This window comes from Spinacia oleracea, chromosome 4, assembly GCF_020520425.1.
Source record: "Spinacia oleracea cultivar Varoflay chromosome 4, BTI_SOV_V1, whole genome shotgun sequence".
Taxonomy (NCBI): Eukaryota; Viridiplantae; Streptophyta; class Magnoliopsida; order Caryophyllales; family Amaranthaceae; genus Spinacia; species Spinacia oleracea.
Genome location: NC_079490.1, coordinates 98442713 through 98514801, shown reverse-complemented (window position 1 = coordinate 98514801; position 72089 = coordinate 98442713). Strand labels below are relative to the sequence as shown.

Genomic DNA, 72089 nt, shown 5'->3' with positions numbered 1-72089 from the left:
CTACAACCTTAGATGCAAACCTCGACAAAGCTATAAACTTGCTATAGTATTCAGCAATGGTCATATTCCCATCCTAAGGTTGATGAATTCCTGCGCTTTCTGCTTTATCATAAAAGGAGGATAAAACTTCCCCCTCAAGGCAACAATAAATGAGTCCCAATTGAACCCTTCAGCAGCACTTAGTCTACTTCCATTTTCCCTCCACCAAAGGTCGGCCTCATCTTTCAGGTATAGGACAGCTTGGCCTACTTTCATATTCTCAGGACAATTTACTGCCCCAAATAGTTTTTCAAACTCCCTGATCCAGTTTTCAAGGAAGGTTGGGTCTGCTTGCCCCTTAAAGTATGGTGGCTTAACTTTCGCAAGCCTTTCAAACATGTCCCTTGCAGAATCGGGGCGTTCAGTTCTTTCCTGGGTTAACCTTTCCGCCAAAAGGCGAATAGCAACAGCTAGGTCGTTATTGTTGGCCATCCTAGAGCGCGAACTGAAAGTAATATATTCTACTTTAGGTTTGAAACTTCACTTAATATTAACCTAGCAATGTAATATCACACCAACAGCAAGAATTAACATAAATTAAACAATCATTTACGAATGATATTCGCATACAGGACATTCAATCTGAGAAACAAGGAATAAATTCAATCATCACGAATAATAAGGTAGAATAAAAGAAGAAAACATTCCCCTTGCGTTCCCATAATAAACTCTTGATCCTTTGGATAATCAATAATCTAACTTTTATTCCTCAAAAGAATGTCAATAACAATCCTAAATATTAACACACACCTGTCCTCAAAATAAAATAAAAGGTTCTACGATATAAACATAAACTATGGTTGGGCGAATTGTCCAACATTATTCTCAAACAGAACTAAATATGTAAACAAAGCTAGAGGGAGACATCATCAGACTTGTCCTTTGATTCGCTATAACCTTCTAGGGTAAATAACTCGTATTTAAGTTCATCATCATCCATATCAAATTAATAAGCTTTCTTTCTTGGGCCTTGAGGATCTTCGTGGACCTTGAGTTTGATGATTATCTTCCTTTGGCTCAGGCTCAGGCTCAGGCTCAGGCTCGGGCTCGGGCTCGGGCTCAGGCTCAGGCTCGGGCTCAGGCTCAGGCTCGGGCTCAGTTTCAGGCTCAAACTCAAGCTCAGGCTCAGAATGACTATCAGGTCTCAAAACAGCTTGATAAATATCGACCCTAGTTTTCCCCCTAGCACGATCAAACTCACGAAGGGGTTCATCATCACTATCAGGTTCTCCTGTTCTTAAAACCCGACGAAGAATAATTAGTTCGTCACTGGTGTAACTATTAATGTCAGACTCGTAATGTAACACCCCATATTTTTGACCCTTTATAATATTATTATTATATCTTTAAAAGTATATTTAAGATAAAATTAAGTTATATTTACTAGCTTTGAGTATTTTTGAACCAACCTTTTTTTTTTTCAATTAATTAATTTAACAAAAATTACAATGTCATTTATCTAACCTTCCGTGTTCCATTCTTTTTAACCGTGAGTTTTGAATGGACTTCCTAATTGAATCAAGCTTTAACTTCCAATTTCCTTTTCATTAACTTACATGCTATAAAATTAAGAGTCACCTTTTCACTTTCCACAACTCCCTCGTCATTGTAGCTGGGTATTAAACCCAAATTCATTTCATCTCCATTTTCCTTCTTCTTGTTAGCAACTAAGTTGCCTTCCCTAAATTTCATTGTAATCTTTTGTATGTTGGCTGGTGTTTGCACTACAGTACATTTCGACCTTTCTATTTCTAATTTGGGTGTCTTGCGGGGTCATCGATTGAAGTAAGAAGCAAGATCGAAATCGTGCATGCTAACGGGAACGCTTAGTCAATCGTATCGTACGTAATCTGCACTCCTCTAGTTGGCCAAGTTAACTAACGGTTGTCCTCGTTTGGGTTTAATCCGTTAAATAGAGATAATGGGGAGATTAGATTTTTGGTTGTGTTTCTTAAGTAGTATCATGTATAGGATGTTTGGATTATCCCTTTTGTGAGTTTTGTGTAATATATATGATCTTACGATCTTTCTTTTTTTTTTTTAATAAGAAAAGGTACACGTTTTCTAAGGTCTTTCTATCACAGGGAAAAGACCAAACACTACAAGAATTTGTATCTCTAACGACAACCTAATTACGACGGGTCAAAAATCCCGTCGCAAAAGGCTTTTGCGACGGGGCTAACAACCAAACAATGACGGGAATAACCGTCGCAAATGTCTTTTACGACGGGTTTGCGACGAATTTACGACGGGATTTCTATTAAAGACGGCCCCCTTTTATGACGGGTTCGCGACAGGAAATCCCGTCGTAAATCAACGATTATTGGCCTTTCGCGACGAGATTTCCCGTCGTTAATAGTACAATTTCTTATAGTGAAAGAACCTAAAAGCCACCCTATCTCAGGGCAAAGCTAATAGGTAAGAACTAAATACATTAAAATATACTTAACCAAACTAAACTAAAAAAAATAACAGAACTAAAAAGAAAAATAAAGTAACTAAACAAAGCTTCTCAAGGAAGCTAAACAAAGAAGGAGCAGGGTGCAATCTGACAACGGCCTTCGAAGAAAAACGACCACAACAGCCAAACGGATCAACGGGACAACTTGTCGGAGACGGGGCAACAGTGGCGGTTATGAACCACCAACTGGGTCAAAGATCTATTTCACGGCAGAACACCAATGAAGAGAGATCGGTCGGGGATGAGGCATCCGCCAGTGACGGCGACTGAAGGGTCACGACGAAGGACGGGTGACGGCGACGGTTGGTGCATGCAACGGTATCGGCGGCGGCCACGAAACAACACCGCTTCGATTGAGCAAAATCAAGAATTTTCGGATTTTGAGGACGAAGAAGGCGAATATCACAGGAGATTCATGATAAAATTCATGTAGAAGAAGTTGAATAACCATGAATTTGACAAAGAACTTTGCTTAATTGAGATCTAATTTTGGGGGCTAGGGTTTTACTGTTTTAGAGAGAAGGGAGAACCCCTCTCTCTAAAAGATCCAACTTTGCTTACGATCTTTCTTATGCTTATACTTGGGTGTTTACGTACTAGCTTTCATTAATATGGGTATTGTTGTTGGGACGGTTAGTTCCTGAGGGTTGGAGTATTATGTCATTGTTTGATTATTACAGTAAGTTAGGTTGATGTATTATTTTCTTAATTTAAGGAACTTCTAAAATGTTTAGGTGTTAGTTCGATTAGAAAGTTTATTTTTTCAGGGTTTTGGTTCTTTTATTGTTGATAGGAAATTATTTCTTTACTTTCTTGGTTTGACTGACTCAATAGTATTGCTTCGGAATTTTACCTTTTAGAGAGTCGAACTTTCTTTCGTGACTATGAGGTGATTTTTGTAAACTTGTTTTACTGGCTACCAATTCGTTAAGAATTTTATTTTTTTATTTTATTTTGACGGGGTTAAGAATTTTTATTTATAAGTGACGAATTCACTTATTATGGGAAATGGGATCCCGGAGTTTAAGTCGTTAACTATGAGGTTGCGGTGACTCCAAATTTTCGATATAATTATTTTGATTATTTTACGACCTATTATTTTATGTGACATGGGTCACCCTTCGAAATGGGTTTTGAGATAAAGATATCCGGAGGGACGGATTCCCAATGGAGAGGAGCATGCAACTCTAACGGACGGATTCCGTTGAGTATACCATTTTAGTTCATTGTCGTCGTTCGACTTTAGTAGCTTCCGGGTGCTATCTACTAGGTTGAGAGTGTGGCCATACTTAGATTAGAGACGTATTCTCGAAGGACGTATTCCTGACTTTGACTATATAAGAACAGTGTCTTGCAATTCACTTGCGCTTCGTTCTTACCTCTACAATATAAATTAGTTTGACTATATTACAATCTCTTATTCGGTTGGTTCATCATATTATTTTTCTTATTATGTCTCTTTAGTTATTATCTTCTCAAGGATTCTTTAACGTTTTGTTTACCTTATGATTTACTTTATAATCATATGTTTTCCTATTTTAGTTTGTGTGATCCATTTTCTATGATTCTTATTATTCCTATTAATTGGTTATACTTGAGCTGGGAGAGCTGTTGGTTACTCCCCACTGATTGTGGAATTTTGTTGTTATTTTACAGGTTATTTTATTAGCTTATTTGGGCATGGACTTGGGCTTCGAGTGAGAATAAAATAAATAGAGTTTGTTTTACCTTAAACTTTCTATTTTGGTTTGAGGTTATGTTTTGCCTCATTTGAGACATTTATTTTGATTACTTTATATTTTATTTTATTGGTTTGACAATTTAGTGTTTAAAACCCTTCTTTATTATTGTAGTGGCAATCCCAGAAGACGGTGTTTCCGCCACCGTCAGTTTAAATAGCACTATAATTCCTTATTTTCAATATTATAATTTCTGGGTTGTTACACGTAATTCATTTCATTTTCATCATCGCTCAGAACAATAGGGTTAGAGTTTCTCCCTACTCTATTTTCTTCTATGTCAATTCTCCTTTTTCTAAAGTAACCCTTTTTATAAATATAACTATAGAGAATTATCAAAGTATTATCGCCCGTGTGAAAACGTAACGGCTTATTCAGAATTTTGCAGCGGAAAACATAAAACTAACTTTTAGGTTTATAAATAATCGATTACAGATTTAATCCCAAAAACCAATCAACGAAAATAAGGAAATGTAAATAGTACGACAAGTTTTAAGTCCAAATTAACAAACCCAAGTCACTTAGAAAAACAAAATAAATACAAGCTCTCTAATCCCGATTCCAATGATGCATCATCTTCACACCTGTAGATGGCAACGCTTATTGATCCTTAGAGACTGCTCACAAAAGTGGGTCATCACAGGATCAATAAGGCATAGCCATGATCAACACACACAAACAAAGCACGTAATCAGCAAAGATGAGTACTACATACTAAATCAATAATAATCCTAACATGATTCTATTAAACAAACAATCCTAACATGATATTACTAGAACATAAGTAAGGGCAGACAAAACATATTAATTTGAAGACCACACTTGACTAGACTAGGCTAGACTAGACTAGACTTTACAACAATAATATTATTTTAAATTGAAATAGTCAATGGACCGACTTGTCTAGCTAGAAGCTTCACTAAGGAAGACGAGGTACGGGCGCGACTCCGTAAACTCAGTGACCTGCGATATCGAGGAACTTTTGAATAAAAATAGGATAAGGTGATGAATCCGGTCCCAGAAAAGGCCATGGGCTACCACCATGAACCCCAACTCATGTTTGTCCGTCACTTCAGACGTGCATAGTCTAAAGATATTGCTACTCAGTTTCACTTTACATGATTTACAAATTAAAACCCTGTTATGACTCAACAATTACATAAGTCATACAATCAACAATTATTCACAACTATTTTTATCTTGGAATTAAGCAAGTGATCAAAAAGGTATCAATCAAGACTCATTCCAATTAACTCAACTCCTTTAACAATGATCAACCCCTGTATATGGGTATAAGGTTTCAACTTACTAAACATGGTCATCGGCCCTCACAAAGTAGTGAAAAGCTAAAATGGAACAACGATCAATCGATCTAAACCAATATATATAAAATAATCCAGTGTTAACCAACATGTTTGCATCAATCATCCATCCTAACATGTTATAATTCTTATAACGAAATATATGTTCAACATATTCATCCAACAATATCAAACATGTAAATTTCAACATAACCAAGTTCATCGACAAATTCCAACATGGTTTCAACAAATATCACACATCTCCAAGCACACATGTATGTACGTACCTTGTGTAAACAAACTGATAGGCCACTTTCCACTTTCAAAAGTCGCCTAAAGAGAATTCTCCGCCTAAAACAACCAACAAATATTCCCAACCAATTTCTAATCATTCGCAACCATAATAAAGCATTCTAAATGCATCCTAAACATATTTAGAACCTTCCCCAATATCATAACTTGAATATTTGATTTCCTAGCATCATAATTATTTAATTAGTGATTGAAATTCGTTGAAAAATCTTTGCAAACATCGTACTTTAATTTTCAGCAATATAAACTCATTTTAAAAACTTCACCAATGCCAATCTACGTTCTTAGAACATCGAAACAATAAGTTTAATAATCCACAATCGTCCTACCATGATTTACAACTATTAAAACCTTGAAATTCATACTTTAGATAATCAAAAATTAATATTTCCATGTATTTATATAATATGAAAATTAAATATATTATTTAAACATAATATATAAATATGAAATTCTAATTAAATCATAAAAATCATAAATTCAATTTAATTAAAATATAACTTAAATTAATAACATTTAAATTAGAAAATTTAATTCAATTGCTTAGAGTTCAAGAAATAACCAAGAAAAGAGGTGGGTTTTGGGCGGCCGGCGGACAGAGTCACGGCTGCAGATGGTCGCAAGGGCGGCGACGGCTGAGCAATGTGGTTGCGCGGCTCGGGTTGTGGAGCAAAGACATCATTCAACAAGGGTCAAAAAATCAAGAACGAAGGGCAAGAAAATTAGAAACGAAAAAGGACGAGAGAGGACTACCGTGCTCGGTGGTGGACGAGGGTTGTGCGGCGGGTGCGCTGCCGGTTGGGCTGACGGCGAGGGAGGCTCACGAAGTTCTGTTGCTGCGCGAAAATCAACAAGGGGAGGGGGATTACTGGTAAGGAAAGTCGAAACAAAAGGGGAGCGTGAGAGAAAGAGAGGACGACGGAAAAGGAAAGGAGGAAGCTTACCTGCGGCGACGAATGATGGTGGTTCGGCGGCTGGCAGAAGCAACGAACGTGAAGGAAGAAGGAGAAGGACAGTGAGAGAGAAGTGAGGGAGGAGGGTTTTGGCTTCTTCACGTGAAATAGGAGTAGAGAGGAGTTTTGGTGTTTTGTTGTTTTACGTGAATTACAGGTAGAGAAGGGAGTATGGGGTTTATTGTTTGGGCTTTGCAAAATGGGCTAGAACTAGGATTTAGTTTTAGGATTCGAATCCAAAACCTAATATCCTTTTATAAATTCAATCAGTTTTCGTAATTCGATTCCTTTTCAACGTAAAATTCTAAAATAACTTTTGATTTCATAAATCATTAAAAATATTCAAATTGTAATCAAATAAATATACGTTAATTATATATTTATTTCTAAAATCCGTAAATTCTTATTTAAATATAATTAACTATACGTTAAAATATATAAATAAAATGTATAAAATTACGGGGATTACATAACAGATATTCAGGTATGCCGATCATGGAACAAAATAGCCATTAAGTTCCATCTTTGAAAGGACTTAAAACAAACTAGACGACCCTACAACTAATGTAGAAAAGCCATTCTTCATTTCTCACTTGTAGGTCATTACTATAGCCTAGCTTCAATTGTTTAGGTTTATTACTGAATTAAGAACCTCATGCGGTATATGATACCAAGGAAGTTTGATTGCTAGGTTACTTCTCTTTAAACATTAACTTTTATTTAGAAACGGAATTGTAAATTCCTTTCACTTGTTCCTTGTTTTCCTATTTCATGTACCCTTTCTTATAGTCTTAAAAATTGAGTTCTTTAGTGTTGACTTTTATACTTTGTTAGACATGTCCAATGTCACTCCAACAAAGTTCTTACCATTTTATTTACGTTGAATACTTTTCTTCAACTAGATGATCTTACCAGAAGCCTCTAAAGTTCTCTAAACATCGATCTATTCAAATATCTAGGAACTAGACTCATTCGAGAATTAAACGGAAAAAGATATTAAGTTGTTAACCATTGTTAAATTGAGTGTTAAACTCAATGCTTTATAATCTCAAAACTACATTGTATTTTGAATTCACAAGCAACAATCAGTTTTCCATTCGACTTTGATACTCGAAAACATCCATAAAAGTCTCTATAGGAAACGTACATTTTAAATTGATCATCTTCTCTCATTTCCATGAATCGTTCTTGGATTCACTACCAATCGAGGAAATGTACTGTTACCTTTCTAGAAGACTTACTGCAGTGTAAGATATTTAATTATAAAACAATATTTAAAACATACATTGAAGCATGCAAAGTCTTAACATTTATCATGGGCAATAACTTAAAAAAAAAACATGCAATTTAAACAAGTCATTGGCATTTTATTCAAAAAATTAGGTCCGGCAGGTGTGAATAAAATGAATCCAAGACCTCAAAATCATTGAAAAATTAAGCACGATTTGACTTAATTCTAAAATATTTTAGGTAAGCAAATCCGTTGCTAATAGTCTACAAACTATTCTTGGTTGATAGGCACATCTAAGAACTTATTAGGAAAACCTATCCCATTTGCCACGGCATAAAAGGACTCCTTATATCGTTGAGTTCAACCAAAATCAACTTGTACTCACAACTAATTGTGTACTACGATCAGTAGTGACACCTCGCTTTTGGCGTAAAACTATCACTAATTGATCGAACTCACAACCAATTTGTACCTTACCCCTTTAAAATCAATAAGTAACACATTGCTATGGCGTTCAACTATTACTAGATTGATGTAAAGGTGAGCAGTAAGTGTTATCTTTGAATGATACCTTTTAACTCAATTTTAAAGTTTGGAACTTAAGGCTCTTACTATGTTGGTTAGATTTTAAGTGAACTAAAATCCTTAATCATGCAACATAATCAAGCCATAAGCTCATGCATAATATCAAGACATATTTAAAGCAATAAATATTTTAAAACATGCATAAGATTTAAATGTGATTTAGTATGGCCCGACTTCATCTTGAAGCTTCAACTTCAATCTCCGTCTTTGAAAATGGATTGGAAACTCCGTCTTGAATTTCACCATGGGAGGCGCCATTTTCTTCAAATAGGATATGCTATAATTGAAACTAATTACAACTATTTGATGGTACGCTGACCATATTTAAAATAAAAACTTTGGTGCATTAAACGAATTTTACATTCAAGTTAATGGTACTCAGACCATATTTTTTATCCTATTTGGGTCATACTAGTCACTTTCCATAACCTGCAAAACAGTACATTTACAATATACCATTCATCCATTAATTTCTCAATGAATGACCCAGTTAGCAATTTAGCAGAAAAATATGCATCACATAAACATTTGCTACAACTAATCAAGACTTCAATAATCTACAAATTATTCAACATAATTAGTTCTAATCGAGTTGTTAGCCTTAAAGGAATAAGGACCTAATCAAGAGTTTAATGACTAAAATATCCCACTAAAACCAAGAATTATATGCTTTACTAATTTTAAACATAAAATTGTATTTCCAAGTCCAACCGGAAACTTACAAATTTAATTAAAATTTAAGGCTCATATAAAATAATTTAAATCCCTTAATTATTTTTTAGCTGATTAAAATTAATTATTCATAATTTTATCAAGGTTTTAATTTTATTAAATAATTAGTAAAAAATTAATTATAATAATTAACTTAACAACATCAAATTCCGACAAAAATTATAAGTACGAAATTAAAATTAATTAAAATCGTTACTCAAAGAAAAATTTAAATTAATACAAGTCATTAAGCCGAGGCAAGGCTCATGGGTGCAAGGCCCATGCCTCACCAAGGCTGCACCGTTGCAAGGAAGAGACCGCAAGCATGGTCGAAGCCATCGCACACCCATCCCCTTGCCAACGCTCGCTGGCTGGACACCATCGCTCGCTAGGGCGCTGCTGCTTGCTGGGCGTGCACGCACGACACGAGGGCATCGCTCGATGCCTCGTCATCATCGCTCGCTGGGCGCGACACAGGTCTGGCAGATGTGCATGGCACGAGGGCCATCGCTCGCTACCTCGACGCCAGCGCTTGCTGGTCTTGTGCGCGTGCTACCCCTTTCGCCTGGCTCGTTCACTTGCACCTCGCACAAACTGCACAGGCTCATGCATGCGCGTGTGCTCGTGCTTGCTCGCTGCCACAATATCGCATGGGCGACGAGCTCCCTTACTCGTCGTCGCATGCCCGCGCCATTGCAACACCCTTAAGGGTAACATTAAGTTATCCATTGCTTCGTGCGTGCAAGATTATGAACGATTTGTATAAAAATCGAAACTTTCATAATTAAATTTAACGACAAATTAATAATCCATATTAATTTCATAAATTTAGGCGAAAAATCGAAAATGTATTAATAAAATCAATTTCCGATTACATGATTTTTAGGGATGAAAATCAAGGTTATAAACTTTTAAAATTTCCAAACTTTAACAAATTTTATGGTGGTTTTTAATTATAGGATCCCAATTAAATTATCAATTAATTATGTACATCAAAACAAATTATTTGAAATTCAACAAATTAGTTATAATTACAAATTAGGTTGCATAATTAAAAAGTTAGACCTTAAAATTTTTAAACATATATAGTAGGTCAATTATAAATTCAAGATTTACATACAAGATTCGCAAATATTTAATTTAACATCATAAAATTACAAAATTTCCATTCGAAAAACTAAAACCTCCGAAAAGTCATAGTTAGGCCACAAATCATTGATTTTTGTCAAAATCTTAAAACGTCATTTACATGCGAAATTCACTATAGAAACACAAGATTTAGACCATTATTGACAAAACTGCCGAAAATCATGCGAACATATAATTAAATAATCACACGAATATGCAATTAATTACATTCACAAAATTAATCACCCCTTTTAATTCTTTGCAAATTAAAAAAATTTAATCCATGTTAACTATAATTGATTATGGAATTAATTAGAGGCTCGTGTTACCACTGTAAGGTTATGAACAATATAATTCACGAGAAAAAACCACAAAACTCAGGAATCCAAATTAAAGGCCACATAGTGAATTAGCATAATTTAATATATATACTAAGTAATGCGTGCCTTCCCTAGCTGTTCCCGAACCAAACATGAACAAGTAAAGGACTCCAAGTGTCTCTCCTCCAGTAAGTCCACAACACGTCCATATCCGCCTTAGATTCAACCAACTAAAATATTCTCTTAGGTTTTATGCACTCGGGAAACTCACAAATGTGATAGGCAAATATTAAATTCTCCGTTGAATTTTATGTCTTACGTGTTGTATAAATCATGATCAAGAACCACATATTTATAGGGTGGAAATAGGGAAGTATAATCCTACTAGGAATAAATTAACTAAATTTATTAGGACTCTAGTTAATTAATAATATTAGAACTCTAGGGATAATCGAATACGAAGTATTTCAGATCTACCCTTGATATCTAACTATTGTAGGATTAGGAAAATAATAACTTGAGGCCCAAACTACTTGCCGCACAAGTAGCTTGGTGCCAAAGGCTTGCTTAGCGTACAAGCAACCGGCCTAGTCCTTGCAGCGTGTGGCTTGAGATCCACGTCGCTGCTCGAGGCTTAGCACCCAAGCACACAGCACGCGACCCATTTCTGGGCGCTGCTGCACTTGCTTGGCCCAAGCGAGCTGCACCATACGGGATTGCTAAGCGTTAGGCCTGGCGCTTGCGCTGGGCCTTGCGTCTCGCAAGCTCGCTAGTCGAGTAGTCGCTCGTCGTGCATCCGATTCATTTACCGATTCCGGAATTTATTTCCGATTCAAACAATATTTACGTTTCCGAAAATATTTCCGATTCCGACAATATTTTCCGATTTTGACAATATTTCCGATTTCGACAATATTTCTATGTCCTATAATATTTTTCGATACGAACCATATTTCCGTTTCCGGCAATATCTTCATTTCCGGCAAATATTCCCTTTTGCCTTTTTGATGGTTTTAGCTCCCACTGGAACCGAGATCCATCAATTCCGAAAGACCATAAATAGAGTGCTTAATTAATATTATATTCACTTAAATACTTGATCCGTTTACGTACTATTTGTGTGACCCTACGGGTTCAGTCAAGAGTAAGCAGTGGATTAATATTATCAATTACACTTGAACTGAAGAGACTTCTAATCAGGCATTCATATTACTTGATCTCACTGAATTATTAACTTGTTAATAAATACTGAACTGCATTTATTAGACTTAGCATTAAATGCAAATTTGGACCAAGGGCATTATTTCCTTCAAATGTTTCGTTCAAGTTTGGGGGGATGGGCTCACCTTTTCACGTGGGGGAGGGTGATTCTTGTTAGTCGAATGTTTCATTGCAAAATCTAGGTATTCTTCTGTCTCAATGTGCATTTGCAAAGTCTTAAAGTTTTGAAAAATCCAAAAAATTGAAGAATAAAGAAAGTACAAAAGATTTTGTGTCCAAGGGAACACTCTTGATGATAATTTGTGTGGATTCCTTGGCTTTGGTCATTTTGGTAGACGAGTAAAGGTATTTTCGTTGGATTTGTGCATGTGTTAGTTAGGGAGATTAGGGATTGAATAATCTTTGTTCCTTTATTTTCTACTTGAAAAATCATTTCATAATACTACATGTTGTCAAGATATGCGTTGAAAAGAGTTGGATTATTTCTCATTTAGAACTTTTTGCGACCCTTTTTGAACCTTAAACCCCCTTTAGTGCATGATTTTTTCCCTTTATTTGAGTTATGCTAAAAGTTAAATGGTTGTAAAACAAAAAAATTGTGATTCATGTTTCAAGTCCAATAAGTGGTGCCTTTACGCCCACAAGGAGAAAGCCTAAGTGTCAAGTTCGAGTCAATAACTGGTGCCAATGAGACCACAAGGCATAATAAGCCAATTAAAGTCAATTAAAAGAAAAAAAATATCTAAAAAGAGTCAACAAGGAGCTCAAAGATTTATTAAGTAGAGTTATCTCCAGTGACGATGAATTTCATTGCGGCTCAAAAGTCAAACTATAGACCCATTACTCAAATGTTCTAAATTTACAATATAATTTTCTCTTAGCAAAACTCAAGTTTGGGGGAATTCAAGTGCACTATAGGTGGTCGGGATCAATTTTTTTGGGTCTGTTTCCATCCATTTAAGAATAAATATGACTTTTTAATGCCTTAGTAAACTTAATTGATGATTCGATGCTTTGATTGTGATTCTCCTGCACCTTAGATTAGTCTATCCCATATATTCATAATTCATGGGTGCATCTTGGTGATGGTTATGCTTTGAAAGTTTGTTTGAATTGACCATTTTTGGTGAACCATTCTTGATGAGATGAGTTTGGGTTAATTGTCGTAATTGTGCTTAGTAAGAGTTACGGTTTAATCTTGTGGGAAACCCTTGCGATTTCTCACTCTCCCTCTTGAGCGATCTTGGGGTTTAAAGAGCTTATTGCATTTGCTTAAATGCAATCGTAATTCCTACGACAGTGAGTTGGTGTATATTCATCCTCGATTTCTATTACGAGAATAAATTACCTTGATGTTACCGTCCGTCTAGCTCTCGTGACCTTTACATTACTAGTTGTTAATTATGTAATTACTTTGCCATAATTCCTCATGTAACATCTGTCACTTGATATTCTTGACAATTGTATAAATAGTTGCTTGTACATCAATGAAAGATAACAAAAATACTTTCTCATCTAAATCTGTCTTGGTACCAGAGCCAACCTAATTAAACTATTTTTTTCTAAACCCCACAGCGTCGCCAAATTTATTAGCCCCTGTGTGTCGTTTGCAATCACTTTTCTCATATATATAGTTTAAAAAAAGAAAAAAAAAGAAAAGAAAGAAACATTCATTCCATCGCTGCCTCGCTGGTTGTTCTTCCATACATCCAGAAAATTGATTCCATCAATTGATAAAGTTGGAAATTTCTCACACTTGCAATTGTTCATCAAAGCCCATCGATCCACCATCTTGAGCCCGATCGATTGTCGCTATCAACCATGGGAGATGATAAGCCTCCTCCTTATCTGGTGAGTGAACCTTATTCTCCATATTATCTTCATCCTGCTGCAAACCCAACTATCCCTCTTACTAAAATTGAGTTAAAGGGGGAGAATTATCAATATTGGGAACAAGCTGCACGTTTGGCCCTTAAATCACATAATAAACTTGGTTTTATTGATGGTAGTATATCAGAACCTGACAAGTCTAGCCCAGAATATGTTGCTTGGGATGTTGTTAATTCCATGTTATGCTCTTGGATGGTCAATTCTTTGGATTTAACGATTCGTGCTACTGTTTCTCGTTTGTCTAATGTTCACACCATGTGGAAAATTTTGAAGGAGAAATATTCTATTAAAAATGGTCTAAGAATTTACAAGTTATGGTCTGATGTTAATATAACTAAACAGAATAAAACATCAGTCATGTCTTATTATACCAAATTTCTTGCTATGTGGGAAGAATTACTTGTGCTATCACCATTAGAGATTTGTGCTTGTGAGGAAGGAACCAAACTTCTTAATTGGTTTGACAATCTGAAAACTTTTCAATTTCTCATGGGCCTTGATGATAAATATGGGGTTTTGAGGTCACAAATAATTAATATGGAACCTCTTCCCACCTTGGATCGTGCTTATGCTATGATCATGCAAGATGAGAGTCACTCTACTGTAACTCAAGGCCAAGAGGATGTTAGTGTTGTCGGCTTTGCAGCTCAATCTTTGGGTCATGGTGTTACTTCTGCAAGTGCTAAAGGGCGTCCAACTTGCACTTACTGTAGCAAACAGGGCCATACTTATGAAACTTTCTATGCTCGTCTCGGATGGCCACAAGGGCGTGGTCGGGGACGAGGCCGTGGTCGAGGCCGTAACAATGCCCCCTCTGGAAGTTCTAATCAAGTGGACCATTCTCCTTCCGTTGGTCAGTCGCTTCCTACTGCTTATGCTGCAAGTGCAACCACCACTACCCCTGCTCCTCCTCCTCCTGGTAGTTTATCTCCTTTTCCAGTGACACTGCCCATAATCCCAAGATTTACAACGGAGCAAGTGCAACATCTCATGAGTCTTATTGAGACTTCCCCTACCTCAGACAAGCTCTCTGGTAAGAAATCTTTTAATATGATTGCACACTGGCTTATTGATAGCGGTGCTTCCCATCACATGACTGGTGATTTGTCTCTCCTCACTAATGTGAGTGATATTGAGCCCTCTGCTATTGGGATGCCTGACGGCGTTCAAATGTCTGCAGTTAAAATTGGCACTGTCGTTCTACATCCAGGACTTGTTCTCAAACATGTCCTATATGTACCACATTTATCAGTCAATTTAGCATATGTGAGATGCCTTATCAATGAGTCTGATTGTGTTGTCACTTTTTCTGCTGGACTATATGTATTGCAGGACCGCACCTCGATGTCCCCGATTGGAGTGGGTGAGCTCAGGAACGGGGTTTATGTTTACACACCAGTGACAGATATAAGTGCTGCTGCAACTCAACATACAGATTGTTATGAGATATGGCATCAGCGTTTGGGTCATCTTTCTAATCAAACTCTTTCTTCTATGTCTTTCATTAGAAATAAGGGAACATCTAAGGATAATAATAAGCTATGTGACGTGTGTTGTCGGGCTAAACAAAAACGCAATGTCTTTCCTCTTAGTCCTTCTGCTGTTCAGAATGCTTTTGACTTAATACATTGTGACATTTGGGGCCCTTATCGCACTTCTACTTTTACTGGTGCTCAATATTTTCTTACTGTTGTGGATGATTTTAGTCGAGCAACTTGGGTTTTCCTTATGTCTGGTAAATCAGACACTGGCCCTTTACTAAGAAAATTTTGTAATATGGCCCACACTCAGTTTGGTAAACTTGTTAAAATTGTTCGAAGTGATAACACAGTTTTACGCAGATAAGGGTATATTACACCAGACCACTTGTGTAGACACTCCACAACAAAACGGGAGGGTAGAGCGTAAACATGGACACATTTTGAATGTTGCTCGTGCCCTTCGTTTCCAAGCACATCTTCCAATTGAGTTTTGGGGCGAATGTGTATTAGCAGCAACACATATTATTAATCGAACACCTTCACAAGTACTTAATGGTGCAACCCCCCATGAAAAGTTATTCTCTGTTCCTCCATCTTACTCACACCTCCGAGTGTTTGGATGTTTATGTTATGCCCATAGTAAGACCCGCTCGAAGGATAAGTTTGCACCAAGGGGAAGGCGTTGTATTTTTTTAGGATACCCTCATGGTAAAAAGGGATGGAAAGTTTATGATCTTGAAACTTGTGAAGTCTTTGTCTCTCGGGATGTCTTGTTTGATGAGTCAACTTTCCCTTTTGCATCCTTGCCTGTAGCTTCAACCCATGTGTCTCAGGATACTTCTTCTACTTGTGATATTGATGATTGGTTGTGGGTTCCCATGTCCAGCAGTAGTAAAAATATTTTGTCTGAAGCACTTCCTGATGCTGCTCCACCTACTGCTACAACAGTTTCTCCAGACCCTACATCTCATGATCGGTTTACTAATACAGATGTTGGTGAAGCTGTTAGTGATTCAGGGGGAGTTGTACCTGAACTCTAGATATCTCATAAGTCTTCTGATCCTGCGATACCTAGTGAAGATGTTCAACATACTGGTGATGCAGTTCGCCGCGGTCACCGGCCTCGCCGTCCCCCGTCAAAATTTAGTGATTATATTTGTCACTCAGCTCGTGTCCTTCACCCCGCTTTCTCTAGCTCATCTGCTTCAATTCGACCATCAGGTGCACGGTCAAGTACACGATACCCTTTAGCAAATTATGTCAATTGTGCAAAAATTTCTCCTGCATATACTCGTTTTCTAGCAGCAATTACAGCAGGTGTAGAACCTCAAACTTACACTGAAGCTGTCTCTGATCCAAATTGGCGTGAAGCCATGAGAAAAGAAATTGAAGCTCTTGAGAAAAATCATACATGGAAGATTGTAGATTTCCCTCCGGGAAAACATGCGATTGGATGTAAATGGATATACAAAATCAAGTATGATTCAGATGGTTCAATTGACAGATATAAGGCTCGCCTTGTTATACGTGGAGATAAACAGATTGAAGGTGACGATTTCCATGAGACTTTCGCACCTGTTGCTAAGATCGTGAGTCTTCGAACCTTTCTTGCAGTTGCAGTTATCAAAGGTTGGGAATTACATCAAATGGATGTCAACAACGCCTTTTTACATGGTGATTTAGATGAAGAGGTGTACATGCGCCTTCCTCCAGGTTTCTCTGCCACTTATTCAAACAAAGTTTATCATCTCCAAAAATCCTTGTATGGTCTTCGACAATCACCTCGCAACTGGTTTGCCAAGTTGAGCTCTGTACTTCGAAATTATGGCTTTGTACAATCCCATGCCGATAATACTCTCTTCACATATAAGCGTGATGGTGTGTTTCTTTCCCTTCTTATTTATGTGGATGACTTGGTGCTCGCCGGTAATAATTCAGAAGCTTGTGTTGCTTTTAAGAACTACCTCAATGATTGTTTTCAGATCAAGGATTTGGGTCCCCTTCGATATTTTCTGGGGATCGAAGTGGCACGAAATTCAGAAGGTCTATTTCTTTCTCAACGTAAGTACACACTAGATATTTTATCTGAAAGTGGTCTTACAGTAGCAAAACCTGTAACCTTCCCCATGGAGCAGAACCATAATCTTAGTCTTGCAAATGGTCCTTCCCTCACTAATCCTGCTCGATATCGACGCTTGGTTGGTCGTTTGGTTTATCTTACCATTACTCGGCCTGATATATGTTACGCTGTGCATGTATTATCACAGTTTCTACAAAACCCCAAGCAAGAACACATGGATGCTGCTCTTCGGGTTCTCCGTTATCTCAAGGGTACACCTGGACAGGGGCTAGTTTTGCGAGCCAATAGTGCTTTACAACTCTTTGGCTACTGTGATTCTGATTGGGCAAGCTGCCCCCTTACTAGACGATCTCTAACTGCTTATTTTGTTAAGCTTGGTGATTCGCCCATTTCCTGGAAAACTAAGAAACAACCAACAGTTGCACGTTCTACCGCCGAGGCTGAATACCGGGCATTGGCAGTTACTACTAGTGAATTGACTTGGTTAAAGTCATTCTTGGCTTCTCTTGGTGTTTTCCATCTGCAACCGATGCGTCTTTATTGTGACAATCAAGATGCTTTACATATTGCGTCCAATCCTGTTTTCCATGAACGCACTAAACATATTGAGATTGATTGTCATTATGTGCGTGAACAGTTACAAGCAGGCAACATTTCTACTTCTCACATTCGTTCTTCGGAGCAGCTTGCTGACATTCTCACGAAGGCATTGGGGCGTGAACAGTTTCATCATCTTTTGGGCAAGTTGGGCATCCGTAATCCTCATGCTCCAACTTGAGGGGGAGTATTACGAGAATAAATTACCTTGATGTTACCGTCCGTCTAGCTCCCGTGACCTTTACATTACTAGTTGTTAATTATGTAATTACTTTGCCATAATTCCTCATGTAACATCTGTCACTTGATATTCTTTACAATTGTATAAATAGTTGCTTGTACATCAATGAAAGATAACAAAAATACTTTCTCATCTAAATCTGTCTATTTCTATTTTCTATATTTCCTTAGATTAGTTTTGTAATAACTCGTTTTGTTAAAATTCTCTATCCTATTTCCCTTTGTGTTTAATTGTTTTAGGTCAAGTTTGGGGGCTTTTGATGAGTGACATTTATGTTGCTCATAGGGTAGTGATTTAAGCATTATTTGGGCCGTTTTATTATGTTTTTAGCGTATTTAATCTTTATTTTTCTCAATTTCTTATTTTGAGTATTTTTAGGCTTAGTTTAGTGTTTTTAGCTATCTTGGTTAGTTTTTAGATCTTAATTTCCTTATTTATTTTATAATTTTATAGGTTAATTATAATTTTATAGGTTAGTTTTTAGATCTTTATTGTTCTTTGTACTCCTTTTCTAATTAGCTATTATTATTATTATTATTATTATTATTATTATGATTATTATGATTATTATGATTATAATTATTATTATTTATGATTATTATTATTATTATGATTATTATTATTATATGCTAACAAAGTAAAATATTTTACAAATAATTAGTAGGAAGCCGAGATACAATCTGGGCCCCCACTCCACTGGCTATAGCAAAGCCTATCCTTGTGAAAATATGAGCAGCAACACGAGCCCCAATGTCCCGAGTTCTAGAGAACTTGTGAACCCTCTTAAGCAATGCAACAACATCCTAATCCAGCTCCCCCAAAGAAGAGAAAGAGAACGAAATAAAGTCATAAACAATTGCCCGACAACGTGTTTCGTACTTGTCCCGCTTCCGAATAGCCGCATCAGTCACAACCCGTCCCGGGCCAAAGCCAGAAACTTAGATTGTGTCAAAGGAGAAGATGTTAGGTTATGACAAATATAAAACATATATTTCATGCGGAAAAACCATAAAGCCAAGAATCCAAATTAATTGCCACATAACAATTAGCATAATTTAGGATGCATACATTCGAAGCGTGCCTTCCCTTGATGCTCCCAAACCGAACAAGAACAAGTTTAGGACTCCAAGTGTAGTCCCTCCGTAGATAGTCCACAGGACGTTCGGATCCGCCTTAGATTCAATTAACTAGAATTTAGCCTAAGGTATTATGTTATTCGTTTATAATTTTGTGGCAAATTATTAACTTTAGTTTTTAACTTAATACTATATGAATACTTGAATTGATGTATATAAATTGTAATTTCCATCACCTATTTATAGGGTAGGATTATCGGAACTAGAAACCTACTAGGATTCAACTTATCTAATTCTATTAGAATTATATTCTAATTAAATCTATTAATTTAGTGTTTGACTCAACAACTAATTCTAGTAGTTTCAGGAAAAAAGTATAATCGGATAAATCCTAGAAGCTTAAGGATTCGTATCATGCACGAACACACCAACACGCACGAACAACCCACGAGGGGCATACCCGCGTGCGCGGTGGGCTGGCTCGGCCCAGCAGCTGTAACGCAGCCCACGAGGGGCGCGCCAGCTTGATGGGCCTGGCCTTGCGTGCTTGCTTAGCTGGTCCTTGCGTGCCTTGGCGGGCTGCTGGCTCGCCTACTGTGCGCGGGCATTGCTAGGCGCAGGCCTGGCTTCGTGCTGGGCCTTGCGTCTTGCAAGCTCGTCCGATCTTTATTTCGTACGTCGCGCTTCCGATTAATTTTTCGATTCCGGAATTCATTTCCGATTCGAACAATATTTAATATTTCCGATTCCGGAATTAATTTCCGTTTCGAACAAATATTTAATATTTCCGTTTCCGGAATTTATTTCCGATTCCGATAATATTTCCGTTTCCGGCAATATTTCCGATTCCGACAATATTTCCATTTCCGATAATATTTTCCGATACGTACCATGTTTCCATTTCCGGCAACATCTACGAATTGGATAATATTTATATTTTCGATACGATCCATATTTCCGTTTCCGGCAATATCATCGTTTCCGGAGTATTCATAATTTTTCCTTTTGACGATTTCAACTCCCACTGGAACCGAGATCCGTCTATTCCGAATATCCATAAATGGAGTATTTAATTCACTTAAATACTTGATCCGTTCACGTACTATTTGTGTGACCCTACGGGTTCAGTCAAGAGTAAGTTGTGGATTAATACTATTAATTCCATCACTTGAACTGAAGCGGCCTCTAGCTAGGCATACAGTTCACTTGATCTCCCAGAATTATTAACTTGTATAATTAATTAATACTGAACCGCATTTATTAGACTTAACATTGAATGCATACTTGGACCAAGGGCATTATTTCCTTCAGTCTGCCACTTGTCCTTAGGGACAAGTGTGCATTTCCTAATTCCTTTGTCGCTTGATGCTTGCTCATGAACATAAGGTAAGAGTTGTCATCCTTATTATGTCCAGAGGTATTTCTCGGTTTCAGAGTTCAACTGATCAAATAAACAGATAATCATAGCATATGATTCATCTGAGCACAACCATGCATTTTACAGTTTCTAGCTCTCCGAGTGGCCTTGTACAAATTTCAGCATCTCATCCCGATTTATGGGAGGACAATCCCAATCTCGCGGTCTTGAGATTAGACAATCCCGAGCGTTGTCGTTATAGCCTCCTTTTACGATGCGACGGTTGACAACGTCAAAGTAACCAGTTCTCAAACAAGTAATCTCAAATCACTCAGGTATTGAGGATTAGTGTCTAATAATTTTAATGAAATTTACTTATGACAAATTTTCATCTCTTACAGTAAAGTTTCATAGGTCTGTCCGATACTAGTCTTCCCAAAGTAAGTATCTATGCAAATGATTGCGACATTGCCATGTCCACATAGTTCAAGAAACAGGACTACTAGTCATCTTGCATTCTAGTTGTCTAACGTTTTCTATGCGTCCATCTTTATAGAAAACTCCGACCCTATCTTGAATATATCGTCAAATTGAAGGGACTCATCATTTAATACTAAACCAAGATTAAATGGAATATGAAAATCCATTTCATATATGATAAATGTTCAACCCCAATGTTTTACAACCATGGGCCTCTAACCCATCTTTAAAACAGTTCATGGATTTCAAAGCTATGCTTGATTTCTAGTGCTACAATCTGAGTGTTGCTTCTCACTTGTTGTATAGGTTTAGTTATCATGATTTGCAATCTTAATATCCCTTTCATCGAATGTCTTTCGAGATAGGATGATAAGATCTTTTGAGTTTGTTTATTATGTGATCTAGTCTTTTTTTACTTAAATAGTGGTTCTACGCATTTTGCAATGAAGAACCATTAAGTCAACAGACATGTGATCTACCCAAGTTCAGTGAAGAACTCTTTACGTAAACAACTCTGTTTCATTGCTTCTTAGGCAATAAGTATTTTTACTTCAACTGTTTAGGTTGCTAGTGATGCTTTGTTTGGATTTACTTATCCAAGCAGTTCACAGATATGTGGAAGACTTTTCATCTGTATCTCAGAACATAGAAATTAATGTTTAATTTCCCACGCAACAACTCATGGTGTTCAATCCATGTTTCCATTTCAAAACACGATGCTCTATAGCTCGTCCTTGCCAATGGTTAACTCCAAAAGAATTTTGCTTGATCCTTTGCCAGTGTTTATGCGTGTAGCATCAATATTTAGCATATCTTTATTTCCTTGAATCAAGAACTATTCCTATGTACCTTTTCAAGTACCATAAGTTTTTCTTGATCTCAACCTAGTTGATCTTTACTTAGATCAATAGAGATTGGTATATGTTCATCATGCCTAAAGTCATACGATACGTTTTCGGCGATCCTCATATTATGTCATACATGATAAATTCTTTTGCAGAATAATTCCCAATTGAATTCTATCCATGTAACTTTTGGCTTATTCATTTTCAGTAGATACTGAATTCAACTAAATTCTTTGACATATAATATAGTTTTAAGAATCTCATTTTGACTCTTTGATGTTTAACTTATTAAATGCTTATACATAGTTCAAACATTCATTACTTAGATTTATTCACATGGGTCGAATGTCTCCTATGGAGTCTTTCGTGTTTGATTTAGTAAATGCCATTACTTAATCCAAAACAATATTCTAAGATCCTTTTGTAAGTAGATCTTAATACCCAGTATGTACTAAGTTTCGCCTTGGTCCATCATTGATGAATAATTTCAAATCTAAGTCATTAGAATTTGAATGTTATTTCACAATAGAGAGATATGTGTGTGATACACAGAGGACCAATTAAGTTTTATGTACTCCCACTAAACTTCTTATATATCTATAAGAATCATGTATATTTTATGAAACTAAAATACTTATTAGCTTCACTAAAATACAGTTCCAATTCCCAATTGCTTGCTTAAATATGTACTTAGATTTTATAAGCTAGCTTTCCTTTTCAAGTATTTATTTGGATCCACAAATCCTATGACATACCATGTACATAGTTTCTTCCAACATTTGATTGAGGAAGATGTTTTGTCATCCAATTGCCATATGTACTAATATGCAATCATTGGTTGATTTATAGACTTGAGCATTACAATTATGCATGAGGTTTCAACACAATCCACGTCGTGAATTTGCTTGTAACCTTTTAGCAACTAATCTAGCTTTGTGTGTGAACACAATTCCATGTTTGATGGTTTTTATCCTTAAAACCAATTTGCAACCAATAGGTGTTAACCAATTCTTGCAAATCAACAAATTTTCGATTTTGTTATCAAAACATTGGTTATGTTTTATGGCCTTTAACCATCTAAAATATTTGAGTCTATATATGGCCTCTAACCATTTTAGGGAATATGGATTTTGTCATAGCTTTCTTACAAGTCACAAACTCATTAATCTACATGATAATAGTTTGACTACAAGTTGTACGTTTCTTCACTATCTAATAGAAGAATCTCACAGCTTCAGTGACCTGAACTCCATGTTTCTTCACTATCTAATAGAAGAATCTCATAGTTTCAGTGACTTGAACTCTATGCCTACTTGGGTATAGAACATCAAACAATAGAATATCAACAAATACTTGAAAGTCCTTTGAATATTTTGTTCTCCTTGAAGCACTTGTAAAGTCTTCTAAGAGATGTCTATTCTTTAAAGCCACTTCTAAAGTCCTTAAAGAATAAGTTTTCGGATTTTCTGAAGAACTTCTAAAAGCCTCCGGAATGTCCGTTTATGTTTGTTGTTCGCCTCGAATACTTTCGAGGTCTATTTTCTCCCACTTGTCATTTTGGAAATGAATCTCCAAAAGGACATTATTTCGAGCAAACAAACATTATGTTCTCAAAAATTCGTGGTAGAAACAATACATTTGTGTCTCATTTGAATAAATCACAATGAAACATATATTTATTCTTGGGCCTTAGTTTGTCGAATAACAAACACTAAGCTCCCACTGAGTTTAGGAACTCTTTAGATATGTATTATGAAAAGATATTCTGAAATTATTTTTCAATAGCTTTGACGAATTTGGTTTAGTTTGGTGGTAGTTGAGCATTTTGTTTTAGAAATTATAGGAAAAGTATTTATGATTCATCATTGATCGAATCAAGTACTAATTGATTTCGATCATTCCAACTTAGATATGCCATATCTTATGGAGCTAGATCGTGAAATTACAACACACAATCATTGATGATGTATTTTATTTTTTTTGGTTTTAAAGTAATCATCGTCATGATCTAACCTAGATCTTTATGACTTCTTGCCAAATGGATTTTATACTTCTGAATCTTTGAACTAGCCAAACAGATTCATACTTATATCACTTTGAGTAAATAAATCCATATTCACTCAAAACCATAATAAAGTCAAAAAATCTTTCTTTAGCTTTGAACTCTATCGTCTAGGCGTTCTAACAATAGTTCATATCTTTTGTTACTTTCAACATGTAAGACTAGCTTTTCTTGAATGATCTAGAAATCAATCAACTTTCAAAAGTCCATTAAAATAAATCTTTTGAATGTTAACTTGTTGATATGGTCTAAGCAACAATGCCAAAGATTAGTGGAACTCAAATCAAGGGGTTGATTTGAACCTAGTAAAGTTTTGTTGTTAAAGATTTGTTTGTTTTAATCAAGCATATTAACTCAACCCATAAATGACCATTTCCTTCAAACAAAAATAGTTTTTGTTTTTATTGAATGTGAGTCTTTCTGTGTTTGAAGCAGAAATTTAGGTATGCAGATTATGGAACAAACACTACTAGAAAAATTGCATACAGGGGCAAGTCAAAGTTGCCTCTAAAAACGGGGATGTAGCCTCTAATGAGTTTTTGAAGCAAAAAAGTGGATGCCTCTAATAAGTCCGTCGCCAATTAATGGTTGCCTCTAAAGACCCTTTTTGAGGCAATTTAATAAGTTGCTTCTAAAAACACATACATTTAGAGGCAAGCGTATAATCTTGCCTCAAAATATAATTAGAGGCAATATAAAAAGTAGCTTCTAAAAACCACATGTTTTTAGGGGCAACCATATAAATTTGCCTCAAACTATAATTAGAGGCAATATAAAAAAAAATGCTTCTGAAAACCAAATATTTAGGGGCAAATCTATAAGTTTGCCTCGAAATATAATTAGAGGAAATATAAAATGTTGTTCTAAAAACCACATATTTAGGGGCAACCATATAATTTTGCCTCAAAAAATTATTAGAGGCAATTTATTATATTGCAAATAAATTATCTTTTAGGTGCAATATGAGATTTTGTCATGAAATGTTTTTAGAGGCACTAAAATAAGAAATATATTCTGCATATTACTTCATACATTTTGAAGTAAAATCACCTAAAAGAAGTAACCATAATAAAAATAGCAAAAGTAAATAAACAAATTTCACGAAAATCAATTGTTTTATTAACAAATATATGAAGTCATTACATAATTAGTACCCTAAAAAACTGTCACGGACAAACCCCGAACTATGTACATCGCTTAATATCGAGATAAGTATATGACTAATTATTAAAACCAAAGAAAATAGGAAATAAGTTCTCATTTAGAATTATAGATCTAAAATAAGATGCTATTTTCTTCACCCGCTTCATGTTTGGTGACCAGCTTCATGTCTTTATCTTCACACCTTTACAGAATAGAGTTGTGAGCATCTGACATGAGAAACACAAGGTTATTACAATGCTAATCTTATTCTGGTATATGCTGAAATTACAGTCTCATTCAGCCATAAAAGAACAGCCATCAATCAACCTAATGAGAAAGTTAATGATTGTTCATTGCAGAGAAAAGAAAAATTCTTGGGTGACTGAATAAAGGAGGATAGTCAACATACGAGATTTTACAGCCAATGTGAAGGGTTGAATCTATGAAGAATTCCAGTGGAAATTTCAGGAAACATCAGTTATTTATGCATATTTCGATTGGGAATGCAACACTGTAGAGTGCAAAGACGAGGTCCATATAGCAGAAAAAGTCAACAAATACAATTGATGTGATCGTACTAGAAAAGTAAGGTACGTTAGAAAGCAATTAGAAGAAAATGTTGTGATATGCAGTTCATGGAGTCTCTGGTGTGAATGTCGTCTATGACTAAGAGAAATAGAAGCACTCACCCATCCCTTACCAAAATATAATCAACAACTACTGTTAGGAGGAAGTTGACATAACATTTACCTTGAAGTATCGAATACCTTGAGGCATGGTGCAGCCAGACTCCCTTCCCACCAAAACAAGATAGATGCAACAAAGCACTATCCTAACTCAGCAAAGTAGACCCATCTAACACACACAAGTCAACTAAAGTCATAAAAACTCAGCAAAAAGTCAACCAAACTGCAGCCACATGATTGTTAGATCTTGCTGGATAAGCTGAAAAAAAATTTGGTAAAACCCAAAAATCAACGGGCATGAAAAACAGAATTAATAACCAAATTGTGCCAAAATGACAAATTTGAAAATGCAATTAAGCTACAAATCCAACTAGCGTCTAAACCATGATATCAATTCGAACAAAATGAGCAAACCCTAATTCATATAAATTCAATTTACAAGAGGGGACAAAAACAATTGAAAAAACAAAGAAAACCCAAATACCAACAGCTAAACCCCACCAAAATTACTTGCTCGTAAATCAAATTAAAAAAGAAAGCATTCAAATACACTAAATAAACAGCATTATGAAGCTAACACAAGTATAAATCTGCAATAAAACCAAAAGTAGTACTAAAAAGAAGTGGGAAAGAGACTAAATATAAAGAAAAAGTAGCATATCTGAACACCAAATCAATTCATAAGGTTGGCTGCTTATTGATACGCCAACCTTTAGAGGACGAGGTTCCTGGAGTTAGTCGGACTCTATATACACGATACTTGAGCGATTCGTTTTTCTTGAACTCTGCAGTGCACAAGCATATGTTAGCAAAAATTTGTTGTAATGATATGTCGAGGATGGTATGTTATGCAACTGGAGTCTAACTACTAACAAACTTACTTACTCACAGTTGACATCAAAATTGGTCCGCTATTCAAGTAATTCAGCCCACTATTATAATCCAACAACACAGAGCCAAATTAAATTTGAAATGTTCTTGGAAACAATTGGACATTTGATACAATAACTGGTACCATAATTAAATTCTCCAGTAACTTCAAATTAAATGATTTCCATTCCAAAACAACGGAAAATTATCCTACAGAGGTGCAAGACTAGTAGGATTACAGATTTACAGCCAAATCAAGTCAATTTTAACATTAATTATCAATATTAGCCATATCAACTGCTTAAATTTTGCTTCTTTGTTTTAGGTTTTGCAGTTTTACCAACCAGAAAGAAAATTGAAATCATTCAGATGAAAAACATATGATAAATTCCAATTTAGATAAGGAAAAGTCTCACGAAAAACATTGGAGTCATAAAAAATGCCCTCACATATCAACCAAATTGGAGAATTGCTCAATTAAAAAAGGGTTAGAAAACTTACCTGGGTAAGGAAAGGGACTCGATTGTGGACGCGAGTCACCCTTCACAGAGCCTTTTTGCTTCAGAAAATCCAAATACATTAAATTTCCCGAAGGCAAATGACAAATTGAATAAAAGCCAGTAAAATTTAAGAAATCCCCAGATAAATCGAACAAAAAGGAGAGAAAAAGAATGACCTCTCACCCATAATGGTGGGAAGAATAAACGAAAGGGCTAGATTTAGCAGAATTGTCATGGATGCCGGAAGAGTCAATGTTGATATGAGAAGCTCCGGATCTGTTTTTCTACTGTTATTCCCATCACCATCGCCGATTATTAATCGTGTCCCATCATCAATTTTGAGTTCTGAAACTGCAGGTAAGGTCTGCAAAACCCACCTGAATTAAGAACATATATCTTGTCAAACAAAATTAAGAACATATAAAACCTAAGATCTACACCGTAATCAGATACTAATTTAGAAAACCTATGATATAAACTTGAAACTAATGCAAATCAATAAAAGTTAGGTTTTAAATTACAAACCTTGAAGCGATAAGGGGAGAGTAGAGCGCGGCGGCGGTGGGGGAGGAGCAGAGAGCAGCGGCGTCACGACAGAGGAGGGCGGCGAGGCAGAGAAGGGTTAGTGTAGGCTGTGATTTTTCTTCAAGGTCGCTCTCCAGAAAAGAAAGAATTTGAAGGAAGGAGGAGCGGGAAAATGAGAAAAACTCGCCTCTTACTTTGTTTAGACACCAAGTTTGTGATGCCTCTATTTTTAGAGAACTTTGTGCGACTCGTTTCTAAACGAGCAACACTCGAGATCAAAGCCCGTACTTGAACTCAATTACTAACCATTTTTCAAAATGAGTTTTTATTTGTGAAAATGCATTTTTATTTTATTTTAAAAGTGCCTTCAAGTGCTATAATTTTACTAAATGAGTCGTACTCGACGATTTTTCAACTAGTGATTATACAAGTTCTACCCAAACTCGCATGATTGTATAACAAACTTGTGAATTTTCCATACTTAAGTCGGAAACATTCATCTGGTGAAATTTGTAGGGTTGGAGAACTATAAGTCTAGTACTACTGAAAACTGAAAACAGTCGGAAAAATTGCAAAAATATGCAAATCAATGATTGTCAATATGCATACTCTATAGGTTCACTTCGCTTTAATTCTTACCGGTAAAAGTTCATGGAAATTTTAATGCAGATTAATGGATTAGTAGGGTTTGAAAACTATGATTTTTATCTCTGTAAACTAAAAAAGTTTGGCAAATTAAAATTTGTTGTAGGAATATAAATGAAACAACCACTACATGATAATCTACTGAACTGCTCACAATAACTCAACATATTACAAGCTAACGTGCAGGGTATAACAACTCACATTAGATTATTAATCTCGACCCATTCTATGAGGTTATGTATTTATCTCATGACTATTGATTGTTATCTCATAACTATTATCATATATTTATAGGGGAATAGATAGTCGTATCCTACTAGAATTAAGATAACCAAAACCCTTAGAATTAGGATTTAGGTTAATCACAAATTTGTAGACTTTAGGATAATCCAAACACTTAAGTATTAGGATAACCATAAAACTCTTAATCATGTAGGATAAGGAAAACGGATAGCTTGTGGCCCAAGCTACTTGTCGCGCAAGTAGTCTTGGTGCCCAAGCGTAGCTTGCCGCACACGCCAAGGCTATTGGCTGCTCGCTGGCTTGCCACCCATGCCACTATTGTGGGCTGCTCGTTGGCTTGCCGCCCACGCTAATGATCGCAAGCCATGTGATGGGCGTTGGGCGTTGGGCGTTGGGCCTGGCCCTGGCTCTGGGCCTTTTGCTCAGCGCTGGCTCCTCGAGTGATGGGCTGACTCACTTGGCGGCCTGTCGCTCGTCGTGCTCCCGATTAGTTTTCTGATTCCGAAATTTATTTTTGGTTTGAACAATATTTACACAATATTTCCGATTCCGGTAATATTTCTAATTCTGACAATATTTCTATTTCCGTTTAATATTTTCCGAAACGAATCATTTTTCCGTTTACGACAGTATTTTCGACTTCGATAATATTTGTATTTCTGTCATGAATCATATTTCCGTTTCTGGCAAAAGTTCAATTCCTGAACAACATTACTCAATTAGCAAACACATAATTTTCTCATCTAATAAATACTCAACTTAAGCAACATTAACATGGAGAAAAAACAGAATGGCTAATTTTGATGTTTCCCTATACGCTCAATACAAGGTTTAATTAAGTACTTCACACATAAGGTTCCTATTTTTGAAATAATTACTTGATGCTTTCATATACCAAGCATCTAACATAATCTCATAAGTTGAAGAGTTCCTTGGAAGCTTCAACAAGAGGCTGCAGGACTTACATTCATTCTATAGTTTATTGTCGATTATCTCAAAAGGATGCCTAAATGACAATTTTATCAAAAAAACACTCAAACAAAACCTTCAATAAATGTTTCAATCATAAAAATAAAATTATGATCGGAGAGAAAAATAAAATTATAATATAGGACACAATTGAATAATGTTTATTTTCAAATATAAGACACGTTTTCGCGTTTCCAAAACATAACATTATGAACATAAACGCCACATTTTCTTCTCTATTCTCTTACATTTCTTTTTCTCTCCTCATACTCTTCTCTCTGTTCAACTTCCTACAAATAAACCAGTATAGGCAACACGTAAAATTGAGATGAGTATAACAGTTCTGATGTAGACAATTTTTTTCCTGGTTTGGACATATCGGTTCTTGTTTGGACATGATCTGGACATACTAGTTCTGATTTTGACATGACTTAGATGGGTGATATGGACATATTGGTTTTGGTCTAGACATGATATGGACAAATTGATTCTGATTTTGACATGACCTGGATGATATGATCTAGACATATCGATTTTGCTCTGGACATGAGAGTACGTAATAAACAAATAGAAAAAAGATGGCCACAAGTGGTATATGTTAACCCTAAATAATACGTCCGCAAGTCGTACTCTTTTAGTTAAATTTAAGCGGGAAATTTCCTTCTAGCTATAATAAATCATATACTCCACAAACACCGTAATTAGTTTTAAGGAGCTCGCTAATGCCGATGGAATTCATTTCAATAGCCCGTTTTGACATTGTGCACTATTCATATATTAACTTTGATTCTCTTTTTACAAGTACATAAATTGATAAAAAAAAAAAGATAAGATATTAACAATAAAAGTTCTATATCTACAAATATAAAAATTAAAATAATACAACTATTTCTAAATAAAGAAAAGATAATAAATATAATATTAAAAATCGTATTAGTTTGAAATTGTCATATTAAGCTCCAATAATAGAGATCGAATAAAATCCAATTAGACTACCCGCCCACTTTTCACGAATTTAACTCAAAACTAATAGTATAATACCCAATTATACTACCCGCCCTTCTCTTAGGCGAATTTCGCTCAAAAAATTCATTTCCCTCTTCGCTTACCCATTTCAGCGCCATTTCTTCTGGATCTAGGTTTAGGAACTCAACTTGATTCTCCGCAAATTCTGAACCCAATTCTCCCTCGAAATCCTACCGAGAGAGCTCTTACTCGTTAACAACAGGAAATGGTTTGATAACTCTGGTGGTGTTTCATTTTGATTTCATTCATCTCAAGGGATTAGATTATCACAAGTCCGCATAGTTTTCGGGTGATTATTTTCTTCAATCTTGTTCGTTAGTCTTCAATTGATTTGAAAGTTATGCTGCTTTTTTGTTATTCGTAATTGAATTTTGTAGATTTTGAAATTTGGATAGTTTCTCTTATGAGAATGAATTTTTCTCCACAGTGAGTTGTGATGATTTAAATACATGTTCTTGTTGTTTACAATTTTTCTTTGGGTCATTTCGTCGAACACTTGACCGGTCTAATTTTGTGTTTATTTCATGGGATTGTGGATGAACCTTCGTGTATTGGTACCATGAATTGGGTGCAATCCAATAGTTTTTGTTCTTTTGAGGGATTCTTGAAACTAATGTTTGTGATTGATTAGTTGAAATTTGAGAGTTTTGAGGGAGATGTAATCCAATATAATCATTTTTCTTCCAATTTAAGTGGGGTTTTCGTTTCCTTTACCTTTTTTAATTTTTATATAGTTAGGAATTCAGGGATGAAGACTTTGCTAACTCTGAATGCAACCTTGAATTGTGGTAGGGAAGTAGTGCCTTATGCTGGTATTCTGACTTGAGGTCGTTACAAACTTCTGAACTTTTGTATTACCTGTTTGTGTAGAATGCACGCTTATTACTCGCAGCTATTATAATTAAGTGCTTTAGCCTACCTAGGATACTTGAGTGCTGCTGATTTTGGTTCACTGCTTTCTGATTTTGCCTAAACTTAACCTTTTGTCCTAAACTTAACATGGATCTAGTTCTAGTTTGTTGGGTCTTCTTATAGTTACTACTTTGTATATGTTTACAAGTGGTATCATGCTCTATTTGTGTCTTAGGTTCTTTTACCTGTGTACTATTTTTATGTGTTGTGAGTCTTGTGACAGTATTTCTAATGAACAATCTGATTTGTAGAAGTTGTATATTTTATGGAACAATCTCGCGAATGGCTTATCGTTTGGTTTACCATGTCAACCATCAGTTCATTAAAAGCTGCAAGGCCCGAACTCCTACCAATTTCATCAAAATCAACGGCCATGATTGTCATCATCATGACGATCAAAGGGTGTATGTTAATGGGTGGAACTCCTACTGGTTGATGGAGGCGAGTGTGTGGGACTCAGCAAGGTTGAAGGTTTCCGAGATGCTTAAGAAAAATGCTCAAATGGGGTAGAAGCTTTCAGTGATGGGCCTGGCCCGAACTCCTTGCAGATTGTACCTGGGGTCTTCAATGGCGTATTTCCTGGGTGAGTTGTATTATCTCCCTGATCTATTACCATCAATCCTGATTTAAGTTGGTTTTTTTGCTGCTTAGATAAGCTTATTCAATTATGATTTAATTGATAATCAACATGTTTTGATTTATGTTCATCTTATGTTTGGTTTGTTTAATTTGTTCTGGATCTTTTTTTTTTTTTTTTTGGCAAGCAAGTAATAAATTTTATTGATCACACAAAACAATTTACACACAGGCTAACCTGTTATCACAAGGAAACAGGAGCAAACAAAAAAGCTAAGAAACCTTAGCTAAACAGACCAACCCTTTACAGGTTGAAAAACCTGTCCCTATCCCTTGTACTTGCTTTACTACTTATGAGATTAGTGACTCTACCCTTCACTTCAGTTTGTACAGACTGAACAATACACTTGATACTAGGAACCTTCAAGTTCCACACTGCAGAGTTCCTTGCCTTCCATATGTGGTACACCAGACATGCAATTGCAGTGTATAAGATGGTTTTATGAACTTTGCTTCTACCATATCTCTGGATCCACTTCAAGAGAGGTAACATGGAGTTTCTGCCTTGTTGGAATCCCAACCAGGCCAAGACCTGTTGCCTGCAAGCAGTGCCAAATGAGCACTCAAAAAAGAGGTGCATTGTGGATTCAGTGCCAGTCCCACACACAGGACACAAATCATCAGTGCTGATATTTAACTTATACAATCTGTCTTTAGTCTTTAATCTGTCCAAAAGAGCAAGCCATGGAATGAATCTATGTTTAGGAACACTCAACCTGTTCCAGACATATGATTGCAATTGAACTTTGGCTCCTTGATTGCAAAGCTCACTATAGGTGCCCCTGATGGAGTACTTGGGCTTAGCCAGCCATTGAGTAGAGTTGAATTGGTGATTGCAGTGGCTTTTGATTTTGCATAGAACTTTCACTACCCAGCTAGCAGCAGTGGGGGCAGTGAACTGGCTCCAATCTTTGTCTTTCACATAGACAGTATGGATCCACTTGACCCAGAGATTTTCTTGCTTTTGAGCAATAGCCCATACCTGTTTCCCAACAGCTGCTTGGTTCCAAATTAAGATGTTCCTAAACCCAAGACCCCCCTGTGCTTTTGGTTGACATAAATTATCCCAGGCAACTGCTCCTGGTCTGCTATCATCATAGGTGCCAAACCAGAGGAAAGATCTGCATACAGCATTGATTTTTTTAAGTATAGCACTAGGAAGCAAAAACATTTGAGACCAGTATACACAGATGCTCATCAGGACAGAATTCACCAGTTGAGCTCTACCAGTAAAGGAGAGATTCCTAGAGCTCCAAATTTTGATTTTGGAGGTCATTTTATCTATGAGGCAATCACAATCCTTAGCTTTCATTTTCCATGGACTGACTGGAACACTAAGATAAGAAAAAGGAAGAGACCCCAGCTTGAAACCAGTAAGAGTGGCCATTTCCTGTGACTGAGAAACAGACATGCCACAGCAATAAAGAGAGGATTTATTGGCATTAACCTCTAGCCCAGTGCTGTCAGAAAACCATTTGAAACCTTGCAGAGCTAATTTCACAGACTGAGCATCACCTTTACAGAATAGAAGAAGGTCATCTGCAAAGCAAAGGTGGTTAAGCTTTAATCTTCTGCATCTAGAGTGGAATCTGAATTCAGTTTGATCACCAATGGATGTCATTTCTCTTGTGAGATACTCCATGCAAAGAGTAAAAAGCAATGGTGACAAAGGGCCACCTTGTCTCAACCCTCTTCTTGGGTGAATCAGTTCTGTAGGTGTTCCATTGATCAGAATTGAGTATTGAGTGGTTGTCAGGCAAGTCATGATCAATTGAATAAAATGAGTAGGAAAACCCTGGTCCAGTAGAACTTCCTCAATAAAGTCCCACTCAACTGTATCATAAGCTTTTTTGAGGTCCAGTTTCATCATACAGTTAGCTTGAAGTTGACCTTTCCTGTACATCTTGATTATATCCTGGCACACCAGGACATTGTGGAGAATGGATCTCCCTTTCACAAAAGCTCCCTGGTTAGGAGAAATGATATCTGGCAGCACTGAACCCAACTTATCACACAAAAGCTTGGATATGCATTTGTACAGAACTGAGCAACAGGCTATTGGTCTGAAATCACTGACTGAAGAAGGAACATTTATTTTTGGGATCAAGGTGATTGAAGTGACATTAATCTCTCTTAGCATTTTCCCAGTTTCAAAGAAGTCATTAACTGCAGCAAGGAGATCATTCTTGATGATGTCCCAGGAACTTTTGTAGAAGTGGCTATTGAATCCATCTAAACAAGGAGCTTTATTGCTTGGTATGCTATCCAAAACTCTCTTGACATCATTCAAAGAGAATTTACAAGTGAGAAAATTCCTGTGGGTCTCAGTGAGCCTTGGCCCTCTATCCATGATGCTTTTCCGGATGGGAATCCTGTTGTCTTTTTTGTAGCAAAAAAGGTTCCTGTAAAAGTCCAAGAAAGTAACTTGGACCTCCTTAGGTGAATTCACCTACACCCCTGCAGCATTTTGAATGGAATGGATGGTATTGTATTTTCTTCTTTGTTTGATGCTCTGATAAAAAGCTTTGGTGTTTTCATCTCCCTTTTCAAGCCAATGCACTTTGGCTGTTTGGTGTAGGAAAGACAACAGGTTGTCTTGTGCTTTCCTGTAAGCAGCTGCAGCATTCTTCTCTTCTGTAGATAAATCAATGTTGGTGGGATCAGAGTGAAGTTTATCCTGAATCTCAGCCAGATGGGCTTGCATCTGAACTTTGGTTGCCTCAACATTGCTGTAACCAGTTTTGTTTAGGAGCTTCAGATCATGCTTGATCCATTTCAGCTTCTGAATGATTCTGAACATCACACAACCATAAATATATTTTGACCAGTTCCTTTCCACAATGGGTATGAACTCATCTGATGATGTCCACATGTTATAAAATATGAATGGCTTCTTCTGGTGTATGGTGGGGTAGGAACTCAGAACCATGGGGCAATGGTCATAGGTGCCTTCAGGGAGGTATAAAGCTTCTGCATTGGGGAACATAACATCCCATGCAGAGTTGGAGAGAACTCTGTCAATTCTAGAGAACACCCTATTACCACCATCTTGTTTGTTGTTCCAAGTGTAAAGTCTGCCTATGGTTTTTACTTCTGTAAGTTGACACTTAGCCATGCAGTTTCTCATTGGCTGGATATCTGACAGTTTCACAGGAGAGCCAATCCTGTCCTCTATTTCTTTTACAGCATTGAAATCACCCATGATCACCCAAGCAGAGTGGATCATGCCAGCCAGAGTGCATAAAGTGGCCCATAATGGTTCTCTCTCAGTTGCAAGGTTAAAACCATAAATGAAAGAGACAAAAAATCCCACTCCAGAGTATCTAGGGATCACAAAACCATGAATCATTTGACTGTACATATGGATAATGTTCATCTGAAACACATCAGGGTCCCAAGCTAGGACAATTCTACCATTTCTGTGATGACTTAGATTAGAAGTAAAGCACCAATTTGGGAAAATGTTAAGATACAGATCACCCATTTTGGTTGAATTTACTCTTGTTTCCAGGAGGCAACAGAGTTTTATTGTGTGAGAATGAATCATTGATCTCACATCTGCTTGTTTATCTTTTCTATTGATCCCCCTTACATTCCAACATAGCACTTTATCCATTAGGACTAGGGGATGCCACCCCCCTGCCTAATGAGTGCCCACTACCAGCATGATTCTTCATAGACACCTCAACATCACTTTCCACTTCATTATCAGATTCAGACAAGGCTTGGTATGTGTTTGAGGTGACCACTAGTTTCAACTGCTGTCCCACTATTCTACTGAACTTGGTTGCTTGAACAAACACATTGGCTGGTTCCACGGGTTGTATAGGTTGAGTGGTAGTTGTTTCCTGCTGAATAGGTTTTGGAATCCATACCTTTCTAGTATGTCCAGCAGGTTTCCTAGTGCATTTGACCTTGTCATGCCCCATACCCCCACAAATTGTACAAGATATAGGCAACCAGTCATATTTGACCTGTTGGTCAACCTGGATTCCTTTTTCATTGATGAAGTGAATCATCTCTGGGAATGGTTGGTCCACACTAACCTCCACAAGGACTCTTGCATACAACAATTTATCCCTATTTTTTGTAGCCTGGTCAACTTTGAGCATGGTACCAAGTTGACTAACAATCTTGGTGAGACTTTTATCCCCCCAGTATTTGACATCCAAGCCTTGCAATTGGATCCAAATTGGGATTTTCTTGATAGGGTCCTTACTGAAATTGATGTCAGGTGACCATGGATTCACAATTAATGGTTTGGAATCAAAGAACTGGAAACCACTCTGGAGAACTTTCTCACAATTCTCCATAGTTGCAAAACGAACCAGGTATATGCCTTTCCCAACCAGAGAAACTTTGTCTACCCCAAATTCGTCTCACATATCCTTCCATCACATTTTGTGGAGGGTTTGCACCCAACACATAACAAACAACAGCTGATTCCCAGAATTCAAGTTCCTCTTTAATGTCATCAAAATCAATTGTCACCACAGAGGGTAAAACAGGGGATGGGATTGGGTTACATTCATTACTACTCAGATTTTCATTATTAGTGAGATTAATGGGTTTATTCATAGTCAGGGATTGATTTTCAATCGCAGGAATACTCAACCTAGTAGCATTCGCGCCAAATTTCGAATTCGATTGAAAGTGGGTTCGAGCATCCTTACCACTATTGAGTCCATTTAGCCAGGCATTGAATTCTCCTCGGACTTGCGATTGTTGCTGTAAATGTTGTAGGCTTGATTTTGGTGTCAAAATCTCATTCAGATCGAAAGCTTGATCATCTGGGTTTTCCTCTGAGTTTATGGAAATATCATCGCATTCCTCCATTGAAGGGTTCTTGGCAAGCTTTTCCTGGGATTTAGTCTTATTTGTTGCTCTCGATTGTGCTTGTGGTGTTTTTGTTTTGGATTTGCTTCCACCATTGTTGTTTTTCTTGGATTGCTTTCGCGTGTTTGCCATGGCGACGAAGGAGGAGAGAATCCTCTTCGAACCCGCAAAAGCTTCTCTTATTCGTTTTATTAAACGAGCCCTTCTAGATCTTTTTTCAATGATCAAATGAAGATATTTTTGGCTTTATTTCTAGTAATAAACCCAATAGTCATAAATCATAATCTCCTCTTGAGTTTAATGTCACTCAAAGGAAAGATGGTTTGTGTAATGTGGAAAAATCGTCTGAGGTAGGACTAAATGTTGATAATGTTCCAAGGCAAGGGAATACCAATAAGCGGGCCTAAAGTAGTTCCTACAACAGATTTTCTGTTAGCCATTCTTCATGACTAACAAAAACACAAGTTCAGCAAGAGAAGACGACATGAGCAATTTATATGACCTGTCTGTTTTTGAGATCCCCGAAAATAGAGTTGATACTGGTCAAATGAGTATGCTAATGGGAAATAGAGCTGAAGTTCGATTTTTGAATTTATATTGTTCTGTTTATTCTCACTCATCTATAGTTGATTGGCTTCTTTTACAGACGAAGCAGAGTGGTCAGGAAAGGAATGTGTAGCTGTATCGCTACCCAACAGTAGTGTTTCGAGGATCGACAAGCCTTTGAACTTCAATATGCCCCTGAAATCTCTCACATTTCCACATCCGAATGAGTTCTCAGCTCCTGCATCTCCCTGTGAGCCTCCAGGTCCTCCCTGTATATATTCCTTTTCCCTATTAGATAATTTTTAACAGTAGATGGCATGACTTGCATTCAAATGTACATACATGTCTTTCTCTGAAAGCATGTTGACTTAGTTATCTCTTGATCAGGTGAAATAATGAGAATAGTCAAGCAAGAACCGCAATGCTGGTGAAATTATTTGTGGTCTTAACGCTAATACTCTTTCGAGGGATAGTGCAATCTTATTTGGCACTAGGGTCATAAGGCTAAGAGAAAAAATATTTGTTGTCACTTGACTGCTATAGTCGAATATAAAGGTCGGAAAGAGATAAGTTTGAAGCCAGAAGCTCCCAAGCTCTGTCATTCTTCATATGCAGCAGACATCAAAATCCCATGTTTGGTGTGGCAACACAGTGAATATTTCCTTGTAAGTTCTGACTTCTCATAGCCCTGATATCCTACTTTCATGTTAGTATTTTGTTGATTTTTAAAGCCCCTCAATTTTATAATTTATAGTGAGGTGTAATGTAGTTGGACTGAACACTTTTGATCCTGGTGTAAACAACTAATATAATGACATATCTACAAGTGTTTGAACAAATTAATCTGTTTAAACCTACAAATAAGCGAGTGCATCTTATTTTGTGTGCTGTGTTTTTGTAGCATAATTTGAATTATACAGTTTGCTTTATTCTAAGCTCATCTGTCTGTTTCACATAAATACTGGTAAAATTTTGTCGCCATACATGGATTTGGAATTCATACAGTAAATGGTTGTATGCAAATTCTAATTATAAATTAGGTTGGATTTTGTTAATTGCTAATTATGCTAGTAGGTAGTATTCATTCATTCCTTCAGATCTGGCTTGTAGCGCGTATTGAGAACTTTGATGCCCATTTCGTATGAAAGGGGATGGGGATTGGTAGTTGGGCTGTGAACACATTTGAACCTTGTGTAAAGAACTAATTTAATGGTTCTTATTTTGTAGTTAGACTGTGAACATCTCTATAGGTGTTTGAAGTAACCTTCACCATTTGCTAAACTAATACAGGACCAAAGCAAAGCTGAACATAACCAAATCTATAGGTTCTGATCAGTCAGCTACAAGACTTCAAGAACTCAGAAAATACATTCGAGCTAAACCAGGCGTGGATATTCTTTTAGTTTTGGTTGATATGATTAAGAGAGGCAAAGCGTCTCTTCGCATGATCAGGTATTTAGACATAGTGTTCAACTTTCTTTAATTTTAGGGTGTTAGCTAAGGCTTGTGATTATGAGCTGTAGCACAATTAGTTTATTTTTAGTGTACTTTATTTATGACAAAGGAAACTTCGCATAATTCAAAGGAAATAATGCAGAACTAGTTTGACTAATATAACCGGATAGGACATTCTTACTTGAGCTCATTGACCGTGGCGTCATCTGGAATCTAGTTATGGACGTTCAAGTGCCTGCCTGGTATAGAAATAAAGAGGCAGCTTATCACCTTTTAGCTTGGTTGTAAGCGGTGAATAGTTTTTTTTTTCTTACAGGCATTGGTTCCTTTGCACTTATGTAGTCAATATAATGTTTGTTGAGAGTTTTTCTTCAAGGTCGGTAACTGTTTGTTAGTTCATACATCATTGTTCTTGAAAAGGAATGTTTGGAAGTTGAAACCCTAGAATATCCGGAATGAGTTTTAACTTGACTTATTTTCATGTCGCTGAAATGCTGGATCTGCCTTATTGAATCTAAAAAGGGAATCTTGTCTGTGCCTGTCTACATTTGTCAAACAATCTAATATAATTTTTTTATTTTTTTTATTTCAGGAAAACAAAACTGCTCAAGGGGATCGGTGGACTGGAAAAGTTAACTTCGTTGAGATTCAAACGTATTGGCACGTCTTCAGAAGTTTGACAGAATGTGGAGCTTTTTTATTTTGGCTTTGCAGGCAACAGTCTCTTCTGTTATCTTAATCTGAATGTGGAATAATGTTGCATTTCTGATTATTTTCAGGCCATGATTATTATTGCACTGGAATGGCACAGGCGACCCAAGTGCAATATTCCAAGTGCAAAATTCTGGTATCTTTGCGTTCAATATTTGCAAGTTGTTATCTTTATCTTGGTTTATTGTTATTTGCAAGTTGGTTTTTCGACAATGGAAAAACTACGTGCTTACTTTGTTTATACACGACTGAATTTTGCGACTGAATTTTTGAACAAGAAGGATTCAGAACCGTTTGAGAAGAGGACCGTGTCAGGTCTGAGATGATTCAACTACTGATGATGGTCTGACATTTAGTCTTCAGCTTAGATGTTAGCCTGTGAATTATTTGTAATGATAGATGAAATAAAAGAGATGGAAATTGAAAAAAACTGGCTTCATTAATCACTATTTTGGTCTATTACAACGGTTGTTCTGCTTTATATATTTATCTGCTTATTCTACTACGATGCTTATGCAGTGTGTGTCATTGCAGCTGTTCTTAAAGACCTCTGCATTGCTGAGGTAACTCCTTCTATTGGACATTCAGTCTGATAACCAGTCTTGGTTTATTGCCAATCCTTTTGATGGTATAATTTCCTTTATATTGATAAAGAGTGTAGATAAATTAAGGTTTTATGCAACATGAGAAACTGGATTCAAAAGGAAAATTCTGCTGTCTTGCGTTTAATATTTTCTTTTTTCTTTTGAATCCAGTTTGCGTTTAAAATTCTGCTGTCTTTGCAAAAGACTAATATTCACCAGCAAAGCCAAAAACTAATATTCATGCAACATGACTCAATACAAAAGAATATTAGTCTAATATTTCTTCTTAAATTCTTGATATTAGTCTTGATATTAAACTCTTGATATTAGTCTTAATAATAATATTCATTAGTTATCAAGTGCCCCGAGACTTCTAGGTATGCCTCTTTGCTTCAATGGTTACTTGATGTCTGATGTCTGAGTTGAACTATCCTTTTATTTTATGGTAAACACTACACTATTTTCTTTCTGGTTGTGAGCACGCAGGGGTCGGATACTCAGATGTTATAGCCTTATCTGCAACTGCAAACAGTTTGTTGCATGAGAAGCTTGACTTGAATAATTTAACTTTACGCCATCTATAGTTCGTTAGAATTTTGGTTACTATAAGAGAGATTTTAAGACCAAGTACTTATAATATGTTTCAATATGCTTTATAGGTGTCTTACTTTGGTGTTCTTTTTCATCTTAGTTACTTCAAGAGAGCTTTTAACTTTTTAAGACAGTTTGGATTCTCGTTTTTAAGCGATTTCTAGAAGTGCGTTTATATGGCACTAGCTGAGCAAAGCACTGCAACTTCCACCCTGGTTGTGCTCGACTACTGTGCTGTTGCTCATTAGGTTTGGTGCCTTGAGTTGTAATGTAACAATTTGTTATATGTTCATTCTCAGAACATGTTCGGCTTAATCTACTTTCTGACAGAAAGAAATAGAATAGACCATAAGTTGTTTCCTACTTATTACTGTGAGACTATCTGAAGGAGTCGTCAGTAGCTAAAATGTCCAACCTTTCACCAGTTTATATATCCTGTGAACTTGCACACAAATTTAACCTAAAATAAAATACTACCTCCATTTCTTCTAAAAGTATACATCTACCATATTTGAATTTCTCGTATTAACATATGGCACTCTGCATTTTAGTCATTTTGCTCTCTGTTTTTTCTATACATCAGCTTATTTTACCCTGAGTGTTGTTGGAACTTCTGCATGTACGATTTCCAATTGGTCCTATAAGACTTATAGGTCATTAAATCATTTTGCATCTGTAAAATCTCTTTACCTCTTTTAAGGCTTTATGCGAATGAAACCCTTACCCTCGCCCTTTGATGGTTGGAAGATAATAGATCTGATAATTTTTTGAAAGTTGTTAGGGTGAAATATTTACTAGACTCCCACCTGGTTAATTTAATTTGATTGGCAGCCAGAAATGCTTCATATTCATAAAGGCATTGATACTTCAAGCTTGCTGTTATTGAGTGAAATCTAGGAGGAGGATCTGACCTTTCTTGTTTGTTTCATTGTTCTATCTATAAGAAGAATTTAATGAGTTATTAGTTTCTGTTTGATAACCATGAGCGTTGGCTTTATATGATAATATTTCATGCTCCACTCTTGGATCTATACCTTAATCCAACAACCATACCCGACCATGTTTGTGTATTTTTTCTTAGACCGCATAACATCTATTTGGATGTATTGCATTCATGCCCGACATATCTGTCTTCTGCTAAATGTAGATATAAAAGTGAAGGAACCCTCACTGGAATCCCTCTGCAGGTTAACATTTGTTATCGATTGAATATATCATTTTTGTAACTGTTTCCTGTTATTGTGTTCATTGAGAGAGCTAATTTGTGGATTAGTTGTCCTTATGGCTGGGTTTTAATGTATAAACCTCATTTTCTTTTGGGTTTTTGTCACGATTCTGTCATTTAATGCTGGAATGTGTTATTTTTTTACTATTGACCAAACTTTTAAATGTATGTCGCCTTCAGGAAATTTTGATCAACCTGCATTGATTCCTCATATAGCAGAAGCAAGTTCTCAGAGATATCCTTATGATTGCAGGGCAGCGCACTGAGGCAACACTTCTCAGAGATTCACTTTCAGTTGGAGGATAGGAAAAGGAACAAGCTAGCTGATCAACTTGCTGGTATTACACGCCAGGAAAGCAGGAGATGAACCAGATCATGCAACTTCAGGAACCTACAGCTGAATCTTTAAAATTTTATTATGAGGACATCCATAATTGTAGTAGTAGTAATCTAGAAATTATTAGAGCATCTGGTTGTAGCTAGAAACTTGCGTTTTTAGAAGTCTCAAACAACTTGACCATTGAAGTTGAAATAGGAAATTTGTTCAGCCAAGCTAATAATTTGCTTGAAAAAATCCGATGATGGTTGATTGACAAGTGCGACACATTTGAATATCAAGCTACTAGCTAAACATTGTGGTGTAAAGTTTTTAACTACTTGAAAAGACAGTAGATTAAAATTATACGTGAACTGACAAGCTATACAAACTAAGCTTACCATTGTACCTCAAAGTGGAGATATAAATTTACCGATATAGATAAATCGATGTTTTGTCAATGGTCGGCTTAAGACATGCCGAGTACTTCGTATATATGTACTATTTGTATATATACAATTAAGTTTATGCAACCCTTATTTTTTTGAGGGGGCGTGTAGTATAATAGGTTGGTGAGCAATATTGAAATAACACGAAATATCCGTGCATCGCACAGGGTTAAAATTAGTTATTTTATTAAAGCTAAAAAAATAGTTTGGGGACAATTAAAATTTCACTGATGTTAAAATATTTTTTAAAGGCAACCATTACTTCATTAATGCAAAAAAATATTTTTTAGGGGTAACTTAAATTTCACTAATGCTAAAAAAAAGTTTTTGAGGCAAACATTATTTTAATAATGTTAAAAAGTACTTTTTAGGGGCAACTAAAATTTAACTTATGTTAAAAAGAAGTAATAGGGACAACTATTATTTTCTGATGCTAAAAAAAATGTTTTAGAGGCAAACATTATTTCATTAATGCTAAAAAGTACTTTTTAGGGCAACAAAATTTTAATTGATGCTAAAAAGAAGTTTTAGAGGCAACCATTATTTCTTAATGCTAAAAAAAATGTTTTAGAGGCAACCATTATTTTCTGATGCTAAAAAAATATGTTTTAGAGGCAACCATTATTTCGTTAATTTTAAAAAGTACTTTTTAGGGGCAACGTAAATTTCATTGGTGCTAAAAAAAAGGTTATAGAGGCAACCATTATTTTCTGATGCTAAAAAAATGTTTCAGAGGCAACCATTAATTCATTAATGCTAAAAAGTAATTTTTAGGGACAACGTAAATTTCATTGACGCTAAAAAACAGTTTTAGAGGCAACTATTATTCCATTAATGCTAAAAGGTACTTTTCAGGGACAACTTAATTTCTTTTGATACTAAAGATACTTTTTAGGAGCAACCATTACTTTATTAATGCTAAAAAGTACTTCTAGGGGCAGACTAAATTTAACCGACCCTAAAAATAACTTTTAGAGGCAATCATAATTAACTAATGCTAAAAGGCACTTTTAGAGGCCATAAAAAATGAATTGCCTCAAGGTGTTGCCTCTGTATCTAAATTTTCTTGTAGTGAAAATAGCCATTAAGTTCCAGCCTTCAAAGAACTTAAAACAAACTAGATGACCCTACAACTAATGTAGCAAAGCCATGCTTCATTTCCCATTTGTAGGTCATTAGTGTAGCCTAGCTTCCATTGTTTGAGTTATTACCGAAGTAAGAACCTTAAGCGGTATATGATACTAAGGAAATTTGATTGCTAGGTCACTTCTCTTTAAACATAAACTTATAGGTAGAAACGGAATCGTAAATTCCTTTCATTTGTTCCCTGTTTTCCTATTTCTTGTACCCTTTCTTATAGTCTTAAGAATTGACCTCTCTAGTGTTGAATTTTATACTTTGTTAGACATGTCCAATGTCACTCCGTTCTTACCATTTTATTTATGTTGAATACTCTGTTTCAACTAGATGATCTTACTAGAAGCTTCTAAAGTTCTTTAAGCATCGATCAATTCGAATGTCTAGGGACTAGAATCGTTCGAGAATTAAATGGAAAAAGATATTAGGTTGTTAACTATTGGTAAAGCTGAGCGTTTAAACTCAATGCTTTATGATCTCAAAACTACATTTTATTTTGAATTCGCAAGCACCAATCGGTTTGCCATTCGATTTTGATATTCGAAAACAACCATAAAAGTCGCTAAAAGAAATATACATTTTAAATTGCTCATTTTCTCTCATTTCTGTGAATCGTTTTTGGATTCACTACCAATCGAGGAAATTTACTGTTACCTTTCTAAAAGGATTTATTGCAGTGCAAGATATTTAACAATAATTAAAACGTACATTGAAGCATGCAAAGTCTAAACATTTAACATGAGTAATAACTTGAAAATTAAAGCAATCATGCAATTTAAACAAGTTATTGGCATTTTATTCGAATTTATTTTTCCGGTAGGTGTGAATAAAATGATTCCAAGATCCTAAAATCATTGAAGAATTAAGCACATTATGTATTTAGACTCAATTCTAAAATATTTTAGGTAAGCAAATCCTTTGCTAATAGTCTAGAAACTACTCTTGGTTGATAGGTACGTCTAAGAGCTTATTAGGTAAACCTATCTCATTTGCCACGACATAAAAGGACTCCTTACTTATATCGTTGAGTTTCACCAAAACATGTACTCACAATTATTTGTGTACCTTACCCCTTTAAGATCAATAAGTAACACCTCGCTATGGCGGAAAACTATTACTAAGATTGATGTAAAGGTTATCCAAGTAAGTGTTATTTTGGCATGGCACATTTTAACTCAATTTTTAAAGTTTGGAACTTAAGGCTCTTACTATGTTGGTTAGATTTTAAGTGAACTAAAATCCTTAATCATGCAACATAATCAAGCCCAAATCTCATGCATAATTAAGACATATTTAAAGCAATAAATAACTTAAAGTATGCATAAGATATAAATGTGATCTAGTATGGCCCGACTTCATCTTGAAGCTTCGACTTCAAACTCCGTCTTGAAAATGGATTGGAAACTCCGTCTTGAATTTCACCATGGGAGGCCCCATTTTCTTCAAATAGGATAAGCTATAATTGAAACTAATTACAACTATTTGATGGTACGCAGACCATATTTAAAGCAATAAAACTTTGGTACTTTAGACCAATATTACATTCAAATTAATGGTACGCATACCATATTTTCTATCCTACTTGGGCCATACTAGTCACTTTCCATAACCTGCAAAACAGTACATTTACAATATACCATTCACCCATTCATTTATCAATGAATGACCCACATAGCTGGTTAGTAGAACATATTATACATCTCATAAATATTTGCAGCAATTATTCAAGGCTTCCAATAATCTACAAATTATTCAATCCTTATTAATTATAATCGAGTTGTTTTAACCTTAAAGGAATGTAGACCTAATCAAGAGTTTATGACTAAAACGCTCCCACTTAAACCAAGAATTTTACATGCTTTACGAATTTTAAACATAAAATTGTATTTCCTAGTCCAACCGGAAACATACAAATTTAATTAAAATTTAATGTTCATATAAATTATTATTTAAATCCTTTAATTTATTTTCAGTTAATTAAATTAGTTAATTTAAATTTAATCAAGGTTTTAATTTTAGTAAAATAATTAGTATAATAATTAAATTATTCAAAATTAAATTCCGAGAAAAAATTAAATTACGAATATTAAATTTAATTAAAATCGTTTTTCCAAATGAAAATCAAAATTAAATTAAAACGAACCAATCGGGTCAAGACGAGGCCATGGGCTCGCGCCCATGCCTCGTCGAGTCCAACTAGCAGCAGCCCATGCCACTCGACTGATTGTATAGGAAGGCACGAGCAGCCACACGTAGACGCAGCAAGCCCAGCAGCCACGCCTACGCGCAGCAGCTCGCTCGCTGTGGCAAGGCAGCGCTCGCTGGTGAGGAGCAACGCTCGATGGTCGAGCCAGCTCTCGTTGTCCGCGCGCGCGGCCTCGTCTTGCTTGCTGCCTTGCTTCTCGCCCCACCCGCCCACTACTTGCAGCACTCGACGCTAGGCAGGGCTGCTGCCTTGCGCTCTCGTGCCACACCCTTGCTCGCTGCATTCGTACTACATTGGCGACGAGCTCCCTTGTTCGTCGTCGCATGCCCGCACTATACAACACCCCTTAAGGGTAACACTTAGCGTCCACTGCTTCGTGCGTGCAAGATTCGTGAACGGATTTTATAAAAATCAAAACTTTATTATTTAAATTTATAGACGAATTAATAAATCTTATTAATTTCTTAAATTTAGGGTGAAAATCGAAAATTTATTATTCAAATTAATTTCCGATTATATGGATCCAAATCTAGGTCATAAAATTTTAAAAAATTTCAATTTTTAAAAATTTTATGGTGGTTTTTAATCATAGGTTCCTAATTAAATTGCTAATTAATTATGAAAATCAAATCAAATTCTAAATTATTCGAATTTCAACAAATTAATTACAATTACAAATTAGGTTGTATAATTAACAAGCTTAGGCATTAAAATTATTAAACATATACAGTAGGTCAATCATAGATTCAAGATTTACAAACAAGAATCGCAAATATTTAATTTAACATCCTAAAAATTATAAATTTTGCGTTCGATAAACTAAAACTTCCGAAAAGTCATAGTTAGGCTTCGAATTTGGGAATTCTAGGTTCGGCATCAAATCTTTGATTTTAGTCAAAATTTTAAAACGTCGTTTACATGTAAAATTCACTATAAAATTATACGATTCCGACCATTATTGACTAAACTGCTGAAAATCCTGCGAACATATAATTAAATAATCGCACGAATTTGCAATTAATTAAAATCAACGAAATTAATCACACCTTTAATTCATTGCAAATTTATAAAATTTAACCATGTTAACTATAATTGATTATGGAATTAATTAGAGGATCTGATACCACTGTTAGGTTATGACAAATATAAAACATATATTTCATGCGAAAAAACCATAAAGCCAGGAATCCAAATTAATTGCCGCATAACAATTAGCATAATTTAGGATGCATACATTCGAAGCGTGCCTTCCCTAGCTGCTCCCGAACCGAACAAGAACAAGTTTAGGACTCCAAGTGTAGTCCCTCCGTAGATAGTCCACAGCACGTTCAGATCCGCCTTAGATTCAATTAACTAGAATTTAGCCTAAGGTATTATGTTATTCGTTTACAATTTTGTGGCAAATTATCAACTTTAGTTTTTAACTTAAAACTATATGAATACTTGAATTGATGTATATAAATTGTGATTGCCATCACCTATTTATAGGATAGGATTATCGGAACTAGAAACCTACTAGGATTCAACTTATCAAATTCTATTAGAATTAGATTCTAATTAAATCTATTAATTTAGTAATTCACTCAACAACTAATTCTAGTAGTTTCAGGAAAATAGTATAATCGTATAAATCCTAGAAGCTTAAGGATTCGTAACATGCACGAACACACCAACACGCACGAACAGCCCATGAGGGGCATGCCCGCGCGCGCGGTGGGCTGGCTCGGCCCAGCAGCTGCAACGCAGCCCACGAGGGGCGTGCCAGCTTGCTGGCCTTGCCACATGTTGGGCCTGGCCTTGCGTGCTTGCTTGGCTGGACCTTGCGTGCCTTGGCGGGCTGCTGGCTCGCCTGCTGTGTGCGGGCTTTGCTAGGCGCAGGCATGGCTTTGTGTTGGGCCTTGCGTCTAGCAAGCTCGTCCGATGTTTATTTCTTACGCCGCGCTTCCGATTAATTTTCCGATTCCGGAATTCATTTCCGATTTGAACAATATTTAATATTTCTGATTCCGAAATTAATTTCCGTTTCGAACAAATATTTAGTATTTCCGTTTCCGGAATTTATTTCCGATTCCGATAATATTTCCGATTCCGACAATATTTCCGTTTCCGGCAATATTTCCGATTCCGGCAATATTTCCATTTCCGATAATATTTTCTTATACGTACCATGTTTCCGTTTCCGGCAACATCTACGACTTGGATAATATTTATATTTCCGATATGATCCATATTTTCGTTTCCGGCAATATCATCGTTTCCGGAGTATTCATAATTTTGCCTTTTGACGATTTCAGCTCCCACTAGAACCGAGATCCGTCTATTCCGAATATCCATAAATGGAGTATTTAATTCACTTAAATACTTGATCCGTTCACGTACTATTTGTGTGACCCTACGGGTTCAGTCAAGAGTAAGTTGTGGATTAATATTATTAATTCCACTTGAACTGAAGCGACCTCTAGCTAGGCATACAATTCACTTGATCTCACTGAATTATTAACTTGTATAATTCATTAATACTGAATCGCATTTATTAGACATAACATTGAACGCATACTTGGACCAAGGGCATTATTTCCTTCAGAAGATCCCGTCAAGTCAACACACACATCATATCCACTATCCCAAGAGTAGAGCAACACGTTTGAAGGTCAGAGAGCTCCATCGTTCCCTCTAGATAGACCTTGTTACTATTCATCGTTCCTTTACTATTTAGCTACTATTGTTGTTGTTGTTGTTTTTGTTGTTTTTGTTGTTTTTGTTGTTGTCGTTGTTGTAGTTGTTGTTGTTGTTGTTGTTGTTGTTGTTGTTGGTGTTGTTGCTGTTGTTGATGTTGTTTTTGTTGTTGTTGTTGTTGTTGTTGCTGCTTCGGTTCCAATTGTAAGCACAAGATCATCAGCCATAGAGCCTTTTTCATTCATGACTGTATCATCCCCTCCCCTTCAAAAGGAATTGACCTTAATTCAGCAAGGCCATCATCATCAAGATAAGGTGAGAGATCACCCACATTGAAAGTAGCGTGGACACCATAATCTCCCGGAAGTTTGATTTTGTATGCATTATCATTCACACGCGCAATTACCTTGTATGATCCTTTAGCCCGAGGCATAAGCTTGTTCTTGTGTTTTCTAGGAAAACGCTCCTTTCTTAAATGAACCCATACCAAATCACCTTCGATAATCACCCGAGGCTTTCGATTCTTATTTGATTTCTGCTTATAAGATGCATTAACAGATTCAATACGATCACGAACTTGTTGATGCAACTTCATCATGGACTTCAATTTAGCTTCGGAGTGTTTATGAACAAACTCGTCTCTTGGCATTGGAATAAGATTGTCCCCTTATTAATTATATTTTAATTAGTAGATTGTCCCCTAACACTTCATTTATTCCAAGTCCCACATATTCACATGTTTTAAAAATAAAGTTAACGATCTCCACGGGATAATGTAATGCTTCTACACTAGTATGAGGTAGGTACATCGAATAACTCATATAAAAGAGACAGATAAACTGAATTTTCTCCCTTTATTTCTTAAATTGTAAACAACAAATTTGCATAATCCTAAATGCAAGAATTAGTCCAAATTCGAGTTTCAAGCACTGGTGATAGAACAAACTAAATGCAAATCATAACATTGCAAAGCATCTGTTAAACTAACACAAATCATATGTATAGGTAACTTTGTACTCGGATTGTGTTATAGAAAAAAGTATTAACAATCTAACAAAACACTTTAGAAATCGGAATGCCTTCCATCTCCAAGTGAAAGTGTGTAACTAAATAGAAAAACTTTCAGCACACAATTAGATGCATACATTGTACTTCTATGCACATGTTCCTCATACTCCGGCATGCAATAAGTTGCAAAGAATGGACCTGATAATATTCTCTATTCACATTTAAAGCTACTAATTGTGTTCTTTACATTTGATCAATTTATCAGCATCCATGTACATCATTCATCAACATTAAAATTGAATTTGTAACACACTAAACCGTCCTCTACAGTGATTCGGTTATACACAATTGATTTTCTGACACTCGAAAATCTTGTGGAAATCATAATCAAAACCATAAAGCTAAAATTGAAAAAAAAAAAAAAAAGTACTAAATCAAGTACAGAGTATACCTATGACCAAATTTTTTCTGTCTGATGACAAACACAGACCGACAACTGAAGCACCGTTACCTTTCAACGTGTTCAAATCCAAAGGATAATGTTCCTTATTTTGTTCCTGTACACATTCAATCACATTTCCAAATCAAATACAATACAATTGCGGAATTGAAGAAATACATAAATAAATTAAAATAAAATTTGCTTAAGGGATTCTAAAAACCCTTCTTTTATAAAAGTACTGAGTATTAATGAACATTCAAGCCTTCGCTGCAACAACTTCACCTATACTTGTGTGTATCTGAAAGTCTTTATGTAAGAGTGAAATTCTAAAAAGAAGCAAAAAAAAAAAAAAACCAGCCCGCCACCCTTCAAAGACACCTAACAAACCTCTTATCTAAAATAGTCATACCATGGAAATTTCTACATCGCTACCAGTATCATCCTCCAGATTTTTACCAAAGTAGAATTGGTCCTTCAAAAATCAAAACCACAAAACTACAAAGACTGAGTATACATGAATTGACCTTAAAAAATTGAAAGAAGCGATGCTAGAGTTTAAAGCTTGATACTGCTTCATCTTTATGCTTCTATAATTTTCTAAAAGCTGATATCAATGTTATTGCAATTGCAAGAAAAGACAGAATATAGTACAAGTCAAAAAAGACAGAATATCCGTGTAACTCGATAAATTCCCCAGCTTAATTATTACTGTGATTATCATATTGTATTATTTGAGTCCCATCATGTTCACTACGTAATGAAAATTAGCAACAATAGAAGAACTAATGAAAAAACACAATATAAACACCCTTAATCCAAGTTAGATACGTTTGAGTTGAGTGTGAAAGCATAATATAAAAATAGCTAAATATCCAATTCTCTTAAAAGAAATGCACCAAGAAGTCAAGAACCCAACAAATATAATATGCACACGTTAAAAATGCAATAACTAAGATAGTTATGCACATATTCCATATAACATAGTAACAAATATAGAATCGGGAATAAAAAAGAATTTCCATTTACCTTGCCAGCTTTCGAGAAAATTTCATAAACATCCCTCTCAGGTGCTTTAAGAGGCATATGTAATCAGCTAGTACACCAAATGAAACATGCTTTAAGAATTATAAACCACTATAACATATAAAACTACTACATAAGTAATTGAAGAATCAGCTGAAGGACAAACACCTAGCATGCAAAAACTGTTCTCCGATCCCTCTCTAGGTCAACTTCAGGCTCTACTTCTTCTTTTTCTTCCTTGATTTTTCTGTAAACAATTAAATTTAAAATTATAATATAGAAACATATAGAAGGTAATCATGACATTCCCTCCGACCAGTCTCGATGTAAACATCAACGGTATCCTAATGCCCCTAAAGATACTACCTAGGATGAGTCAACTGTATTGTTGATTCCTTTAGAGCCTTGATCCAAAATGTCTAAACACTTTGCTATTCCCCAAAAATTATAAAGTATATTGAAATAAATTTTCCCTATAATTCTTTAAAATCCTATGCCAAAAACTTTGAATCTTTCAACCTAGATGAGAATCTTATGCTATAAAACAAGCAGTAGCCATTTCGATTTCCCCAAGCGATATCTTATTCTTTAAACTGAAGCCTAAATATGTGTAAAGAATAAACATAGAATGAGAAATTTCTTATACTAAATTGGACTATGAAACCTCCGGGTATACACAATGCATCGAAATTTCACAAGTGAATCAATTTTTTTTTTCTATCAGGAAAATTGCAAAAGATCAATCCATACCCAAGTTTATGCATTCAGAGTCTTAATTTTATCACAATATCGAACGACAATAAAATGCACATGCTCAAAGCAATTAATTTAAAATAGTCAAACAACAAGGTACCGGCTTTCTTTGGACTTAGTTTCTCTCAACTCTCTTTCCCTTCTCTCTCTGCTCAGCTCATGCTCCCGGATATCATGCTGCTTTGTCCGACTACTACTTCACCTCTCCCGACTCATCCCTCGCTCCACGCTAGCATCCCGCTTTGACTTATTGGTGCTTCGGCTCTTCCTCTTCCTCTCCTTCTCACTCTCACTATCGCTCCTTCCCCATATCCTTTTTTGATCTGTCTCCTTCTCTCTCCTCTCTCTCTCTCTCCATGTTCTTGTCTCCTTCCCTTTTCTCCCTATCACCATTTCTTCCCCTTCCCCAGCCCCTACCCCTCTCTCTTCCTCCATCCCTATCCTTATCCATTGTTAGGTAATGAATAATACAATAATATAATTCATGCGGAAAAACCATAAAGCCAAAATCCAAATTAATTGCCACATAGTCAATTAGAATAATTTAGGTGACATACAATGTGATGCGTGCCTTCCCTGGCTGCTCCCGAACCGAACAAGAACAAGTCTTTAGATCCCCAAACGTTACCCCTACGTAGAAAGTCCACAGCACGTTCGGATCCGCCTTAGGTTCAACCAACTAGGATTTTACTTAAGATTTTATGCACTCGGGTAGGCTTGTATTATGTTCTCCCTTGTTCACAATGGGAATAAAGAATATGTTTTCAATCCAATTGATGTGTATAATTATGAGGGCCTAGCCTCATATTTATGGTCTAGAAAATAAGGAATTTGAGTCTTGCTAGGAATAGAATTACCAACCCTATTAGGATTGAAATTCTTATTCAATTAGAATTGCAACATTAATTAAACTTTTAATTATTTGAATTCTAGTAAGACTAGGAATACTTAATCCAAGGTTACTTGAGAATTAAGCAATCGGATATTTCTTGGAGCCCAAGACGAACAACCCAACGCAGCCACAAGGGCCACGCTGGTGTGCATGTCGCCTCGGCCTAGTGCACTATGGCCCACGCCTCGGCAGTCCTTGCACACGCTGCTCGCAGGCTGGGCGCAGCCCATGCGCTGCTGCCTTGCCGCAGGCTTGGCGCGGCCCATTAGGCTGTTGTCTTGCTTGTAGCTTGGCGGGCCCATGGTTGTTGCCTTGCTCGTAGCTTTGCGCGGCCCATGGCTGCTGCCTTTCTAGCAGGGCGCGGCCCATAGATGTTGCCTTGCTCGCAGGGTGCGGCCCATGGTTGCTGCCTTGCTCGTCGAGCGATGGGCCAACTCGCTTGCCGGCTTGTTGCTCGTCGAGCTTCCGATTCGTTTTCCGATTCCATAATTCATTTTTGTTTCGAACAAATATTAACATTTCCGTTCATATTTCAGATTCCGAAAATAATTTCCTTTTCTGACAATATTTTTGATTCCGGTAATATTTCCGTTTCCGACAATATTTCCGATTCCGGCAATATTTCTATTTCCGATAATATTTTCCGACACGAGCCATGTTTCCATTTCTGGCAACATCTACGACTTGGATAATATTTATATTTTCGTCATGAACCATATTTCCGTTTCCGGGAATATAATTGTTTCCGGAGTATTCTTTATTTTGCCTTTGACGATTTCAGCTCCCACTGGAACCGAGATCCGCCGTTTCCGAATGTTCATAAATGGAGTAATTAATGAATAATATATTCACTTAAATACTTGATCCTTTCACGTACTATTTGTGTGACCCTACGGGTTCAGTCAAGAGTAAGTTGTGGATTAATATTATTAATTCCACTTGAACTGAAGCGGCCTCAAGCTAGGCATTCAGTTCACTTGATCTCACTGAATTATTAAATTGTTAATTAATACTGAACCGCATTTATTAGACTTAGCATTAAATGCATACTTGGACCAAGGGCATTATTTCCTTCAGTCTCCCACTTGTCCATTGTCCTTAGGGACAAGTAAGCATTTCCTAATTCCTTTGTCGCTTGATGCCTGCTCATGGACACAAGGTAAGAGTAGTCATCCTTATTATGTCCAGAGGTGTTTCTAGGTTTCAGAGTATAACTGATCAAATAAACAGATAATCATAGCCTATGATTCATATGAACACGGCCATGCATTTTTCAGTTTCTAGCTCTCCGAGTGGCTTTGTACAACTTTCAGCATCTCATCCTGATTTATGGGAGGACAATCCCAATCTTGTTATTTTCAGGTTAGACTTCATTTGATAGGTGATTACCTGAGCGTTGCTGTTATAGTCTCCTTTTACGGTGCGACGCTTGACAACGTCAAAGTAACCAGTTCTCAAACAAGTAATCTCAAATCACTCAGGTATTGAGGATTAGTGTCTAATAATGTAATGAAATTTACTTATGACAGATTTTCATCTCTTACAGTAAAGTTTCATAGGTCTGTCCGCTACTAATCTTATCAAGTAAATATCTATGCAAATGATTGTGACATTGCCTTGTCCACATAGTTCAAGAAACAGAACTACTAGTCATCTTGCATTCTAGTCGTCTAGCGTTTTCTATGCGTCCACCTTTATATAAAACTTCCGGCCAGGGACCATTTTTCAACTTTTGACATTCAAGTTCACTTGATAGATATTTCTTAGTCACAGGACTGGTCCTGACAGTCTATCTTGAATATATTGTCAAATTGAAAGGACTCATCATTTAATACTAAACCAAGATTAAATGGAATATGAAAATATATTTCATATATGATAAATGTTCAACCTGAATGTTTTACAACCATGGGCCTCGAACCCATCTTTAAAAACAATTAATGGAATTCAAAACTATGTTTGACTTCTAGTGCAACGATGTGAGTGTTGTATTTCACTTGTTGCATAGGTTTAGTTATCATTCTTTGCCAATCTTAATATCCTTTTCATCGAATGCCTTTCGAGATAGGATGATCAGATCTTTTGAGTATGTTTATTTTGTGATCTAGTCTTTCTTACTTCAAGAGTGTTTCTACGCATTTTGCAAAGAATAACCATCAAGTCAGCAGACATGTGATCTACCCAAGTTCGGTGAAGAACTCTTAACGTAAACAACTCTGTTTCATTTCTTCTTAGGCAATAAGTACTGTACTTCAACTGTATAGGTTGCTAGTGATGCTTTGTTTGGATTTTTTTATCCAAGCAGTTCACGGATATGCAGAATACTTTCCGGCTTTATCTTAGAACATAGAAATTAATATTTAATATCCCACGCAACAACTCATGGTCTTCAGTCCATGTTGCCATTTCAAAACACGATGCGTTGTAGCTCGTCCTTGCCAATAGTTAACTCCAAAGGGATCTTGCTTAATCTTTTGCCAGTGTTTATGCGTGAAGTATCAATAATTAGCATATCTTTATTTCCTTGAATCAATAACTATTCCTATGTACCTTTTCAAGTACCATAAGTTTTTCTTGATCTCAATCTAGTTGATCTTTACTTAGAACAATAGAGATTGGTATATGTTCGTCATGCCTAAAGCCATACGATAAATTTTTGGCGATCCTTATATTATATCATACATGATAAATTATTTTGCAGAATAATTCCCAATTAAATTCTATTCATGTAACTTTAGCTATCCAATTTCAGTAGATATTGAATCCAGCTAAATTCTTTGACATATAATATAGGTAAAGAATCTCATTAGATTCTTTGATGTTTAACTTAGTAAATTCTTATACATAGTTCAAAGATTCATTACTTAGATTTATCCACATGGGTCGAATATCTCTTATGGAGTCTTTCGTGTTTGATTTAGTAAATGCCTTTACGTAATCCAAAACAATATTCTAAGATCCTTTGAGTATAGATTTTAATACCCAGTATGTACTAAGTTTCTCCTTGGTTTATCATTGATGAATAATTTCAAATCTAAGTCATTAGCATTTGAATGTTATATATTTCACAATAGAGAGATATGTGTGTGATACACATAGGACCAATTAATTTTTATGTACTCCCACTAAACTTCTTATACAATTATAAGACTTATGTATATTTTATGAAACTAAAATACTTATTAGTTTCACTAAAATACAACTCTAATTCCCAAATGCTTGCTTAAATCTGTACTTAGATTTCATAACCTAGCTTTCCTTTTCAAGCATTTATTTGGATCCACAAATCCTATGACATGCCATGTACATAGTTTCTTCCAACATTTGATTGAGGAATATGTTTTGTCATCCAATTTCCATATGTACCAATATGCAATCATTGCTTGATTTATAGACTTGAGCATTACGATTTTGCATGAGGTTTCAACACAATCCACACCGTGAATTTTCTTGTAACCTTTAGCAACTAATCTATCTTTGTGTGTGAAGACAAAATTCCATGTTTGATGGTTTTTATCCTTAAAACCAATTTTCAACCAATAGGTGTGAAACTATTCTTGCAAATCAACAAAATTTCAATTTTGTCATCAAATAACTAAGTATGTTTAATGGCCTTTAACCAATTAAACATTTGAGTTTTTATATGGCCTCTAACCATTTTAGGGAATCTATTTTCGTCATATTTTTCTCACAAGTCACAAAATCATTACCTTCTTGATAATAGTTTGACTGCATGTTGTAGGTTTCTTCACTATCTAATAGAAGATTCTCATAGTTTCATTGAACTGAACTCTATGCCTATATAGGTATAGAACATCAAACAATAAAATATCAACAGACACTTGAAAGTCCTTTGAATATTCTGTTCTCTACGGAGGGGCTACGGAGGGACATCTACGACTTGGATAATATTTATATTTCCGTCATGAACCATATTTCTGTTTCCGGCAATATCATCATTTCCGGAGTATTCTTTATTTTTCCTTTTGACGATTTCAGCTGCCACTGGAACCGAGATCCGTCGTTTCCGAATGTTCATAAATGGAGTACTTAATGAATAATATATTCACTTAAACACTTGATCCGTTCACGTACTATTTGTGTGACCCTACGGGTTCAGTCAAGAGTAAGTTGTGGATTAATATTATTAATTCCACTTGAACTGAAGCGGCCCCTAGCTAGGCATTCAGTTCACTTGATCTCACTAAATTATTAACTTGTTAATTAATACTGAACCGTATTTATTAGACTTAGCATTAAATGTATACTTGGACCAAGGGCATTATTTCCTTCATCCATAACCTTGCCCCTTTCTCCATCCCTATCCCTATCCCTACCCTTGTCTCTGTCTTCTTTCTCTATTTTCCTATCCCTTTCCTTCCACTTTCTCTCAACTCCACCTCCATTTACATCCTCGCTTCTTCTTCTCATCTTCATTATCTTCTTCACAATGATCATCCCATTCAACATCCTTCCTCTTCTTGTACCCATTCAACATCCATTATTTGTTTTAAATATGCAGATAATATGAGCAAACACGAATAATCTAGGTCTTACCAAATCGTCAAAATAATTAGAGAAATCGGGTTGCATAAGCTAATCGGGATACGCAATGAATAAATCAGTAGTAGCCACGATACGCACGAATAAATCAGCAGCATCACCAACTACTTCTTGGGTTTTTCATAGCCCTCACCAACACCACAACAACCGATTTCTCTGATTGTTCAAAACACACATTAGGGTATTACATCTTGAGCCAGATTCAAACAATTTTAAAAATTATGAATAAACTCAGACATAAACTTACTACCATGGAAGAAAAAGAGTAGAGTGAAGAATAGCCAATCTCCTAGTATCATTGAATGTTCACAAACCTTAATCCAATCTTTTGATTCCAAACCCTCAATTAAACCCTGCAAATTCTAACACCTAGTTAAACTAAAAAGCAAAGAATTGGGGAAATTATATCCACAATAAAACAACCGAAAATCAAATAAAATAGCAGAAAGAGAAACGTTGAAATAGTAAATATTCCAATTCAATTAAACCATCCATAATTCAACAAAATCAACAATTAAACCCAAGAAACAAAACCCTAATTCGGAAAATCCGGAGAAAGGATAATCATACCAGGGAGAAAGAGACGAATTGGTAGTGAGGAAATTCAAAAGGAGTACGCGTTGTGAGGAAGAAAATTTCAATCGTCGTTCATATCAACACGCATTTTACAAAAAAAAAATTAGAAATTTACCCAGTTCCAATTTTTTAATTATTCAAAATAAAAAAAATAAAAAAGCACCTCATGGAACGAAATTGGAAAAACAAAAGCAAACCCTAACTTCAAATTGAGTTGGTGGACGAAACTCGACTCATTGCAAACCCCGAGGAATTAAAATAAGTTGAACTAAGAACAAATAAACGCCATAATTTAAATTGTTAAACCAAGATCATAAGTAAAACCGATAATTCATATGAATATCATTCTATTTGATGGTGGTTCCAAAAGAGTTTCGTCCGCCATGGGAGATGGCTACAGACCTTGAGAGAGAAAATGATGAAGGGGAAGGAGAGGCAAGTGAGAGAGAAAATAATCTTAGGGTTAGGGTTAATGCTGGAGCAGAAACCAAATGGGAGCCCAATCTGAAGGAAACAATGCCCTTGATCCAAGTATGCATTTAATGTTAAGTCTAACAAATGCGGTTCAGTATTAATTAACAAGATAATAATTCAGTGAGATCAAGTGAACTGTATGCCTAGCTAGAGGTCGCTTCAGTTCAAGTGGAATTAATGATATTAATCCACAGCTTACTCTTGACTGAACCCGTAGGGTCACACAAATAGTACGTAAACGGATCAAGTATTTAATGTCATTAAATACTCCATCTATGGATATTCGGAATCGACGGATCTTGGTTTCAGTGGGAGTTGAGATCGTCAAAGGCAAACAATGAATACTCCGGAAACGATGATATTGCCGGAAACGGTAATATGGATCGTATCGGAAATATAAATATTATCCAAGTGGTAGATGTTGCCGGAAACGGAAACATGGTACGTATCCGAAAATATTATCGGAAATGGAAATATTGCCGGAATCTGAAATATTGCCGGAAACGGAAATATTGTCGGAATCGGAAATATTATTGGAATCGGAAAATAATTCCGGAAACGGAAATATTAAATATTTGTTCGAAACGGAAATTAATTCCGGAATCGGAAATTTTAAATATTGTTCGTATCCAAAATGAATTCCGGAATCGGGAAATTAATCGGAAGCGCGTCGTACGAATTAGCATCGGACGAGACTTGCTAGACGAAGGCCCAGCATAAAGCCAGGCCCGCGTCCAACAAGCCAGCGCGCCACACAAGACAGCTAAGGCAACGCTAGGCCCAGCAGGCCAAGGCGCGCGCGCGATGGGCTGCGAGCTGCGCTGCTCGCGTGGGCGGCGAGGCTTGCGTGGGCTGAGCGCCCGCAAGGGCGATGCTCGTGTGTGTTTGTGTCCGATACAAATCCTAAATCTAATGGGATTCATTCAAGGATTAAATTCCTAATCCTAATGGATAAAATTAGTTAATAAGAGTTTTAATAAAATTTAAATTAAGCTAATTAGTATCCTAATAGGATTCCAATTCCCTTTCCATACCCCTATAAATATGTGGCCCTGGTTCACAATTTAAGGACGAGTTTTCAAGTATTCAAAGTGACCTTTTGAGAGCAAAATTCAGTCATATTATTGCCCCATATCAACCGAATATTACTAGTACCTTAAGGGTGATTCTAGTTGGTCAACCTTAAGGCGGACCAGGACGTGCTGTGGACTTTCTACTGAGGGACGACACTTGGAGTCCTAAAGACTTGTTCTTGTTCGGTTCGGGCGCAGCTAGGGAGGGCACGCTACAAAGTGTATGCATTCTAGACTAATTATTTGATTATGTGCAATTAATTTGAATCCTGGCATATAGGTTTTTCCGCATGATTTATGTTGTTCATATGTATCATAACCTAACAGTGGTATCACGAGCCTCTAATTAATTGCATGATCAATTTTTGCTTAACATGGTTAAATTTTACAAATTTGCAAAGAATTAAAAGGGGTGATTAATTTTCGCAATTGGTAATTAATTGCAAATTGCGTTTATTTAATTATATGTACGCAGTTTTTTCGGCAGTTTCTTCGTTACTCAACCAAATCGAGTGATTTTTGTGTCAATTCCGCATGTAAAAGGCATTCTAAAATTTTGACAAAATTATTATTTTTCCGCCGAACCCAAAATTCCCAAATTCGAAGCCTAACTATGACTTTTCGGAGGTTTTAGTTTTTCGAACGCAAAAGTTTGTAATTTTAAGATGTTAAATTGAATATTTGCGATTCTTGTTGTTTAATCTTGAATTTTTGATTGACCTACTGTATATGTTTAACAAATTTGAATGCCTAAGCATGTTAATTATACAACCTAATTTGTAATTGTAATTAATTTGTTGAAATTCGAATAATTTAGAATTTGATTTGATTTTCATAATTAATTGACGATTTAATTAGGTATCCATGATTAAAAACCACCATAAAAATGGTTAATTTATGATAAATTTTAAATTTTTATGACCTAGATTTGAATTCATGTTAATCGGAAATTAATTGATTAATAAATTTTCGATTTTTCTCCCTAAAATTATGAAATTAATATGATTTATTAATTTGTCATAAATTTTGAATTAAAAATTTTAAATTTTTATGAAAAACGCTCATAAATGTTGCACGCACAAAGCAATGGACGCTACGTGTTACCCTTAAGGGGTGTTGTATAGTACGGGCACGCGACGACGAGCAAGGGAGCTCGTCGCCCGTGCGGTACGAATGCAGCGAGCGACAAGCAAGGCGCGCGCGCAAGGCCTAGCGCCAGGGCGTGTGTGCTATGCGTTGGGCGAGAGAGATGGGGCAAGGCACAAGCGAGCAAGCAAAACGCGTGTGGGCAGCGATGGGGCTGCGCCACGACGCGCGGTGGCTCGCCCTGCAAGCAAGACAGAACGCGCAAGCAGGGAGCGATCCCTCGCCCAGCGTGCACTGCCTTGTGCAGCAAGCAAACGCGACGAAGCAATGGGGATGCGTGTGCGTGTGGCGTTGCTGCTCGTGCCTTGTGCAGCGATAAGTCATATGGGGCGCAGCAGCCTCGTGGCTCGACGGGGCTTGGGCGCAAGCCCAAGTGCCTCGTCTTGCTACAATTGATACGTTTTGATTTTAATTTTAGATTTTCAGTTCGGAAATAATTTTAATTAACTTTAAAATTAATAATTTAAATTGTTTTCTCGGAATTTAATTTTGATTATTATAATTATTATAAATTTTAATTTATACTAATTATTTTACTAAAAATAAAACCTTGAATTAATTGTTTAATTCAACTGAAAATAAAATCAAATGGATTCGATTATAATTTTATATGAGCTTTAAATTTTAATTAAACTTGTATGTTTCCGGTTAGACTAGAAATACATTTTTATGTTTAAAATTAGTAAAGCATATAAAGTTATTGGTTTAAGTGGGAGCCTTTAGTCATAAACTCTTGATTAGGTCTACAATCCTTTAAAGTTAAAACAACTTGATTAGAATTAATAAGGACTAAATAATTGGTAGATTATTGGTGCCCTTGATTAATTGCTGCAAATATTTATGTGATGCATAACATGTGTTTTACTAACCAGCTATGTGGGCCATTCATGATAATGAATGGGTGAATGGTATATATTGTATATGTACTGTTTTACAGGTTAATGAAAGTGACTAGTATGGCCCAAATAGGATAGAAAATATGGTCTGCGTACCATTAATTTGAATGTAATATTGGTCTAAAGTACCAAATTTTATTGCTTTTAAATATGGTCTGCGTACCATCAAATAGTTGTAATTAATTAGTTTAATTATAGCTTATCCTATTTGAAGAAAATTGCGCCTCCCATGGTGAAATTCAAGACGGAGTTTCCAATCCATTTTCAAGACGGACTTTGAAGTTGAAGCTTCAAGATGAAGTCGGGCCATACTAGATCACATTTATATCTTATACATGTTTAAGTTATTTATTGCTTTTAAATATGTCTTAATTATGCATGAGATTATGGCTTGATTATTTTGCATGATTAAGGATTTTAGTTCATTAAAATCTAACCAACATAGTAAGAGCCTTAAGTTCCAAACTTAAAATTAAGTTAAAAGGTGCCATGCCAAAATAACACTTACTTGGATAACCTTTACACCAATCTTAGTAATAGTTTTCCGCCATAGCGAGGTGTTACTTATTGATTCTAAAGGGGTAAGGTACACAAATAATTGTGAGTACATGTTAGTTTTGGTGAAACTCAACGATATAAGTAAGGAGTCCTTTTATGTCGTGGCAAAATCGATAGGTTTACATAATAAGTTCTTAATTAGACGTACCTATCAACCAAGAGTAGTTTATAGACTATTAGCAAAAGGCTTTGCTTACCTAAAATATTTTAGAATTGAGTCAAAATACATAATGTGCTTAATTCTTCAATGATTTGAGGATCTTTGAATCATTTTATTCACACCTGCCGGAACACATAACTTGAATAAAATGCTTAATAAATGATAAATTATGCATGTTTGCTAGAATTTAAATTTATTAAGAGAAACTGTGAATGGTTATTTATTTGTTTATACTTTTTCAATTGTATTTTTAAAATATGGCAAACAACAATTCATTCAACATTCGATCAATTCTCGAAAAGGAGAAGTTGAACGGGAAAAACTTCCTTGACTGGCAAAGGAACTTGCAAATAGTTCTTACGCAAGAAGGAAAGGAGTATGTCCTGGAAGAGAAGGATTATGTCCTAGAAGAGGCGATGCCTAAAGCCGCAGGCAAAGGGGTCACTCAGGCAGCCCTCAATCGTTGGATTGATGCCAACAAGGATGTGAAATGTCTAATGCTTGCAACCATGGGTGCAGATCTGCAGAAAACGTTCATCAACTCAGATGCTTTCACGATCATCAGTGAGTTAAAGAACATGTTCCAAGATCTGGCTCGAGTCAAAGGTTCGAGACCCATAGGCAAATTCTTGAGACCAAGCTTAAGAAAGGCGAGCCCGCAAGTCCACATGTTCTCAAAATGATTGGACTCATTGAGAATATGAGTCGGCTGGATCAGCAATTCTCTCAGGAAATGGTTGTAGACACCATCCTCCATTCTCTTCATAGCGGGTATGATCAGTTCAAGCTGAACTACAGTATGAATAGTCTGGAAAAAACGCTCACTGGGCTTCACGGTATGCTGAATACCGCTGAAAAGACGCTCAAAAGTGATAAGCAAGATGTGCTTATGGTGCGTGGGGGCAAGTTCAAGAAATCTGGAAAGAAGAGGAATGCTAAGAAAGGTGGCAACAAGGCCAGCCAGACTAAGCAGCCAGGCGGCACCAAATCTGAAAAGAAGAAGGTGAGCCAACCCACTTCTGAATCTGAATGCTTCTATTGCAAGAAGAAAGGGCATTGGAAGAGAGATTGCTTGAAGCTAAAGGAAGATCAAAAGAACAGAACAGTCGTTCCATCTTTAGGTATTTTCGTTATAGACTGTATACTTGATAATTCAACTCCTTGGGTATTAGATACAGGTTGTGGCTCACAATTATGTTCCAATTCACAGGGACTAAGAAGAAGTAGAAGGTTAAGCAAGGTTGAAGTCGACCTACGAGTGGGAAATGGAGCACGGATTGCTGCATTAGCTGTAGGAACTTATTATTTGTCGTTGCCCTCTGGGCTAGTTTTGGAACTGGAAGACTGTTTCCATGTTCCAAGTCTTACTAAAAACATCATTTCTGTTTCTTGCTTAGATGCTAAGGGATTTTCCTTTTTAATAAAAGACAATAGTTGTTCGTTTTATTTTAAAGAGATGTTTTATGGATCTGCTAGATTGGTCAATGGACTTTATTTATTAGATCACGACAAACAAGTTTATAACATAAATACCAAAAATGCCAAAAAGGATGATTCAGATCTCACCTATCTGTGGCATTGCCGATTAGGCCATATTAACTTGAAACGCATAGAAAGCTTCAAAAGGAAGGAATTCTAGAACCATTTGACTTGGAGGATTATGGTAAATGCGAATCATGTTTACTTGGCAAAATGACAAAGCAACCTTTGTCTAAAGTTGGAGAAAGAGCAACTGAACTATTGGGTTTAATCCATACAGATGTATGTGGACCAATGAGTACAAATGCTAGAGGTGGTTTCAGCTACTTTATCACTTTCACTGATGACTTCAGTAGATATGGTGATGTCTACCTAATGAAGCATAAGTCTGAATCCTTTGACAAATTCAAGGAATTTTAGAGTGAAGTAGAGAATCAATTAGGCAAGAAGATTAAGGCACTGCGGTCTAACAGAGGCGGTAAATATCTGAGCTATGAATTTGATGACCATCTGAAAGAATATGGAATTCTATCAGAATTGACTCCTCCTGGAACACCACAATGGAACGGTATGTCGGAACGGAGGAACAGAACCTTGCTAGACATGGTTAGATCAATGATGGGTCAGGCTTAACTTCCAATAGAATTTTGGGGACATGCACTAAATACAGCTGCACTCACTATAAATAGAGCTCCGTCTAAAGCTGTTGAAAAGACTCCATATGAGTTATGGTTTGGAAAGCCTCCAAAAGTGACTTTTCTTAAGATTTGGGGATGTGAAGTATACGTCAAACGATTAATTTCAGACAAACTTCATCCAAAATCTGACAAATGTATCCTTGTGGGCTACCCAAAGGAAACAAAGGGGTATTACTTCTACAATACATCTGAGAACAAGGTATTTGTTGCTCGAGATGGTATCTTTTTGGAAAAGGATTACATTTCCAAAATGACAAGTGGGAGAAAAGTAGACCTCGGAGAAATTCGAGTCGAACAACAAACTCTAGTGAATGCTCAAGATGATATTCAGGATAAAACTCAGAGATCTTTAGAAGTATCTGGTGAGAATCATGGACCATCTAGAAATGTAACCCCGCGTAGATCGCAGAGATATAGATCTCAACCGGAAAGGTACTTAGGTATTTTGACGAACGAGAGCTATGACGTTCTATTACTTGAAAGTGATGAACCTGTGACTTACAAACAAGCTATGACGAGCCCTAGCTCCAAGCAATGGCAAGAAGCCATGCAATTTGAATTAGACTCCATGTCTGAAAACCAAGTTTGGGATTTGGTCGATTTGCCAGATGGCTACCAAGCCATAGGAAGCAAATGGGTTTTCAAACTGAAAAAGGACAAGGATGGGAAACTTGAAGTTTTCAAAGCTAGATTGGTTGCAAAAGGTTACAGGCAAGTCCACGGTGTGGATTACAATGAAACCTTTTCACCAGTTGCAATTCTAAAGTCTATTCGGATAATGTTAGAAATCGCTGCATATTACGATTACGAAATATGGCAGATGGATGTCAAAACCGCTTTCTTAAACGGCGTTTTAACAGAAACTGTGTTTATGACACAGCCTGAGGGTTTTTAGGATCCAAAGAATGCTAAAAAGGTATGCAAGCTTAAGAAATCAATCTACGGATTGAAGCAAGCATCAAGGAGCTGGAATATACGTTTTGATGAAGCAGTCAGTGACTTTGGTTTCATCAAGAACGCAGACGAATCTTGTGTATACAAGAAGGTCAGTGGGAGCAAAATTGCTTTTCTAGTATTATATGTCGACGACATATTACTTATCGGAAATGACATTCCTATGTTGAACTCTGTCAAGATTTGGCTTGGGAAATGTTTTTCGATGAAGGATCTAGGAGAAGCACAGTACATACTAGGCATCAAGATTTCCAGAGATAGATCTAAGAAGATGATTGGACTTAGTCAAAGCACTTATATCAATAAGGTGCTTGAAAGGTTCAAGATGGCAGACTCCAAGCGAGTCTACCTACCCATGTCTCATGGAATAACTCTAAGAACGACTCATTGCCCAAAAACACTTGATGAGTGTAGACGAATGAGTGGGATTCCATATGCATCATTGATTGGTTCAATAATGTATGCTATGATATGTACACGCCCGGATGTTGCGTATACACTCAGTGCTACGAGCAGATACCAGTCAGACCCAGGAGAGGCACATTGGACTGCTGCCAAGAATATTCTGAAGTACCTGAAAAGGCACAAAGATGATTTCCTGGTCTATGGTGGAGATGATGAATTAATTGGTAAAGGCTATACGGACGCAAGTTTCCAAACCGACAAAGATGATTTCGGATTACAGTCTGGGTTTGTCTTCTGCCTCAACGGAGGTGCAGTAAGCTGGAAAAGTGATAAGCAAAGCACCATTGCGGATTCTACAACTCAAGCGGAGTACATTACTGCACATGAAGCATCAAAGGAAGCTATATGGATAAGGAAGTTCATAGGTGAACTTGGTGTAGTCCCCTCCATTAAAGGACCAATAGCTCTGTCTTGTGATAATAATGGAGCTATTGCATAGGCAAAGGAGCCTAGACACCACCAGAGAGTCAAGCATGTACTTCGTATATTTCACCATCTACGAGAGTTCGTTGAAAGAAAAGAAGTCGAGATAAGCAAGATTGAAACTGATGACAACATCTCAGATCCATTGACTAAACCTCTGCCGCAGGCGAAGCACAACTCGCACACTGCATCTATGGGAATCAAGCATATTGGAGAATGGCTTTGATGTCCTTGTTTAATGTTTTAAAGTTTTAGAGTTTAATACTTTGTAAAACATTATTGGTTAATCATTCGCATAAATGAATAGAATTCATTTTTCCATTTAATTTGTGGTTTATTAAATGATGAGTCCCTTCAATTTGACGATATATTCAAGATAGACTGTCAGGACCAGTCCTGTGACTAAGAAATGTCTATCAAGTGAACTTGAATGTCAAAAGTTGAAAATGGTCCCTGGTCGGAGTTTTCTATAAAGATGGACGCATAGAAAACGTTAGACGACTAGAATGCAAGATGACTAGTAGTTATGTTTCTTGAACTATGTGGACATGGCAATGTCGTAATCATTTGCATAGATACTTACTTTGGGAAGACTAGTATCGGAAAGACCTATGAAACTTTACTGTAAGAGATGAAAATCTGTCATAAGTAAATTTCATTAAAATTATTAGACACTAAATCCTCAATACCTGAGTGATTTGAGATTACTTGTTTGAGAACTGCTTACTTTGAAGTTGTCAACCGTCGCACCGTAAAAGGAGGCTATAACGGCAACGCTCAGGTAATCACCTATTAAACGAACTCTAATCTCAAGATCACAAGATTGGGATTATCCTCCCATAAATCGGGAGGAGATGCTGAAAAATTGTACAAGGCCACTCGGAGAGCTAGAAACTGTAAAATGCATGGCCGTGCTCAGATGAATCATAGGCTATGATTATTTGTTTATTTAATCAGTTGAACTCTGAAACCGAGAAACACCCCTGGACATAATAAGGATGACAACTCTTACCTTATGTTCAAGAGCAAGCATCGAGTGACAAAGGAATTAGGAAATGCACACTTGTCCCTAAGCACAAGTGGGAGACTGAAGGAAATATTGTCCTTGGTCCAAGTATGCATTTAATGTAAAGTCTAATCAATGCGGTTCAGTATTAATTAACAAGTTAATAATTCAGTAGGATCAAGTGAACTGTATGCCTAGCTAGAGGCCGCTTCAGTTCAAGTGGAATTAATGATATTAATCCACAGCTTACTCTTGACTGAACCCGTAGAGTCACACAAATAGTACGTAAACGGATCAAGTATTTAATGGAATTAAATACTCCATCTATGGATATTCGGAATCGACGGATCTTGGTTAGTGGGAGCTGAGATCGTCAAAGGCAAACAATGAATACTCCGGAAACGATGATATTGCCGGAAACGGAAATATGGATCGTATCGGAAATATAAATATTATCCAAGTCGTAGATGTTGCCGGAAACGGAAACATGGTACGTATCGAAAATTTTATCGGAAATGGAAATATTGCAGGAATCTGAAATATTGCCGGAAACGGAAATATTGTCGGAATCGGAAATATTATTGGAATCGGAAAATAATTCCGGAAACGGAAATACTAAATATTTATTCGAAACGGAAATTAATTCCGGAATCGGAAATGTTAAATATTGTTCGTATCCGAAATGAATTCCGGAATCGGGAAATTAATCGGAAGCGCGTCGTACGAATTAGCATCCGACGAGACTTGCTAGACTAAGGCCCATCACGAAGCCAGGCCCGCGTCCAGCAAGCCAGCGCGCCACACAAGACAGCCAAGGCCACGCCAGGCCCAGCGCAAGGCCAGGCCCAGCAGGCCAAAGCGCGCGCGCGATGGGCTGCGAGCTGCGCTGCTCGTGTGGGCGGCGAGGCTTGCGTAGGCCGCAAGGCTTGCGTGGGATGAGCGCCCACAAGGGCGATGCTCGTGTGTGTTTGTGTCCGATACAAATCCTAAATCTAATGGGATTCATTCAATGATTAAATTCTTAATCCTAATGGATAAAATTAGTTAATAAGAGTTTTAATAAAATTCTAATTAAGCTAATTAGTATCCTAATAGGATTCCAATTCCCTTTCCATACCCCTATAAATATGTGGCCCTGGTTCACAATTTAAGGACGAGTTTTCAAGTATTCAAAGTGACCTTTTGAGAGAAAAATTCATTCATATTATTGCCCCATATCAACCGAATATTACTAGTACCTTAAGGGCGATTCTAGTTGGTCAATCTTAAGGCGGATCTGGACGTGCTGTGGACTTTCTACGGAGGGACGACACTTGGAGTTCTAAAGACTTGTTCTTGTTCGGTTCAGGAGCAGCTAGGGAGGGCACGTTACAAAGTGTATGCATTCTAGACTAATTATTTGATTATGTGCAATTAATTTGAATCCTGACATATTGGTTTTTCCGCATGATTTATGTTGTTCATATGTATCATAACCTAACACAATCTGGATAATCAATCAGCGGCCCAGCATTAAGCGACGTGGCAGCAGACGAGAAAAGGGCACAAATGATAAATGGAAGAAATGCAAGGGTATTTTAGTCTACTCACTATTGGATGAATAGTTAAAACCATAGTAAACTGCTATGGAGGTCCCTAAACTTTGTCAAAAGGAGAAGTTTAGTCCCTCAACTTTGAAAAGGAGCAGTTTAGTCCCTCAAAGTGGATGGAAACCGCTGCTTTTTTGCTTCCATTACTAACGTCCGTTTAAAAGCATTAAAGTTAAAGGGAAACTAAAATAAAATCCACAAAACGACAAAAAAACAGTTACTTTTACATGTAAACAATTATTAAATAAAGGAAAATCCCTCATTCAACAACTATTTTTTCTCTCTCTTCAAAACCACAAAACCTCTACTTTTGTTCGTGGTGTTATCTTTGTTTTCCTTGCTTTCTCCCCTTCTTCAACCTCCACTTCTTCTTCTACTTGCTTCATAAGTTTTTTTCACCCTTAATAATACTCCCCCTAATTATACTGACAAATCTTTCAAATCTGATTTTCCCTCTAATTTTTCTGCTCAAATGAACCCCTCTAGATCTCATAATATTACTCAAATTGAAACACCCATCCCAAATTTGACTAATACCCAACTTACTCAAATTCAGATACCCATCCCGAATTTGACTAATACCCAAATTTACCAAAAAAAGTTGAACCTTTGAATCTCACTAACATCGGCTCGAAACAGGGGAGCGAGAAGAAGATTATGGTTGGTTCATTTGTGGAGTGCTTATTGAACCAATCATAAATGCATTGCAAATTGAGCCAAATTTTGAATTTACCTCAGGTTGTTCGTTTGAAGAAGGAAATTGAGGCCAAAATCCCCCCATTGAATCTACCCCGTTAGAGAAAGGCGCAAAAGATTAGAAAGATCGGATAAACTCATCTTAATGAGATGCAAAATCAGTCAATCTCAACAAACTCAGATCAAATTAACTAAAGATTCAAACTTTTTTATATACTCACTAATTAAAACCAACCAAATTCCTAAATTAAAGGGGAAAAATCAAAGAATTCGGAAATTGCAATGAAGATCCGATAAGAAGGAATAAAAGAATTGTATAATTGAATTAATTGAGAGATAGCATATGATTAATATTTTAAAAAATCTCCGGATTAGTAGAAACAGAACATGAATAGTAGTGGGTAAAATATATGTTGGGTGAAAATATGTATTGGACGAAATTTGACAAAAGAAAAATTGCAGAGAAAAGGGTCAAACATGTAAATGAAGAAAAAGCCATGTGAAAAGGCTAAGTAAGTTGAAAAGGCTAAAAAATAATGAAAATCAGCTGTTTCAAATCACTAATACACGTGTAAATTAATTTTCTTTTTTTTAAAGCAGTTTTTTTATTATTATTATTTTATTCAATTTAACGGAACACCAAACAATGTTAACAAAAATAGCTATTTCCATCAACTTTGAAGGACTAAACTGCTCATTTTAAAACTTCGAAGACTAAACTGCTTTTTTTTTGGCAAAGTTTAGGAACCTTTAAAGCAGTTTACTCGTTAAAACCAAGTCCTTTCTTTTAAAAGGACTAGGCGCGCGGTTTTCTTTGGCGAAAAATAATGTACAAATATTTATAGTTTAAGTATATAGTTGTTGGTTGAAAAAGTCATTGTATTGAAAGAAATCTAATTCATAGCGCGCGCTCTCTCTCCCCGTCAAACCAGTTTTAAATTATAAAGTAATCAACAATAAACATCATGATACATAAAGTTATCAAGAAGACCTACCTACAAAGTGAAATAAAAGCAAGATCATCAAAATTCCATCTATTTCTTTACAATGAGCCTACTTAACAACTTTTGCGAATGAAAGCCCCATTCCCCTTTGTATCTACGACACAATCCAAACCAATTGAGGTTGGAATGAGTGGTTAAGATTCTCTTGCTCCTTAACTGAGGTCTCGGGTTCGAGCCTTGGGTATGGAATAAATCTCAACTGGGAGGATGCTTCTCATCGAGGTACCCATGCAAACTCCCGCTGGAGATTAGTCCACTCATCGGAGGCGGTGAGAACTCCTTGTAGTAGAACCAAAAAAAAACTACAACACAATCCACACACAAAAAAGTGAGAACATTAAATCAACCCATAAAACACGCAAATTTAATTACAACTTGAAATGTATTAACAAATTTAATCAAAACTATCGGTAAAAATCCTATAATGAAATCCTAGAGGATATTGGGAGCTTGTACATGGAATATTGCGCGAGTTTTGGTGGGAAAAATAATTCCTGCAAGAGAAGCTTTATTAGTTGGTGGGGAAGAAGCAACTCACTACAATAAACCAACACCAGTTCATACACAAACTGTTCTTGTGATAAGCAACATCATTATGTTAGCAGACGGAACCAAATTGTTGTGCAAGGAGATTACAGGTCTTATTGAATTCTTTACATAACACACCTCTAGTTTAAAAGAATGATAATTTTATCATAGATTTGTAATATTGTATAATCCAATTTGACAAGGTTTCAGTGCAAATTTATATTTTCTTCGATTTAGAGTATATTTTACAATTCATGGTTGACCTGCAGTGGTGGATAATCTGGACATGGATATGAACTCTTATCCATATACTTTGTATAGACATTTGCCAACTCCACTATAACGAACTATAAAGTACATCATATATGATTCTAAGTCTTTGTGGAAAATTCTGAAGGAATGACAACAAAATTTTTTCAGTCAAAAAATTGGCTCGAGATCAGCTCAAACTCGTAAAATTATACACAGTATAGGTATTTCAATACCTTGTCAAAACTTACAACTTCAATTACAAAATAATGATAATAAAAAAAATGAACATAACTAAACGAAACAGAGGGAGTACTACTGAGTTCAGGGGAATGCTTTAAGAACACTAAGCCCCAAAAGAAATCTCAATGTGTTATTTTTACGGATGACACTATTTTATCATATACCACTTGCATTTAGATACCTTGACAAAACCA

General features: G+C 36.3%; 1 protein-coding gene and 2 long non-coding RNA genes across 17 annotated transcripts in view; 1 reads left to right on the top strand and 2 right to left on the bottom strand.

Annotated features, from left to right (window-relative positions):
- Window positions 1–30756: 30756 nt before the first annotated feature.
- Window positions 30757–42932, top strand: LOC130472554 (uncharacterized). 15 transcript variants are annotated; one of them, XR_008933115.1, is made up of 9 exons: window positions 30757–31006; window positions 31948–32212; window positions 37748–37909; window positions 38035–38312; window positions 38938–39099; window positions 39695–39788; window positions 39882–39949; window positions 40348–40441; window positions 42394–42932. It is a non-coding gene; the product is annotated as an uncharacterized lncRNA (long non-coding RNA). The 15 variants fall into 15 exon arrangements; XR_008933114.1 differs by having other exon boundaries at window positions 39882–40441; XR_008933116.1 differs by having other exon boundaries at window positions 39695–39949; window positions 40348–40376.
- A 9489-nt stretch (window positions 42933–52421) lies between these two features.
- LOC130471737 (uncharacterized) lies at window positions 52422–57606 on the bottom strand. The gene is made up of 2 exons (XM_056842019.1): window positions 57390–57606; window positions 52422–52660 (listed from the first exon to the last, which is right to left on the bottom strand). The coding sequence occupies exons 1-2, from the start codon at window positions 57604–57606 to the stop codon at window positions 52422–52424; spliced, it is 456 nt and encodes a 151-aa protein (XP_056697997.1).
- Window positions 57607–70891: 13285 nt separating this feature from the next.
- LOC130459568 (uncharacterized) overlaps window positions 70892–72089 on the bottom strand; it is a 5165-nt gene continuing 3967 nt past the window's right edge. The window contains exon 2 of the long non-coding RNA XR_008919064.1: window positions 70892–71177. This is a non-coding gene — a long non-coding RNA (uncharacterized lncRNA). The remainder of the gene's footprint in view (window positions 71178–72089) is intronic.

Excerpts from the sequence above, each read along its gene's own strand:
- LOC130471737 (XM_056842019.1), bottom strand. The coding sequence starts at position 57,606 with ATGGGTACAAGAAGAGGAAGGATGTTGAATGGGATGATCATTGTGAAG. Across the intron at positions 52,661-57,389 it reads TGAAGGAAATAATGCCCTTG|GGATGGAGGAAGAGAGAGGG; the intron begins GTCCAAGTATAC and ends GGATAAGGATAG.